The sequence below is a fragment of the Prunus dulcis genome, chromosome 2, assembly GCF_902201215.1.
Source record: "Prunus dulcis chromosome 2, ALMONDv2, whole genome shotgun sequence".
In the NCBI taxonomy this organism is placed as follows: domain Eukaryota; kingdom Viridiplantae; phylum Streptophyta; class Magnoliopsida; order Rosales; family Rosaceae; genus Prunus; species Prunus dulcis.
In genome coordinates, this window is record NC_047651.1 from 2,207,317 (window position 1) to 2,277,084 (window position 69,768).

Consider the following 69,768-nt stretch of genomic DNA (forward strand, 5'->3'; position numbering starts at 1 on the left):
TGATGGGACTGCAAGGACAAAGCTGATCACTCATCTTGGGTTCAGTATACCCGAGGAAACAAACGAAAGTGTTCCAGATGATCTATCACAGGAAGTCAATGCGCTTGGGCTTGAGGATACTACATCTGATAAAGTGGGCCTGGGGAGTGATAAGGAAACCACCATCTTTCCTACTGATAATGGAGAAGATTTCTTTAACAATCTTCCTAGCCCAAAAGCTGATACTCCTGTGTCAACCTCTGGTGACAAATTTTCTGAGGGGGATACAGTTCCTGTTGCAAATGAAATGCAGCAAGAGCCTGATGGACTGGAGGAGAGTGCTGACCCATCATTTGATGAATCTGTTCAACATGCTTTAGTTGTCGGAGATTATAAGGGCGCTGTTGCAAAATGCATTTCAGCAAATAAAATGGCTGATGCTCTAGTTATTGCTCATGCTGGTGGTGCTTCGTTGTGGGAGAGCACACGGGATCAATACCTTAAAATGAGCCATTCACCTTACCTTAAGGTTTGTAAAGTCCACTTGTTTCCAGTGAAGCACTTATTGTTTCATATTTGATAATATATGAATTGGATGAAAATATGTTAATGATTGATTATAATGTCTTATGATTTTGCCATAATTATGTTGAAATTGAAGGGTTATAACCTGGCTCATTCTTACTTTCAGATTGTTTCTGCGATGGTGAGCAATGATCTGTTGAGCCTTGTTAATACCAGACCCCTAAAATTCTGGAAAGAAACACTTGCTCTTCTCTGTAGTGTAAGTTTCCCGACTCCTGAAATCAAAATAAGGCCATGACACTCTGTCATTGATTACATTTTTTTTTTGTTAAATTGATTCTCATAAATTGTGCATTATAAATGGCGGAGTTGAAGTTGCAAAACATTTACAACATTTGTACCGTAGTAGTGTGTTTGGTTATTTTACACATTAATCATCGTAAACTGTGCTCTTAATATCTGTATCATGAGACAAATATCATGAGCAAGTTAACTTTGAAACTGCTGTATCTTTTAATTGATGTTTGTGATCCTTTCTTGCATGAATCAACAGTTTGCATCAAGAGATGAATGGACTGTGCTTTGTGATACACTTGCTTCCAAACTCATAGTTGCTGGCAATACCCTGGCGGCAACTATTTGTTATATATGTGCGGGGAATATTGATAAAACCGTTGAGATTTGGTCGAGGTGTTTGACTACCGAGCATGAGGGAAGATCATACGTCGACCTTCTTCAGGTAATCTTTTCAAGGTGGATTTGAATCATGTTCCTCTTGGCCTTGAGGTTAACAAAGTCTTGTTATTTTGTTTAGGAATTAATGGAGAAGACGATTGTCCTTGCCCTGGCTTCTGGGCAAAAGCGATTTAGTGCTTCTTTGTGCAAACTTGTTGAGAAATACGCAGAAATTTTAGCTAGTCAAGGTCTTTTAACAACAGCAATGGAGTACCTAAAACTCTTGGGTTCTGATGAATTGTCACCTGAACTGGTTATCTTAAGGGATCGTATTGCTCTTTCTACAGAACCTGGTATGTGCTGTTCGAAAAGTTAGTGATGTGGTGTTTTAATATTGTATTTTTTTTTTAATCCTGGAAATTGCAATATTTCCTCAAAACTTTTGTTGACATGATCAGCAGCCATCAATTTTGACTAACGGTAGCGGCAATTATTCTTATCACAGGTGGACAAAAGTGTTATTGTTTCAATGTGCATAAAACTTGGTGGTTAAATCTCTTAAAATGCAAAATCCCGTTACTTGTTACCCGCATTATTTATTTACATTCCATGTTATTTGTTGCGTTATTGCTGCAGAGAATGTTTCCAAGAATGCAGCATATGGAAACCAACCTGCAGCTAGTGGGCCTGTATATGGCGCTGATCAATCTAATTTTGGTGTGGTTGGGGCCTCGTCTCCATATTATCAGGTGTTCATAAAGTTACTTTTCACAGTGATTTTATTTTCTTATGATTTGTTGTTTGTTGCCAAATCTGCTCTCTCAATGTGGATTAATTTTTTGTTCTTAAAATGGTTAGGAAACAGTGCCATCACAGTTGCAACCAGGTGTTCCAGGAAGTCAATATGGAGAAAGTTATCAGGAACCTGTTAATTCCCCGTACGGAAGAGGATATGGCGCTCCTGCCCCATATCAGGCAGCATCCCAGCCCCATATGTTTCTTCCTTCCCAGGCACCTCAGGTTCCACAGGTACTTTTTTGTGTGAGGGTCTCATTGTATCAAGAGTTATTAATTTGGTTGTAAAAAGATAAGCATTTGTTCAGTTTTTGTTATTAAGAAGTCACTGGTCACTTCTTACATTTAATGTATATGGATCTGGTTCATTTGACTTTGGCATGGGGTTTGCTTGTAGGAGAAATTTTCTGTGCCTCCTGTTTCCCCTCAGCCTGCAGTGAGGCCTTTCATTCCTTCAACTCCTCCTGTGCTGAAAAATGTGGAGCAATATCAGCAGCCAACGTTGGGTTCTCAGTTGTATCCTGTCAGTAGATCTGCATTTGATGTGAAATTAAGTATCAGAAACGTTTTTGCATGACTGTTATCCTAAGGTTTTCCTTGGTGTTTCAGGGAACCACCATCCCTTCTTTCCAACCTATGCAACCGGGGCCTGGTTCAGCTGCTCCTCTGACATCACAAGTGGCTCCAGTTCCTGGAAATAAGCCACATGTTGTAGCTCCCTCCCCTCCACCAAGGGGTTTTATGCCAGTTACTAATTCGGGAGTTGTTCAAGGGCCTCATCCGGGTTCACTGCAGCCACCTAGTCCTACTCACCAAGCTCCTGCTCGAGCTTCCGTGGCTGCAGCAGCGCCACCACCCACCATACAGACAGTTGATACATCCAATGTTCCTGGTAATTGTAGTTTTCATTTATGTTGTTAAAGTTTTCTACTTCTCTCCAGCATTCCCTTGCTCCTTCCCTCTGTTTATTTACTGTGAAAGTTTTCTTTTTGGTGGCTGTTCTTTTTTCCACATTGAATTTACAACCTGTGGTTGTGTAACAATCTTGTTTTATTTGTGGATAATGCACTACAGCCCAACAAAAATCCGTTATCACAACATTAACGAGACTTTTCAATGAGACATCTGAAGCGTTGGGAGGTTCTCGTGCAAATCCTGGCAAGAAGCGTGAAATAGAAGACAATTCGAGGAAGATAGGTGCATTATTTGCCAAACTCAACAGTGGGGACATATCTAGAAATGCTGCTGATAAGCTTGTTCAGCTATGCCAGGCATTGGATAATGGTGATTTCGGTACTGCCCTGCAAATCCAGGTACATTTTTGGAAACTTTAGGCTCCTATTGTATTTTGGCACACCATGAATGGCTGAGCTTTACTATTGGTTTCTTTTGTTTATGCCTGCTATCAGGTGCTTCTTACCACTAGTGAATGGGATGAGTGCAACTTCTGGCTTGCAACCCTTAAGCGGATGATCAAGACGAGGCAAAATGTGAGACTAAGCTAAGAAGGCTGAGATTCCCAAGAGTCTGATTGTTTGGTTCCGGAATTTTTTCATTCTGGTTATGCTTGGCACACGGGACCTTTTGTTTTTATGCATACAAGAAGGGCATCTCAAGGTTTTGGCTCAAGGGTTTTGACTAGCTGTCAATTAACTTTGGAAGAAAATTAGTTGGTTTGAAAGCAGTTAGTGAAATAGTCTTTGCACATTAATGGACTTCTTGTTGACTTTCCATTTTATTTTTGTAGTACTTAGAGATAGCATTGATTTTTTTTAATTTTTTTTTTGTTTTATATAAATTCATAGAATGTTTACCGAGCTGCTTCAAGCTCTCTGGTGATCTGGTATCATTTTTGCCATGGGCATGAAATTGTACCACCTTTGTGTTTTCATTGTATGAACACAAAATTAGACTGATGACTTCAGTTTTGTCGAAAATGATTGACCGACTGTATCAGTTTTTTTTTTAATTTTTTGGGTCCGAAAGTTGTGTATCAGTTTATAAAGAAACCTTTTGCTGTGAATTGTGGTTGCCCAAATGATTTATAATGGGTTAGGCCTGTTATTCATAGCAGTGGAATTGTAATATATTGTCATGTTTTCTTCCACGATTATTTTGTGGTTTCAAAGTACCATATGCTTTATAAATTCGAAAAGAAAATTGTGTTTGTGATCACTTTCACAAGGCCAAAGGCAAAGAAAAAGAGATGCACGTTTAGTAAGTAATCGTTTTGTTTGATCTCTGTTATATTCTATTTTCACGTGAAAATTTTAGAGTAAATGATAAAAAGGCCCCTTTTCCAGCCTTGAAGGGTATGTTTACGTATCAGTAATGGATATCGGAGGAAAGGGAATGATTTTCATTCTTGACTTCCTTGCGTTTACTTGCAATCAGTAATAAAAAAATAAGTGGGTCTTACTTCAAAATCCGTAATCACATCCCCTCAAAATTAGATATCAGATCAACTAAAAGGGGGGTTGTCAATATAATTCCCATTCTTGTTTTCTCTTATTAACTTCCAAAAATACCCTTATCACTTGACCTTAATTCCAAAACACCCCAAAATCTTTATTTATATAATTAAAAAAAAAAAAACTCATGCCAAGAAGTTCAAAGACGCTCCAAGATGTTATTGGAGTTTATTTTTTCGTTTGAAATTGGCTCTGAACAAAGGTGTTATTAACATTATCATTGAACTGGGACCTTGCTGTTCATCTTGTTCAGCATATTGATTCCTCATGTTTACACTGCCTTACTAGTTTGCTGCAGGATTAGTTTGGTCTCCTTAGCCAATTTGAAAATTATACATGTGCTGTGGTGAAAATGTGCAGGGCATTTTAGTAATAAAATTAATTTGGATTCTGATTCATGAAAATTAGTAAACAATAACAATGGGAATCAACCACATTCCTTTGCTAATTCCATATGTTTAGTAAACCAGCTTAATGAGAATAATTCTTTCCATACCGATTCAATACTTCTTCGATTCCTAAATTCTCTTATTCCTTACTTTCTCCATTACTGATATGTAAACATGCACGAAATGTTTGATTAATTCAGTCATATTCATCCAACGACGGATACTACTTATGTACTTAGTAAATAGGTTTACACAAGAAAATTTACGCGGCGTGTACTTGCTAAAATCTCATATTTCTTTTTGAATTGAAGTGAATCTACAAGACAACCGTAACATAAGAATCTGTGAATGTAATTTGGTAATTGGGATTTCGGTGATTTATGGAATAGTATTATTGAATACCAATTGATACAAGGCATGCGCTGTTCAAGATGGCCAAGACTCTGATTTTGGATTGTCGTACAACTTCCATTCTATGGAGCTCTTTCTTGTAGCAGTTTGTAAGGGTATATTGAGCTTATTTGCTTTGCATGCACTTTTGTTTTGTCGTATGGCTCTGCTTCTCCTTATTTGAGTGTAATCTTTTGGATTGCTCTCCATTAATGAAAGTTCTTATTGACCCAAAAAAAAAAAAGTAACTAACAAGGCATGAGAGCTGCAGGAAGCTGAGTTTTTGCGGACAAAGTGGTCAGGGTGATTCTGTTTTTTGTTCTTTTGAATATTTGCTTTTTCAATTAAAAGGGTAGAATTGGAATTTCCTGTTAAGTTTGTATGAATTGGGTTGTCTAAAAATATTTTATGGGTGTTTTTAGAAATATCTGCAAAAAAAAGTTTAACGGAAATGGATGGAGGTAGCAAATTCACGCCAAAATTGAAGTTCGGGTGTCATATTTCAAATAAGACATTTTGCTCCAATAAAAGTAGTGCACTTTTAGCCCTTCCAAAATATGGTTGAATGAATGATGTGTTGAATTGCTACGGGCAGTCCAAGAATGCACATATCCCATAGAATACATCATCTTCATTTTCTATCAAGATTTTGTTTTTAAAAATTTCACTTACAACAGAATTTTAAGCTAACTTCTATCAATGTCATTTGGTTGGTTTGTCAAGATTTGACGTTTTCCCCCATCTTGGTAGAAGAACAATCCGTGATGATGCTATCCCTTTACCTCTCCAAAAGTAGCATTTCTTCTCATGATTTTGTTTTCTAAGAAGAAAAAAGAACAAAATTGTAATAATCACTAGGCCCATGTAATCATTTTGTAATTTTCTTTTTACACATTGAATTCATGGATACATTTTTGTTTGAACACATGGAGAAATTAACTAATAAAACATCCTAGTGAATTTTACATGGATTGTAAAATTTATAAACCTAAGTTTTTGAAAATTAATCAAATGGTCTTGTTAATGTCAAAAGATTGTCACACGTTAAGTTACCAGATCAAGTCCATTTTATAACCATTTCGGTTTTCAAGTTTAAAAAAAAAGAAAAGAGAGAACAAATAACTCTTTTAATTATTTTTCAACTAAGAAAACTGATTATTGTTTTAATTTTCCTTTTTATTCAAATATCAGAATTTCAAACGAGAGGCCGAGAGGCACATGCAATAGAAAAAAAAAAGTGAGCTGTAAAGCCTTGACATATGGAAAGGAATATAGTTGCTTCTACATGATGCTAAGAGCTAAAGACGCAATTCCTTTTCTAGATTTTTTTATTTTTTTTGAAACCATGTTTTTTTCTTTTTTGAGTTAGAATCCTTCCTAGGGGTGTTGAATTTGTCTGTACTTAAACTGTCGTTTTATTCATTCCAAATAGGAAACAAACAATAGCTATGCCACAACTAGAGTCTACAGAATTCAAAATTGTGATTAATAAAGAGAATGTTTGGCTGCAGCAATAAGTTAACTTGGTGTCTGTGCAGTTGTTGGTGCAGTCCTTTTCTTGAACAGCAGAATGCTCAGGGAAAATGCGTCAATCAAGGATCAAGGTTTGAATTAGTTTATATTAAGCCTTAGATGAAAGGGTTGCGAGTCCGTTTTGAACATATACTTTTTATTTTCAGTTTTATTAATCGAGGATCGGAGTTTTGAACTTGAAACTTCTTTTTAATATTTGAAAGAGAAATACCATTAAACTAAAAGCTAGTTAGTACTTTATTTGAAAGAAAATAGATTGTATAGAATGATCGTAGCTAAACCAATAATATATAAGTAATGCTAAAGGATAATATTTTGGACCATCTTAGGTGACATTATATGACAAGTGATGAGTTTATAACGATAATAATTAATGTAACAAGTGGACTCCCATTTCAATATAATATCGCTAGCTAGCTAATGTAATCGAAAAATGTGTTATGCATATGAAAAATGCTTAAAACCCAAATTTTTTGTCCCAACCTACGTGACATTTGATAAGCATATCATCTCATATTATAAAACTGAACGTGACAGATTGTCATACAATTATTAGACCGCATTTTACATAAGTAGGATTTAGGCGTTTAATAAATTTGGTAAATGTAACTTGATACTGTTTCATATGATTAAGGAAACGAAGGGGAGGAAAAGTGAAAAGAAAAGATGCTTTGTGGTTAAAGATCACAGATGAGATTTACCTGACCAATCGAGTCCATTTTCATGATGGAGAAACAAAGCAACAGTGCGATATTGTAAGAGAGAGTCAAACAAGAATTCAAAGTGATGATCTAAGTTCAAACTTCCAATATATTCCTAATAAAAGATAATTTTGCATTGTCGACCTAATTTCAAACCCATCTAGAAGCCACTAATTGACTAATAAGCTGTTTCAATACATGATCATGAATATAAGCAGAGGTAACTTACTCCATGAAAATATGATCTCTTATTAGAAGAGTGAACTTTAACGGATATAAATACGTTCGATTTAATGAATATAAACACGTTTTGATGTGATACGTATTTGTATAAATAAAAATTCCAACTTCATCATGGTTTGGGTGTTTACTTTAGGTCAAAGATTAAGAAAAGTCAGGAAACTAGTGATTGGAAATGTTAATGATTTAGTTAGTTTGAGATTGCAATGATGTGTGGAACAAATCAATGGAATGATGGAAATTTTAAAACTGCAAGATTGGTTGTTAAAGATGTCCATTATATAACACAAGCTTTCAACTTCATATATTTCTTAAATTTTTTATTGGTTCATCATGGCTTATGTTACAAGAATATGTACATTTCATCCAAGCCAACCTCTATTTTTGTCCCTTTTTCTTTATACTTTATTTTAGAGAGTGCTTGTATTAAATATTTTTTGTTAAAAACACACAAAATTTTGAGTTAAAAAGCCAACCTCCATTTCCTGAGGAAGGATTTGCTAAGTATTCTTCATTTCATTACAGAACCAAGAAGCAGACTCCATGTAAATATATAGATGATCATATCTTCCAAAATCTACAATCAACCACAAGAAGCTGTTTGGCAGAAGCCTCTCAAATATGCTGCTACAGCTTTTGCTTGTCGAACAGGAGACTCTCCGAAACATCTTGACATATGAGAATGTAGGAGACATTTCTCAGAAGTACATAAAACAGATTGCAAGTTCTTCTGTGCAGCATAAACAAGAAAGTACAAACTTTGACGCCCTATGCAACCGGCTACAAGAAATCTTCGAATTCATTATGCTAAAATCTTGTCCTAGTTTATTATCTTTCATTCTATTTCAAAAATACTGTTTACTTGGCAAATTCTAATGATCTCTGAAATTGTGGTGATAGAACTTATGTGTTGTGTTCCACTTGAAATTTCTGGTGTAAAAAATGCAGAAATGCAAGGAAAAGAAGAAGTATTACTGTATGTGTTTAAGGTGGCAAATATGAACTTTGAAGTATAAAACCAATTCAGTATCCTACTGGTGGGAATGCAATCATCATTAAGTACTTAGTAAGAGGCATTTGTATCATAGATCATCATTAAACAACTTAAAAAGATGAAAAACAAAAACGATCAACAACTTCAAATTGGAACATCAGAAATGTGCCCTTTACTGTCATGTAATTAACAGCTCATGAACAAATTAATGAATACACAAGAGGTCAGGCAATAAAAGCCAGAATAAATGAGATACCAACAAATCTACACCAATGTAAAATTTGCAAGCAAGAAAGCTTACATGGCCTCCAATCCATTCTATTCACTTCAAATAATATTTATGCAGCCAGCAGTATACCACCAGCTGGATGGGAACTACCACTCACATGAGGCATTGCATCATCTCTCCTTGAACATATAAATGATCTTTTCCCAAATGAAGGATTTCGGATCAAATCAGGGACTTCTTTCCCATGACCAGGAGTTGATTGAGCACTCCTTCTACCAACATATCTTTCACTGCTAAATCTAGAAACCCGATTCCCTGATTTTAAATTGGGCTCATCTCCATCTGCATTACCCCGAAATTCAGACTCTCCATCAGTACCTGCCATAAGCTCCATCAGGTTGCTACTAAACCCCAAATCAGAGTAAACTCTGCGGGAATTCCTCAGGGCTTGCCTAGTCAATTTAGCATCCAAGGCTTCCAAATTCTCTTCACCAACACCCTCTAGCTTTGAACGGAAATGGGCATTCCTTGATTCAACTGGTTGTCCCATTGTCTCTACCATTGTACATGGATTATTAAAACCATTCCATGAATGCAGGGGGACCAACTTACTCAACCCAGTAAGCCAAACGACCACCTCTTTCATCGACGGCCTACGCTCCCTACAAGACCTCACACACTTGGCTGCAATGACAGCCAACTGCTTCCTCACAATAGGGTCTTTAGGAGGTTCAATTCTTGGATCATAAACAGTTATCAGCTTCCCTCTCTTTATAAGTGGAATCGCCCAATCGACAATACAAGGTGGAGAATACGCAACATCAATGGCTTTCCTACCACTTAGAATCTCCAACAACAAAATCCCAAAGCTAAAAACATCAGTTTTAGTACTCAAATTGTCAGGGGTCACATAGCAAGGGTCCAAGTACCCAATAGTCCCCGCCGGCGGGGTTGACCGGAGTCTATAGTCATCAAAATGGCAGTACCTTAAAGCCAGCCCAAAATCACCCAGCCGCGCATTGTAACTACGATCAATTAAAACATTAGCAGACTTAATATCTCTATGAATTACAGGCGGGTTTGATGAATGCAAAGTGTCAATGGCCTTAGCAGTTTGCAAAGCTAATCTAATTCTACGACCCCAATTGGGAGGCCTAGCACTAGAATGCAAAACATCATAGAGCGTACCGTTGCTCATGAACTCCACCACCAAAAGCCTGTCCTTTGAATCATTTGAAAATCCCAAAAGATTGACCAACCTTGGGCTCTGAATCTTGGACAAGATCTCGATCTCGTTGTCGACCTCGTTGGTGGTCTCTGGGGCAGAACATGAGGTGGGTCGGAGAGTTTGGCTGTGAGCTCTGGAGGGTCTCTTAACAGCAACAAGACGGCCACGGAGTACAGCTTTGTAGACATAGCCATGGCTACCTTTGCCTAAAAGCTTTTGGTCGGAGAAGCCATTGGTGGCAGCCTCAATATCACTGTAGTCAAAGTGTTGGATCTTGATGGGTTTTTCTGGGTTGGTGGTGGTGGTGGTGGTGGTTTTAGGTGACGAGGTTTGGGAATTGGAGACGGAGATGGCTGATTCAGCTTTGCAAGAAAGGTACCCCATATAATCTAATCAAGGCTTCAATTTTGCTTTTGGGTTTTGGAGTTTTGGAGTTCTGGATTGAAAGAGAGTTTGTTGTGGTGGTTTTTGATAATATATATATATATATATATGATGTGATCATAAAAACGAAGTGCTATCAAAATTGGTTGAAGTTGGGTTTTCTTGGTGTCGTCTTCTACAACCGTTTGTGCGGTGTCTGTACCGTATATAAGGGATATGCCTAGAGAGAGAAAAAAAGGGAGAGAGAGAGATAGAGAGGGGTTTCTTTTCTGGGTTATTTGTTTTGGGAGCCCACCATTGTAAATTGTAATTGGAATCCAAGAAGATACGTACACATCACATTATGAACACACCAATATATACACCGAATATGTATTTTTATATAAGTTATAAAGGTCAACTTATACTCTTATTGACTATTCCCATCTTATTCTATTTCAATTAAATTGACTATCAGAACAATAATTAACGATTGAGATATGGAGAAAATCTTAACCTTATGAATATAATAGAGTGAGAGGGATTCGACCAAAAAAAAAAAGGAATACAGTGAGAGGGGAAAATGGAGTCCATACAAGTTACTCATTGGCTTGTAAAAAAATGACGATTAACTTAAAATAGTTGGACGAAAAGCCGGATCAATGATGTAATAATTTGTAACTTTAAAATTATTTTTGCTCATTCTTAAAATACAATGACCAAAGGCAAATTGTTATAGACCTTAAACAAAAGGATTACAAAGTTTAATGTTTTGATCAATTCCATTAGAGTGTAGCTAAACGAAGTCTAAAATTAATTGAGTATATAAATTAATATTTAAATCAAAATGTAAAATTAACTAAGTATATCTTATTTAATTACTCAAAATACTCCTAATATACCCTAATACACTCTGAAGCATTGGTGGCTCCCCCCTCTAAGCATCCTTACAGGGAAAGCTCAACCCAATTGATGCACAATCAACTGGGAGCGATGCAGACTTGCCACCAACTCATCTAATTTCTGATTCACACCAAGGTTTCGTTGCCACCCGAATAAATAGTCCGCGAGGTCCAGGGGCATCCACTCATGACTCATGCTTATCTATTTTGGAAGCTGAAGAAACTTGTCAAGCATTTCCTTTTCAAAAGTTGTCCTCGTCGGGAAAAGATGTTCTGGGACTTGGTGGAAGTTGTAGTGGAGGTTTCAGCCAGAATGCTGCTGCCAAAGTATTCAAGTTCCCCAATGCAGCCAAGGTTTGCTGAATTCTATATATACATTTCATTATGTTATTGCAATTGAGTGGTATGTTGCTTAAATCTGGATTCATATTTCAAAATCAATTGGCTTCATCAAATTCCGAATAGATATGTTTTTTACCTTTTGAAAAATGTATATATTTTTCACTTACGTTTGATTATGGTTGAATATGGTGAGTATGGTGTACTTATTAAAATTACATTTGTTTCACAATTCAACATATCCTTTTTGGTCATTTTATATTAGGATAAATAATAATTAAAAATAATAATAAAAATTTAGAAATTAAAAACATTTATAAAACAAACAGGCCACCACAGACCCACCCCACCTGCTACTACTCACCCGTTCATCCTCCACCCACCCACCCCTTTAAGATAGGGCAGAGGCATGGCTTATTTTTTGATAAGTCCACAATTTATGTACTCTTTATACTTAGTTTTTGAAGAAGAATTTGATTTAAAAATGACTTATTACTTTATTTTCTCATTTTTTAGCTTTCCAGATCAAGTAAATTGTTTTTAATGGAAATACGACTTTTTGGTGGATTTTTAGTACAAGACCAGTTGGAGATGAAAGTTTAGACCTTGACGATGATTGTGGAATTTTTCTAGAATTTTCGGAGCAGCCAATGAGAGTAGTCTTTGAAGTTAAGTCAACATAAGGTGCAATCCCGTCAAAACTGTGCTGCTGGGGAAGAATGACTATTTGAAGACTTTCCTAATTTTTCATCAAGGCGTGTGATATATGGCTGGAAAGATAAGACAAAAATCTACAATTTACATATTTTTGCCGAATTTTCTTGGAGGAAGAACAACCCCAAACGTGAATGCAAAGTAACTGACGTGTTATCCCAGTCCAAGTAGGAAGATGAGTTCTTACCCACTTTGGATTAATGTTTTAATTAGATTTTTATTTATTCTTGGGCTGCTCTAAAAGCCCAGCTAGGGTAGGAATAGACGTGGGGTGTTTTATTTAAGAATGAGAAACAACTCCCTTGGGGGACATGAAAAGACTAGGAGAAATTGGAGACACCAGAAGAGTACCGCTATTGGCTAAGTTTTATTGTTTCTTCCTTATGTTTTTGCTTATGTCGAATTCTATGATTATGTGTAACTAATTTTCTTTTACTAGGGCATGATGTAGCCCTAGAATGATAATTTAGTTTTCTTATTTTACCTATCTATTGATTGCCGTTTGATGTTGGATTCTTAATCACTGTGCTTAATAACTTGGTTGATTATCTTGATGCTTGATCACCATCTAGACTTTTAATTGAGTTAATCGGATGCAAATGAGAGTAAATACCATACTTAATTTGAGGCTTGCTTCTTGTGATTAGGATTTGTAATTCGTCTAGGGTAAATACCATACTCCTAGGGTTTACATGCTTATTCGAGGTTTTCACTGATCTTAATAAGTCTCTATTTGTTGATATTTGACCTAAACACCATAGGCGAATTGCGTGTAGGAATATACGAGTTAGCCTAAATATCATAGGTAATTCATGAAAAAAGAAAATTAAGCGGCGACATCAAATGGTTAGTAAATAGGCAGGTGAATAAGAGGCTAGATCGGATTACTAGTGATGAATTCATTGTCCTAGTGCTTTTATCAATTTGAATTTCTCATCTTGTGTTTCGTGACTTTCTACTTGTTTTGTCTTTTAATTTCGTTGTTAATTAAATCATTCTTTCAAAAATCCATTTCGTGTTTATGTGAGTATGCTACGTGTTTAATTTCTTGTCTATATAATTAGAGTAGTTAAACTATTTTGTGAAGTAAATTAGGTTAGACTAATTGGTAGTTGAAATCAATCCTCGTGGGAATGACCTAGTATTTGCCATACTATATTACGATTAACCTTGTGCACTTGCGGGTATAATTTGTGTTTAGACTAATCTTTATAATCTCCATTTTTCAGGTTGTCTAAAATTTACAACATTTTTTAGGAATCAATTGGTGCAGAGCTTATGATAAATTCCTATGTGGTGGCAGCAAAATTGCTTCTCGATTTCCAGTTTGTCTTGCTTCATTGCCATTGAACTCGCATTTGATTGTAAGATGGGATTGTTGGGTAGCTGTAACCCTAGGAGGAGGAGAAAGAAGAAGATGGAATTTAGGGATTTTTTTTGTGTGAATCGGGGGGCTAGGAGAAGACAAGGTTCATATATGATGATTGAAGAAGAAGAAGAAGAAGGGATTGTTGGGTAACTGTAACCCTAAGAGGAGGAGAAAGAAGAAGAAGAAGAAATTTAGGATTTTTTTTGGGTGTGAATCGGGGCTAGGAGAAGACGAGGTTCATATCTGATGAGAGAGAGAGAGGAGTTGAGAAAAGGCCTGGACCCCTCTAGTCCCTACATGGCTCCTCCATTAATCAACTGGCTAGTGTATCATCCAATATACATAGAACATATGAAAATATTTTACTACACAATTATATACTACATGATATAGCATATCCACATAAACTGCCACGTCAATAAATGTGATGAAACGTATTTAATATATTATTATTAAATCATATAATATATTTATATATATATATATAAACACATAATGTCTTAAAAGTGAAACATTCAAAAACTCCAAAAGTGACCTTAAAATAATTAAATGCTAACGTGCAATGATTTAATACATTAAGCGTGAGAAATTACCGAAAGCAGTTCTTATCAGTTTCTTCCACGTTCTCTCTTTAGCAGTTGCCAAGTACATATTTTCTTCACTAAACCAATTTCGAAATTTGAGAAAACGATTTCTTCATTATCCCTTTTGGTCTTACCCTTATATCTCATATATATTTTTGGGTATGATTCATCTATTTTCTTTTTATTTTATTCATAGGGAAGGCAAAAATCCTGGGTGGGGGGGCGCCGGGTCTACGTCGAGTCCCCGACCCTAGTGGAGAAAGATTTTAGGGCAAAACAGATATCGGGTACAGGGATCCTCGAAATTGAAAAATCTCCGACAGGTATGGGGCAGGGATGGTATTGGCAACCCCGTCTCGAACTCGACTCAAATATATATATATATGTTTATATTTAAATAAATAATTATAATATATTTATGTTTAACCCTAAGTTAACATCCCTCTCCTAATTCTTCCTAATCTTCTCTGGTCTCCAGCCACACCTCTCTCTCTCTCTCTCTCTCTCTCTCTCTACTCGTAATTCTTCCTAATCTTCTCTGTATCTCTAGTCTCAAGTCTTGATTACATGTCCACCGTAATCGTTTTTCTCTATATAATAAATATGTGCTTGGCAAATGACATCTTTATGTGCAAAGAGAATATTGATTAAGCTGAAAGTCTCAAATTCATATAGAGGCCTTCAGTGGAGATTTGTTCTCAGGAGAATCTTGTCCACCTACTTTGTATTAATTTGATTTTATGCCAAAAAAAAAAGAAAGAAGAAGAAGGGGGATTCTGGGCGGGTATGGGGGATAGTCTCTGCTTTGTATTAATTTGATTTTATGCCAAAAAAGAAAAGAAAAGAAAGGGGATTCTGGCGGGTATGGGGGATAGTCCTCAGACGAGGACGGGGATGGAGAGCGGAGAAGGGGATGATATTGTTATACCCGGCTCCTACCCGACCCGTTGCCATCCCTATTTATGCAAATCCTGAAATATTTCATGAACGTTGCCTCAAAAGAGGTTTTGCCAATTTGGTCATCAAATGGGTTTTTGCCGCTCTTGATCCTTATAGGTAATGGGTTTCTCAGTTTTCATGCTTGGATTTTATTTTAAAGACAAGGATGGACCATGAATTTTTCAACAAGTGAATTAGCTAAAATTATTAGTTTAAAAATTTAATAATAATTTTTTGGTACTTACCATTTCTATAGTCTTTCTAGAAATAAAAGTATACAATAAATCATATAAACTATAATTCTATTGACTAATTTCCAATAAAAAATTTTATACGCGATATTGTTCTAGTGCAAGGCTAAATGCTAATATCCAATAAGCTTTAGCATAAAACAAATACATATGTCAGTAGGGTATAGCTCAATGGATTGAGCTATTCCACCTCCACTCATGCAGGTAGAGGTTCGAAACCCCTAGGCACCCAATAAATATTTATGTAAAACCCCCTCCCCCAATCGCTTGTACTAAAAATATATATTAAATGCAACTAAAAACTCATATTATAAAAATAAAAATATGTTCAACAACATAATTGAAACTGTACATATTTGAATGTGTATTTTTCATAAAAAAAATTAGACTTTTTTGGACTTTAATAGCTTAATATATAATTGGTTATATTTAAAACAGGTCAAATATATATGTTTGTTTTGTTTTTGTTTTTTTAAAAAAAAATCCCCAAAAACCTCCCTAGGCTACAACCCATTGTAGCTAGGGGTGGGCATTCAAACTGGCAAACCAGAAACTCGAGCCGAACAACACTGGAAAAAACTGAGAAAAAATTGAGTTGACTAAAAAGTCAACAATTTGTCAAAAAACCGAGCCGAACTGGTTTGGAACGGTTCCGATTCCGATTCCATGCCTCTAAAAACCGGATCGACTTGAATATAATTCATTTTTAATTTTTATATGTACATTAGGCCTTATTTTACCTCAACCTTCCACTTCGAGCTTGAAGCCCAAAGAATTGGGCCTACACCTATCAATTATACCTCAAGCCCAACACCTTGTATTTTAATTTCTTTTAGGAGCCTACCCATTTTAATTAATATTTAATATTTAATTATTTTAGGAGCCTATCCATTCTTCTTCTTCTTTAGTTTTTTTTGGGTATTTTTTAAGGTTCAGATCTGATTTTTCTTGTACGAATTCTTCGATTTGCTCCATTATTTTTTGTAAAAATATTAGTTAGGCTAAAGAACCGGTCCAAATCGTGAAAAACCATAACTGAATTGGACCTATATCGGTCCGAGTTGGTCTGGTTTTCTTTGGCATTTTAGTTAAAACCCGAACTGGACTGGACCATATGAATAGTACCCAGTTTCGGTTTTGCTTGAGAACTGGGCCAAACTGGACTGTGCCCATGTCTAATTGTAGCCATAAACCTAGTTTCACCCATGTTGAAAGAGTTGCGCTTATGTAGTCTTATTTTTATATTGGTAATTTTTTGATACCACTACAAGTGATTTCAAATATCATATCTACAAAAAAAATCACTTGAAGATGACTCTATTTGTATATTGGGATAGGCTTTACCCATGTCTTCTTGGTATATGAGTGAAATTCATTATCTGAGTATTTTAGGAGTTTCGATCAAAACTTGAATATGTTGCAACATTACCAGTCCAAATTCATTTGATACTCAGGTAATTATTTAGCACATCCATTTCCGCCATTAGATATTGGTAATTATCAATTAAGTACATATTCTCGTGATATGCTTCAACAATATCATGACTCTCAAAGATTGAATGAACTTTTCAGAAGAAAACAAGAAAATAGAGTTCTTGATATGCATGATCTTATGTATGTACATGTATACTTTGTGTAATACCTAGGGTTTTATTCAATGGAGAGGAGTTTTCTTTGAAGTCTAAACCCTTACACACTAATTAAAAAAATAGAAAAAATAAAAAAATAAAAAAAATAAAACCATGGCCATCGCCTTGATCGCTATGGTTGAGGTCAATGACCATAGCTGGCTGACTCTTCTGCATTATGCCACCTATTGCTGATCAGTGATCTCTAATTATGATGGGTGGAGGCCATAATCGTTGACTTGTAGTGGAGCTAGAAACTTTTGCACATGGCGTGCTAAAGCTTATAAAGTGTTTCTTCGTATTTTATCGAACGCCTTATTCACATGGGATACTGCATATTCATTTCATATTAATGGAAGAAAATAAAAAAAGGGTTCAATATAGACCTCCTTCGCCCTCATTGGGGCAGAGTTGCTGTCATATTAATAATATTAGCAGAAGATCTTGAGATTTTTTTTCTATTTAATCTTTCGCAAAACCTATATTTGTTAAGTCAAAACACCCTCGTTACGAATTTTTCATCAAGAACACAAGATCAGAAAGAAAAAAAAAAGAGCAAATGGAGGGCGAGATGAGCAACTTTTTCAAGGTATGGCTCTCAGTTTATCTTTGTCTATGTTACTGCTATGCCACTGCAAAATTACTTCCCAAAGGTTGCACAAGACTCCTTTGTTTGCTTCCAATTGTGTGTCTCTTTCTCTACCTTCCTCTCTTTCTCTCCTCCATACATCTTGTGGGTGTTACATCGTTTTTCATTTCTTGGCTTGCCAACTTCAAGCTCTTCCTCTTGGCTTTTGGTAAAGGACCTCTGTCTTCTGACCCATCAATCTCTCTTGGTAGGTTTGTGGCTGTTGCTTGCCTTCCCATCAAGATCAAACAAAACAACCCACCCCCAAATTCATTAGACGAACACAAAAACACCCAAAATGATTCAATCCCATCTCTAACAAATCAAAACAACCAATTCAAAGAAAACTCCTCTCCAGCAAAATCACACAAAAATACCCAAAATGAAAATAGCCAACAACACCACAAAGAAAACCCACCTGCAAATCACCAAAATGGTCCCCAAAAATCACATATTGATGGCCAATTCAAACAAAACCCACATCCATCTCCACCAAAATCACATAAAAATGGCCAAAACAAAGAAAACCCAATTCCCCAAAAGCCAAAACAAGGCCATAGAGTCCCTCTAAATAATGTAACAAAGGGTCTGCTGTTTGGCATTTTGTTGCGTGCCTATGATTACAGTGACCAAATCCATCCAAAGGCCCTGTTGCTTCTCTATTCTTTGCACATATACTTGCTCCTCGAACTCATCCTAGCCGTCGCTGCAACCCTGGCTCGAGCCCTCCTAGCCATCGAGCTGGAGCCACAGTTCAACGAGCCCTACCTCTCCACCTCACTCCAAGACTTCTGGGGCAGACGATGGAACCTCATGGTCACCAGCATCCTACGACCCACCGTTTATGAGCCCACCCTCGACATCTCCCGACGCGTTGTTGATCGCAAGTGGGCACCGCTGCCCGCAGTGCTCGCAACGTTTGTGGTATCAGCTTTTATGCACGAAATCGTGTTTTATCACATGGGGAGGATGCGGCCCACGTGGGGGGTCACGTGCTTTTTTCTACTGCATGGGATTTGTTTGACGGTTGAGATTGCTTTGAAGAAGGCGTGGTCGGCCGGCAGGTGGCGGTTGCCGAGGTTGGTCGCTGGATTGTTGACCGTTGGATTTGTGATGGGGACCTGCTTTTGGCTGTTTCTTCCGCAGTTCTTTCGGTTTGGGGCTCATGTCAAAGCGTTTGAGGAGTATGCTGCATTAGGTAAACTTTTCAGGGATCTCATTAGCCCATTTGTCTCTCGGGTCAGGTAGGCTTAGCAGGCTAACGGGACCCGACTGAAATAGATGACAGTTTGACACTTGCCATTCTTACACACATATTTGTTGTAAAATGATTTTAGATACAGTTTTTCTTTTCTCATTTTGAATTTTTATATATATATATATATATATATTTTTTTTTTTTGGCGTCAAAGTTAGAAAGAGGAGAGGGAAAATTCACACACACGAGTACCATGGAAATTTGAATTTATGACCACTTAAGAGCGCATCAAAAACCTGAGCCAATCCAACTAACACCCATTAAATATAAAACAGACGAATTGGGATAGCCTAAACCCAAAATTTTGGGTCAAGTCAAACTTGTTGAGCTCTTTGAATATACAAATTGTAGAAAACAATGTTCATTTGCCTTGGAAAGCAATATTTGGAATAATGTATTAGCATATATAGTCATGCAAGTCTGAGTCATAATATTAGTTCACCAAGTGATAAACATAAGGAATTATCTTTGATTTAAGATAAGAATATCTCCCTAAATCAAGGAATCAATCTCCAGCAAATCTCTTTGATTAATTTCTATAATTTTTTTGGGCAAGAATAATCCTAATTAAATAAGGATTATTGCTCAAACCTTAGCCAAACAAGGAGTTTATAAATACATGGCTATACAACACATATGAGGTAATTTTAAACTCACACTCGAAACCCTAGCCGAATCCCTCTCTCTCTCTCTCTCTCTCTCTGTCTCTCTCTGTCTCTCTCTCTCACACACACACACACACACACACACTCATGACACTCTCGGCTCTCTCTCCCTCACGGTTTCGGCCACCCTCACATACTGTTCTAGTCACCTAGTTCTCTCGTACCATAGAGAAAAATCCAACCTTTATGTTAAGGAGATGAAAATTATAGGTTATGACCCTGATGTCATTAGTTGATCAAGGATAACAAAATTATACGTTCTCATTTAATTTTTTTTTTTTTTTTTTTTATACGTCCAGTTTGTTTTTACTTTAACATCAACATAGTTCAACGATCAATTTTAATTTCATTTACTATCTTTAGTATTCATCCAACTTGGCAAGGCCCAAAATATTTTAAAATAATGAAGACAACAATGGTAAGCCAAGAGAAAATTGAATATAACAAATTCAACAAAACCATCATAAGATCATAAAAATAAGTTTTTGTGCTAACGACAAAAGACACCTTGTAGGTTTAGGGTAGTTGTCAATATGGACCCCAGGGTATCAATTTTATCAATTTACACCCTTACGTTTGCAATATCGTCCAATTTCATCCTTACATTAAACTTACGACTGTGTGGTCAATCGTTAAATGCTGACATATTTACTGTGGGACCCAACTATTAACCAACCAATTCCTAAAAAAAATTATATAAAATGATAAAAATAGCATAAATGTTTTAAAAATCAACTTAAAAAATCCCAGCCCAACAAACCCAGCACCCCTTGTTCACCCCCTCCATCGCCATTCTCCTCTTCGAAATGAAACCCTTTTCGACATAAGCAAACTCCAAGGTTGTTCATCGATTTCAATACCTCTCTCTCTGCCCCAAAATGGCTAGCTTTCTTCACAAACTCAACAAAAACACACCATCCCTACGAACAGTAACATCACTCAAAACCCATCTTTTTCCCAAGCCCACACCTTCTGTCATTTCCCATCACAGCCATCTCGGCCATTCCATACTCGAGTGCTTAGAAAACCTAGTTTCCAATTTGGGTCCTTCAAGCTTTCACATAATTGAAACTTCCAACATGGCGTTATATCATTGGATATGTGAAGCCCACATGTGTTCCATGTCATTAGTTTAATAAATTTTTGGATAGAACCTAACGACAAGGACTATTAGTGACCACACATATTACCCTTGAGGACCACAAATATTAAAGTCTGAGTCATGATATTAGTTCAACGCATGACAAACACAAACCAGAATCTCTAAACCAAGAGAATTTATTGGGTGTATTAAATACAACACACGACATATTGATGCGGTGAATTCGATTCATGTAAATTATGACAGTTTATGTATTAAAAATATTACACGTGCTACAATTTAAATAATTATATTTACAAATTATCATATCATCTTATGTATCAAATACACTGTTAGCGAGATCCTAGCTTAATTAGGATATTTATTTCCTAGTTTATTAGGATTATATTTCTTTCCTTTTTGTACAAATATTATGTAATTAGGTTTTTATCTTGTTTCCTAGTTTGACCCTACTAGGGTTACATCCTTGTACTATAAATACCTTCTTTTGAAGAATGAAATACAACCTGATGAATATTCTACCCATATTATTTGACTTGGTATCAGAGCCAGGTTTTCTGGTGAACTGTGTGTTGTGCCTACTCGTGTTTTATCCCCACATTTTTTTCTCTACCTATGCCGTGTGTGCCCTCCTGAGTTTGTGTGTTGTGTTGTAGTGTTCGTGCCTTTACTGTGTTCGTGTCATTCTTGTCTTCATACATCTGTCGTATTTGTGCTTTTGCTGTGTTCCGCTGTGTAGTCTACTGTCTTCGTGCATCTATCGTATTTGTGCCTCTGCTGTGTTTCGTTGTATACTCTGCCGTGATCTGTTGAATTTCTGCTGCAATCATGGGTGATAACTCCATTGTTGCTGCTGCCTCTATAAATTTGTGTGTTTCTGATTCTATTCCATATACTGGCTCCAATACTTAGATAATTGACATTGGTGCTTCTGATCATATGACTTATGATGCTAAATTTTTTGATGAGTTGTCTAGTAACACTCGTGACTCATACATAACTAGTGCTAATGGCTTGCCCTCTCCAATTACTAGTGATGGCACAATCTCTCTCACTTCTACTCTGTCCTTGTCTCGTGCGCTTCTATTTCCCAATATCCATTGTAACTTGTTATCTGTTGGTCGATTACTTGATACACTTAATGCTTCTGCTAGTTTCTATCCTACGCATTGCTCTTTTAAGGATCTCAAGACTCATAAGATGGATTGGGCATGGTAAATGGATGTGGGGGTTATATTATTTGACATTGCCTTCTGCACCAGTTCGTGATCGTGTCGTTAATACTGTTCAAAGTTGCAGTGTCAAAGAAAAACAACAAATTTGGTTATGGCATCGTCGCTTGGGGCACCTGTGATTTGGCTACCTTAAGCGTCTGTTTCCATCTTTATTCCGCTCTTGTGATGAGTCCAGTTTTAAGTATGAGACATGTATTTTGGCCAAGAGTCATCGCACTGTGTTTCCTTTGAGTGAAAGTAAAGCTGTAAAGCCTTTTGATTTAGTGCATTCTGATGTATGGGATCCGGCATTACTTCGAACGAATTTCATTGGTTCGTCACATTTATTGATGATTGTACCTGACTTATTTGGGTTTTCTCGCTAAAAAATAACCATGATGTTGCTTCCATCCTTCTAGAGTTCTGTACTACGGTGTTTACTTAATTTCATGCTCAAGTCAAAGTATTCCGAACTGATAACAGAGGCGAATATGTGAATAACACTTTGGCATTTTTCTTCTGTGCTCAAAGTATTATTCACCAAACAACAACCTTATTTACTCCTCAGCAGAATGGTGTGTTTGAATGCGAGAATCGTCAGTTACTTGAAGTTGCCTTCTATCTTATGTTGTTAATGTATGTTCCCCATCATCTTTGGGGGCATGCTATTTTATCTGTTGCCTATTTGATTAATCGTACTTCTAGCCGGGTTCTTGATTTTAAGACTCCACATGATGTGTCTGGTGACCATATTTCCCTTGTCTCATTCTCCAACTTGCCCCCTAAAGTTTTTGGGTGTGTTGCCTATGTTCATGTCTACTCTTATCAATGGAGTAAACTTGATCCTTGTGCTATGCAATGTGTCTTTATTGGTTACTCGTCTACTCAGAAAGGTTATAAGTGCTATCATCCACCTACCCAGAAGGTGCATGTTACTTTAGACGTGACTTTCCATGAAGAAGTGCCCTATTATGTATTTCCCTAATCTCCAATTCAAGGGGAGATGAGGAGTGAATTGGAGAGTCTTGGATTGGAGAATGATGTGTTTGAAGATGCTTCTCTTGGGAAGGAAACAACCTGTCGCACTGAAGCAAGTGACCAGTCACTCCTGTCTGAAGATGAAACTTGTGGTCTCTGTGAAGAAACGACTGATTGCCCTTTCGAACTTGATCAGTCGCCCATATATGGAGATGAAGCAGGTCCTCTCGGTGTCAAAACGACCAGTCACACTAAAGCAAGTGACCAATCGCTTGTATCTAAAAATAATGACAGTGATTCTTGTATGGATGAGTTTGATGCAATACCCCCATCTGCCCTGCCAGTGGCCCAATCTACTCGTGATAGTGAATCAAGTGAGGTAATTTCTAATGATCCATCTGCGTCAACTTATGAGTTACCCCTACGAACCACTCGTGGGAAACCTAAAGTACAATATTCTCCTGATATACATGCCAAGTCTGAATATCCCGTTATCCATTATATGTCTATTCATCGTTTCTCTAAGTCATATGCATCATATTTGTGTTAATTATCTAGTGTATGTGTGTCAACTAAGCTGCAGGATCCTTTATCTAACTCCAAATGGATGGATGCCATGAATGTTGAAATGGATGCCTTGAGCAAGAATAAAACATGAGATTTAGATCCTTTGCCACGAGGGAAGAAAGCTGTTTGATGCAGATGGGTGTTTACTTTGAAGCATAAAGCTGATGGTTCCATAAACCATTACAAGGCTAGACTGGTAGCAAGGGGTTATACTCAGACCTATGAAGTGGATTATTTGGAGACCTTTGCTCCAGTGGCAAAGCTCAATACTGTGCGTGTACTATTGTCCCTGGCTGCTAACCGTGACTGGCCCTTATTACAATTCGATGTCAAAAATGTATTTCTACATGGTGACCTCAAGGAGGAGATTTACATGGATCTCCCTCCTGGTATTCCTGTAACCTTTAAGGAGGGTGTTGTGTGTAAGTTGCAGAAGTCTTTATATGAATTGAAGCAGTCTCCAATAGCGTGGTTTGGGAGATTTGCAGCATCTATAAAGAAATTTGGGTATGTGCAAAGTAACTCAGACCATACTTTGTTTCTAAAGCATCATAAAGGTAAATTGACAGCTTTAATTATTTATGTTAATGATATGATTATGACTGGAGATGATCAGGCATAAATGAAAAATCTTCAGAAGTATATGGCTTCCGAATTTGAGATGAAGTCATTGAGTGATTTGAAGTACTTTCTTGGGATTGAAGTTGTTAGATCTAAACATGGTATCTTTCTGTCTCAAAGAAAATATATTTTGGATTTACTTGCAGAGACTGGAATGTTAGATTGTAAACCAATTGATACCCCTAGTGAACAGAATCATAAGTTGGGATTGTATCCTGATCAAGTCTCTACAGATAAAGAGCGTTATCAACGACTTGTGGGGAAATTGATTTATTTATCTCATACATGTCCTGATATTATATATGCAGTGATTGTAGTGAGTCAGTTTATGCATTCTTTTAATGAAGATCATATGCGTACTGTGATGCGCATCTTGAGGTATCTGAAAGTAACTCCTGGACAGGGGTTAATGTTTTGCAAGTATGGTAATACAGATGAGTGCAGTGAGTGTAGTGAGTCAATTTATGCATTCTTTTAATGAAGATCATATGCGTGCTGTGATGCGCATCTTGAGGTATCTGAAAGTAACTCCTGGAGAGGGGATAATTTTTTGCAAGTATGGTCATACAGATGTGGAAAGGGTATACGGATGCTGATTGGGTTGGTTCAGTCACTGATAGACGTTTTATGTCTAGGTATTTCACATTTGTTGGTGGTAATCTTGTTACTTGGAGGAGTAAAAAGCAAAAAGTGGTGTCTAGGTCTAGTGCCGAGGCCGAGTACCATGGGATGCCTCAAGGTGTGTGCGAGTTACTATGGTTGAGAAGATTGTTGAGAGATCTTAGGTTTGGACCTCAAAAACCCATGGATTTGTGTTGTGATAATAAAGCTGTAATTGCAATTGTGCATAACCTTGTGCAGCATGATCGTACAAAGCATGTGGAGGTTGATCGACATTTTGTTAAAGAGAAGTTAGATGCTGAAATTATTTCTTTTCCGTTTATATCATCAGAGTATCAATTGGCAGATGTTCTTACGAAAGTTGTGTCTATTGCGGTCTTTTTAAACTCGCTTGACAAGTTGGGCATGCGTGACATCTTTGCTCCAACTTGAGGGGGAGTATTAGCGAGATCCTAGCTTAATTAGGATATTTATTTCCTAGTTTATTAGGATTATATTTATTTTCTTTTTGTACAGATATTGTGTAATTAAGTTTTTATCTTGGTTCCTAGTTTGACCGTACTAGGGTTACATCATTGTACTATAAATACATTCTTTTGGAGAATGAAATACAACCTGAAAAATATTCTACCTATATTGTTTGACTTACAAAAAATTGAAAGGTACACTATATTGGCACGACCCTGCCAATTTTTTTTAAAATAAAAATTATTACAATGGTGTGAATTATTTGATTAATCACCATAAGTCCTATCACATAACATTTGATTAATCACCGCACATGGAAGTCCATTTGAAGTTTTATAATCTAATTATCTTACACTCCTTTGAAAAGGAGCTAGGTATTATGTTGCTGATGTCTTCGCTACCAAAAGTTATGAGTTTAATCATTGTCTCCATGTTTTTCAAAAAACTTCAGCCTTTATTAGTACCATCTTAGATACTGATGCTTGAGGTGTTGCTAGTAGGGCTGTTTTCGGTTCGGTAATTGCATCGAAACTATGGAACCGACAACAGTTCGAGAGGCTGTGGTATGGCGAAAACGGGAACCACCAATGCACCCCCGTCAGCTGGTTACCGGCTATTTTGGTTGCTGTCGTTCTATTCGGTGACGGTCGGTTGCTGGTTAAGAACAAACAAATGTGAGAGAGAGAGAGAGAGAGAGAGAGAGAGAGAGAGAGAGAGGAGTTTGTGGCCTCATAAAAGAGAAGGAAGGAAGAAGAAGAAGAAGAAGAAGAGAGAGAGAGAGAGACGAGTTTGTGGCCGTCTCTCATCTCTTTGGTAGTGGCAGAAAAGCTGGTGTGGCAGCTACACGAGGAAGAAGAAGCTGAGATTTTTTATTTTTAAAAGACCTGGACCAAAACGATGTCATTTTGGCCAGGTCATTTAAAAAATTTCCCTTGCCCAAAACGACGTCGTTTTGCTCTGGGTGTTAAAAAAAAAAAAGAAAAAGGTTTTTAACTGTAGAGGTCCCTGAGACAATTAGGTCATCTAAGTCTCTCATCCATTTCAATTGAGTCCTTCCATCAATTTGGCCTTTAATTTGAGGGCTAAAACCGTCTATCTTAATTAAAATATTTTAAATTTTAAAAATTGATAAAAAAAAGAAAAAAAATGCAGAAATAAATGAATAAACTTAAAAATAAAAAATAGAAATCCAAATCCAAATCCTCTCTCTCTCTCTCTCTCTCTCGCTCTCTCTCAAAAGTTTCCCTCTCTGTCTCTCCCTCTCTATTGCAACCCATTTCCCCTCCTCCTTATCCCACCCCACCCCCTTAAAACCCATATCCCAACCCAACTTGCAACCCACCCCCCCATCTCCCGCAACCCCACCCGTCCAAGATGCAACGTGTTCAATTTTTTTCTTTTTTAATTTTTGAATTTGCACACAGAGAAAGAGAGAGAGAGAGAGAGAGAGAGAGAGAGAGAGAGAGAGAGAGAGAGAGAGAGAGAGAGGATTTGGATGGGATTTGCAGATCGATACGGGACACTGGATCCATAAAGGAGATGGTGACTCTGGTCTCGGACGGCATCTCCAATTATGCCATGAAGCTTCTCGAGGTTATTTTGTTTCTTTATTTTTGGTACTTGCGCAAATTGAGCTGTGGAGAATCCATTTCTATCTAATTAAGGAAAGTGAATGAGCTTAAGCTTAGTTGAGTTTATGAACTTTCCTTTTTTTCAGAGCGGCAAGTTAGCTAATTGAGTATCAATTAGGATTTTGGCATTAACTGAATTGTGAAGTGACTTTAGGAAAAATAAAGGATAAAACTTTCTGCTTTGCCTAAAATAAAATTTTCATTCTTGTAAAGTTCCAGCTGCGGCAAATACCCTTAAATCAGATTGATTGTAAGTGTGATTGTTTTGGTGAATATTTGTGCAGGTTGATGGATGGATAGTGGAGAAGATTAGTTTAGTTGGTCGATGATGGATGAAGAAGGTGAAGTTGGGGTGATGGATGAAGAACTCGGAAGGACCCTTTTACCCCTTTATTTTGACGGAAAAATTGACAGAGTTGGACGATAAGACCCAAGTGGAATTATTTGTCAAGTTAACTGATGTAATTGCCTACAAAAAAAAAAGTTTGGGGAACCAATTGCAACTCGAAGCAAAGTTCAAGGACGTCTACAATTTAAAACCCACACAAAAAAAAAAAGAAAAAAAAAGCCCAGCTTTCTTCCTAGTGTAGACGCCGCACAAGCTTTTCTGTCTCATCTCTCATCGCTCTGTCTCCTGCTCCGTCTCTCATCTCTCTGTCTCATTTCTCTGTCTCTCTCTCTCTCTCTTCTCTCTCTCTGTCTCTCTGTCTTTCTCTCTCTCATCATCTCTCTGTCTCTCTCTCTCTCAGTCAGTTACGGTTGCCAACGGCTTTGGTATCCTGCAACTACATCTGCAATCGTAGCATTTCGACTCAGTCGTTGACCAAAAAAGTCAACAGTTTGCCAACCGAAAATATCAGTTGAAAACCGGAGATTTTCGGTATTTGCAGTCCAACTGCACATCCCTAGTTGCTAGGCCTAGCTTAGTATCTGTTTAGTTTTTATTATTTTGGGGCATTAGGCCCACATTGTACCAAAAAAATAAAAGAGCTAGGTGGGTAGGGTTGGTTGGAGCAGCCGATGGAGGAATAGAAGAAGATGATATTTTTTGTTCTTTTATATATATAAAGCAAAAGGCAGAGAATGATGAAACATTCAAAATACAAAAAAATGTCTTTGGTGCAAACATTAAAAATTAAAATTATTAATTAAATGAAGATAATATGGTAAATTTACACTTTTCATATTTAAAAAAATTTAAATTATAAGAATAATCAGTTAATTAATCCTATTTTTATAGAACACAACTACTCATTATCTTTCTTAATTCTAAAATAAATTTAAATTTTTTCAAAAAAAGCCTTTTGCAAGCATGGAAGCTCTTGCGGAGAAGTTAATTTTTTCTATTTTAATTGTTTAAAAGATATACAATATTTTTTAATAATAATTTTTTTATTTTTTAAAATACTTTTGAAAATAGAAAGACTAAAATACCCTTGGAAATTGATGAAAAATTAGATAGTGTTAAAGTCAAATAACAAATAATGAAATTTGAAATATTAAAGTGATATATTTTTTTTAAGATGACAAATTAAAATTGAGGTATAAGCTACAAAAATACCCCATAATTATATAACATGCGCATATTGCACAGCAAGAGCACCACGAGGCAATCAATGTGTATTTTTTTTCAAAGATGTTCTGACTTTAATTTAATATAAGAATTATATAATTTAGTTTTCCTCCATGACCATGTTCATATCTACAATCTGAAGATATTCTTCATGAACAGTTGTCCCTTTTGCTCTCCTCAATATTCTCTTGCCGGCCTTCTTCACAAGTCTCTAATTTCTCCTAATGATCCTTTACAGTTGCTATTTGTTCTAAATTTTTCCAGCTTAAAGCAAAGATTAACAACAAAGTTGAAACAAAGTGACGAAGAAAATGGAGGGTGAGTTTGGAAGCTTCATTAAGGTATGGACTTCATTATTTGTATGTATATTCTACTGCTATTCAATTGGTAAAATAGTCCCAAAAGGTACAACCAGACTTGTCTGTGCTCTCCCAGTTGTGTGCCTCTTCTTCTACCTTCCTCTCAACTTCTCCTCCATCCATCTTGGAGGAGGAACAAGCTTTTTCATTTCATGGCTTGGAAGCTTCAAGCTTCTACTTTTTGCCTTTGGCAAAGGCCCTTTAGCTTCCGACCCATCAATCTCCACTGGACGTTTCTTGGCCATTGCTTGCCTTCCAATTGAGATCCAAGAAAACCCATCTCCTTCAACATCCCATCTAAATGGCCAAAACCCAAAAAACCCACCTCAAAATCCCCAAATTGAAACCAACCCATCTCCCAAAAACACCATACATATTGTAATTAAGGGCTTTCTTTTGGCCATTCTAATTGGTGTCCTTAATTACAGTCAGCAAATCCACCCAAAGCTCATCTTAGTCCTTCACTGCTTGTACATATACCTTCTTCTAGAAACCCAACTCATCATTGTAGCAGCCCTCGCTTGGGGCCTTCTGGGTTTAGATCTCAAACCCCATTTCAACGAGCCTTACCTCTCCACCTCTCTGCAAAACTTCTGGGGCAGAAGATGGAACCTCGTGGTCACCAGTATCCTACGCCAGTCCGTATACGAACCCACCCTCAATTTCTCCACGTGCGTCATTGGCCGCAGGTGGGCCTCACTACCCGCTGTCTTTGCAAGCTTCCTTGTCTCCGGGCTTATGCACGAGCTCATATACTACTACATGGGGCGTGTGAGGCCCACCTGGGAGGTCACGTGGTTCTTCGTTTTGCACGGGTTTTGTTTGATGGTGGAGATCGTTTTGAAGAAGGCATTGAAGGGCGGGTGTCGGTTGCCGAGGGTGATCTCTGTGGTTTTGACCGTTGGATTTGTGGTAGCTACTTGCTTCTGGCTATTTTTTCCCCAGTTTCTTCGATGTAAGGCTGATGTCAGAATGCTTCAAGAGTACCGGGCTTTTGTAGTGTTCTTGAAGAATGCTGTCGGTTTATTTTTATATTAAAAAAAGGAGGAATCGAACCTAAAATCTAAGATGCAACCTAAGATGCAAAGCTCTTTACCCTTTGCATGGTGATCGGTTTATTTAGTATGCAAAGCTCTTTACCCTTTGCATGGTGATCGGTTTATTTAGTATTACATATTATTCCGTTCTATCTTTTTTAACTTTTTGTGTGGTTGGAAAATGTTACTTTTAAAAGAAAGGGATCTTTCACTATGTTAAAAGTCGTTAGTGGTCACGAAGGAGCTCAATCCACTAGGAACGAATGAAAATCATGATGTTTAGTTGAAAATCAAAAGTGCTAACTTGAATATTATTATTGCAAGAATTACATGTATTATGGAAAAACATAAAACATATTTTAATTTTTGCTTTTGTTGAAATCAAACATGACAACAATAACGAATATTATTCTTTTATTACAAGACTCAACATTTCCAAATACCGTAATTGAAATCGTTTATAAACTATTTATAGAATGAGTTCGGGATTGAAATCTAATGTAGCAACTCCCGTAAACAGCACGTCCATCTCTCACTTCATAACTCCATTGTCTAAGTTCACTTATTGCATGCACATCAATACACTTCTTAGAATTCGCTTTAGGAGTAAGAATAAATGTGTTCCAAAATTTAATTTAACAATGGCTACAATGTTCTCATATAAGTATACAACAATCTGAGACTAGCAATAGTTCGTTCCTTAAAAGTATGATTGATCTTTTGAGTTTTACAACATTTCTAGTTATAAACACATTAATTACAATGCGATTTAATTACCAAATCACAAAGGGCCCAGTTTCCAATCAAGTTCTAAATGAGTGCAATCCAGCAAACCTTTAACTCTATTTAGTGCTGCTTGCCTGTGTTGCAGCAATGGAAGTGACAAATCCTTTACTTGCTCCACCTTGTTGTCGTTCTTTCTTTTCCTAGGCAAGCTTCTCGATAAACTTTTCCATTTTGATTCAAATTCACAAGCTACAAACAAAACAAAAAAATTACTTGGCTGTTAGAGTTGAAGATGTGGAGCTTAGCTTTTGGCCAGTCAAGTTTCAACCAAAAACAGTCCATCACAAGCCAATATCTAAGGATAAAAGGAGCAGGAAACGAATACAATTATTAATCTGACCAGATCAAACTGTGGAGATGAGAGTTAAAATGTCCGTAACCATTTCCATTGCATACAGTTCAGTAAACCAGAGAATATGATATCTAATTTTCTAATTTAACCTTCTACTACAAATGCGTGGAAAATATATGGCGTCAGTCATAAAAAAGAATCAACAAGAAGATCCTACTAGGATACAAGGGCACACAACGCTCAAGCCACACCCACATTATCTTTATGAAGACCATTCTTATGATGAATTGAGAGTAAGAAATTTTACTGAACAAATCAAAATAGTCTGAAGATATTTTCCCGTGAATGGCACTATTCCCAAAACCATCCCTCTGTGAATGGCCACTTATATGAAATTAGAAACCTTATTGGTTCATAAATCAGAAGTGGTTTAGTTTCCTTTCCCTAGAAAGAAACTGCCATGAAAACCCTAAACCCATAAAAGAACTTCAGGATAGAGCTTATCCCACGACAAAAAGACCAGGAAACAACATCATCATTATCCCTCTCGCTTTAGTGCTTGGAAGAGAAAAAAATCAAGAAAAGAAGTTCCCAATCCTTTTACCTATCACCTCAAGTTAACAACTAACCAGAACTTCTTTTTCACATCCAAATAAAGAAAATCATTCAACGACATTGACCGATCACCCTTGTGCTGACCATATAAAATTAAGTAATACTTTACATCAACACTTCAAAATATGTGTACTATTGTTTGCAGCAATAAAATATATATATTTTTTCTTCAAAAGGAACTAATTGAAGAGAATAAACAATGTACCAGGAGACAGGTAGCACAGTGCAGAGCAAAAAAGAAAAAGCACGGAGCTGTTTAATACTGGTGTGATTTTTAATCTATGCTTCGGAAACTTGAACATCCCCAACCAGCAACAGCTGGAGTAATGAAGATTGAGCCAATATATTGTTCACAAGGCCTCAATTCAAGCAAAAAAATGACTTTCTTAATTGGTAGCCGCACAGGCTTCTAGAAGGGCTGGAATAACTCAGGGCCAGTGCCTGGTTATGACACTAATCACATTAGAATCACAAGCTCCTTTATCAAAATTTTGAACAAAATACCTTCACTTTGGTCCTTGAAACCATGTATTAGGCATGCACAAATCCATGGTCTTCCAGCACAGGATGCTTTTGCACCCCCTTTTAGTTCACCATTATGTTGTTTCAAACTGCAAAAGAATTTAAGAAGAACAATTAGAAAAGAAGCACAATCAACTGGTGTACTATGAATGAATATGTGAAATGACATAATAAAGTTTCTGTTCAACTCCAGCCTAACAAAAAATGCAAGCTACAAACAATAGGTCATACAACCACCTCCATCTCTGCTCCCCAATTCTGAGACGAAAAGCCGAAAAAAGAAAAAAAAAGAAAAGGAAAACTGCTTAAGTTTCTAACCCATGTAAACATCTAATTATCCGATAATCATAAAGACCCAGTTAAGAATTATTCACAAATTTCTCAAATAGATCAAGGAAAGGATAAATTTGAAAACCCCAGATAAAAATTTGTTCATAAATGTAGGAAATGAATCATGAAAATGAAAATTTGGAACCAAATCAACATACCGGCGAGAGAAATCAGTGGTGACACCAACGTAGGTCTTTATGGGGGTATTGGTGGAAAGGATGAGATACACAGACCATGACCTTCTTGATTTTGATGGAGAGTTCGATGTTGCTTCTTCTGATTTGATTGGCAGCGATCGTGGGAAAGATGATATTTTTGGGGATTTAGGGTTTGGGTGTTTTACAGAAGGGAATGTCCTTGAGAGTCGTTGCATTATTTCAGGTGAACATCTCAACTCGTTCGACAAAAACAAAACATCCCAACTCGGCCTGTTTTTGAACTTTTCAGTTTATATATATTCGCAAATCTAAAGGGATCTCTGGCATAGTCGTGTTGTATCGTATTGGGATCATATTGTATTACGATTATATACGTGTCAAGAATGGCTCAATTCAAACTCGATCCGTTTAATAAATATATCATTTACGGATTGATTCATTAATTTTTCATGCGTGTTTCGAGTCGTATTGACTTGATCCACTAAGGCCTCATTTGGTTCACGAACCAATTTGAGGAGAAATCATTTCTCATGTCATTTCCTAAGGGATGAGAAATGGAAGATTCATTTATTACATTTGGTGATGTTGGGAAAGTAACAGGGAGATATCACTTTATTTCTTTTCTCATGTTTGTTTTGAGTAGGAATTGAAAACAAAGTTTGTATAAATTTTCAATTATATCAATATTAAATAAAATAAAATAAAATAATGCATTTAATAATATATTGTAATTCTAAATTGTTCATAGGGACAAAATAGTCATGAAAAATGTTTATTTAATATTGGCTCATTTTCCCAAACTTTCTCATGAGAAGGGAAAACAAAACCCAAGTTGGGAGAATGGCTTCACTTTCCCCCGACTTTCTCATGGGTCAGACAACGATTTCCCATGTCTGAACTTACTAAACATGGAAAAGTAATTGATTTCTCATCCCCAAGTCTCTTTTCCCATGAACCAAACGGGGCGTAAATAATAGCAACTAAAAGACATTAAAAAAAATAGAAAAATGAAGAATAAACAAATAAACGGGTTAATGGGTTTGTGGGTTACATAGGTTTTAGCGGGTTGGCCGGTTGACTCTCCATGATCCATTTTGTTAAATGAGTTATATAGGTATTTTAGCGGGTTTATGGATTGACAGGAAACCCACTTGTTTATTAAACGGTTCATGACGGTTTAACCGGAAAATGACTCGAATTTTAATCGTGTGGGTTAACCCGCTAATTTCTTGTGTGAGTTTCGAGTCGTGTAACGAATCATGACTGAAATTGCCACCCTTACCGATGATGTTGTATTTGTTATTTTTTTTGTTTTTTGGTTTTTTTTTTTTTTGCTACAGGTCTTATTTGGAGGAGGGTTTTTTTTTTGCTTTTCACCTTTTTATTTTATTTTATAAATTTTCAAAATGCCTTGGTCTTTTAGGGGCAGTACATGTGCATATGACTAGTTAGCTCAGTAAGCATATCCTCAGCCTTCGTGTCCAGTCAACTCATCCTCCTTAATTTTCAAGCATGCATTGAGTTTTTTTATTTATTATTTTATTTTTATGGGTATTGTTAAATGAACTTTAAAATTAACTGAGTACACCCTATGGTATAAATACATCATAATATTTAAATCAAAATATAAAACTAAGTACACCCTATTTAACTATAAAAAATATCCATGGTAATACATTCTATCACACAACATCAAACCCATTCGAGAGCGAAATAGCCTTTGATCTAGTGATGAAATGACAAGTCTTTGAATTTGGGTGCAAAATTCCTAAAAATGAATTGGGGTAGATATTTAAATACGAGATGAATCTATACAGCAACTTCATCATCATCTTCTACTTCAATTGCCTTAACGATGTTGTGCCTTCCTCAAGAAACCAAACCAAGTGATAAACGATATAACAAAGAACACAAAAGAATATAAGGGTTCTTTCAATATTGGAGTACATGCCTAACCAATAGAAGCTTCTTATTAATCACCAAAGAAATAAAAGAGAACTCACAAACCCAAGAGCTGTCAAGTACACAAACAGATGCCTTACAATCTTACATAACTGCTCCTAAGGTCATCTATATGTCACACCCCGGACCGGCTCCGCCGTAGCAGGATATTGTCCGATTTGGGCCTGGCTACATTCTCACCAGCCCGCACGGTTTTGTTTCTGGGAGCTCACGAAGCAACTTCCCAGGGTGGTCACCCATCCTGGGATTGCTCCAAGCCTCCAACTCGCTTAACTTTGGAGTTCCTACGAACCCAAAGCCAGTGAGCTCCCAAAAGGCCTCCGCTATGAGGATGCGAGGTGTGCCATATAAGGCACATCACCCCCTCTCCGTTTGGTCGATGTGGGATCTCACAATCCACCCCCTTAAGGGATCCGACGTCCTCGTTGGCACACTCGCACCACACGGCAGAGTGGCTCTGATACCAAACTGTCACACCCCGGACCGGCTCCGCCGTAGCAGGATATTGTCCGCTTTGGGCCTGGCTACATTCTCACCAGCCCGCACGGTTTTGTTTCTGGGAGCTCACGAAGCAACTTCCCAGGGTGGTCACCCATCCCGGGATTGCTCCAGCCTCCAACTCGCTTAACTTCGGAGTTCCTACGAACCCGAAGCCAGTGAGCTCCCAAAAGGCCTCCTACTAGATGGATGCGAGGTGTGCCATATAAGGCACATCACCCCCTCTCCGTTTGGTCGATGTGGGATCTCACACTATATGTACTAATAGATGACATAGGTTACAACCAAATCCTAGACTAAAATTGTATCCTCATCAAACTAGGAAATTAAGCTAATGTTAGCTTGCGTCAAAGCTAACCCAAAAAACCTATAGCTTTCCTTTTCTTGCGTTAATACCTATTTTAGTTTAGACACATATTGATTTTATACCAATTCCAACAAACTTCACCTTGGCATGAAATCCATACTGAGACATTACACATAGCAGCATCTGTTGCTCCACCATATTGCAAGATCAAACTTGCTTCACATACTCCAAATCCAAACGATGCTTGAACTTGGATGCATCAACCACCTTGGTCAACATGTCAATTGGATTTTCTTTAGTAGCAATCTTCTTGAGACGAATTTCACCTTCAACTACTACCTCTCTTACGCGATGATATCGTACATCTATGTGTTTGGTCCTTGCATAATGTACTTGATATCTTGCCAAATAAATGCCACTTTGACTGCCACAATACACATCCAACTTGTGTTGTTCCATACCTAAATCTACCATCAACCCCAAAGTCCAAATTGCTTCTTTGATTGCTTTAGCGATCGCCATGTATTATGCTTTTGTGGTTAATAGTGCAACTGTTGGTTGTCATATAGATCTCCAGCATATCAGACCTTTTGCCATAGTAAACACATACCCCGTTGTTGACCTTTTCTTGTCTAAATCACCAGCAAAATTTGAGTCTACATATCCAATTGAGAACTTGTCAATTCCTTCATAATTCTTCTCAAAACAAATCCCTTTCTCCCTTGTTCCATGTAGATACATTAGTATCCATTTAGCAGCATTCCAATGCTCCTTTCCAGGATTGTGCATGAATCTACTAACTATTCCAACTACATGAGCAATATCAGAGCGAGAACTTACCATAGCATACATCAATCCACCCACCAAATTGGATTAAGGGACATCTTTCATCTTGATTCTTTCTTCATCAGTTTTAGGACATAGCTTAACTTAAAGTGCGAGGCCAATGGGGTACTTACAGGTTTAGTGTCTTCATTTATTCCAAACTTGTGCAGCAATTTCTCAAGATATTGTTTTTGAGACAAACACACCAAATCCCTCTTTCCATCTTTTGTAATTTCCATTCCCGAAATCTTCCTTGCTTCACAGAGATCCTTCATCTCGAACTCCTTTTGCATTTGTGCTTTCAACTTATCAATCTCAGTGATGTTGCTTGAAGCTATGAGCATGTCGTCTACATAGATTAATAAGTAAATAAATATCCTTTTTTCAGTTTCTTATGATACACACAATGGTCATAGTGACTCATCGTATAGTGTTGATCCTTCATAAACTCATCAAATCTCAAGTACCATTGCCTAGGTAACTGCTTCAATCTATAGAGTGACTTCTTGAGCTTACATACCAAATTCTCTTCTCTTTTTTCTTGATACCCTTTAGGTTGTTTCATATAAATTTCTTCAAATAAATTCCCATGGAGAAAAGCATTTTTCACATCTAGTTGTACTAACTCAAGATTGAATTGTGCAACTAGAGCAAGCAAAATCCTGATGGAGGAGTGTTTCTGTAATAACCCAAAACCAAAATATCTAAAAAGAAATAAAATATCTAAAAAGTAGAATTAATATCTTCTAGCAAAAAGACGATTTTGCCCTCGCATTATTTAATAGGGAAAAGGTGACTTTTTGATCGAGAAAGAATTTGACAATTCCGCTTGCACCATTGCGTAGAGCACGGCGAAACGAGTTCATAGACACGTAGTGGGCCCGAATCGGAGTTATAACGAAAGAGTTATGGTCAAAAGAGTCTCAGTGGCATAACCATAAATATTTCGAAGTTGCATCTATAAAACCCAGCAGCTCCCTCTCTCTGCGCGAAAATGGGCTGCCGCCTTCCAGAGCTAGCTGGCGCCGCCTCCGAGCACCAATAGCTGCGGAACCGGTGGCGTTGGAACCGCCATCGAGTTCCCTACCTTTTCCGACCGACCTCCACCCTTGGACGACCCGGAGTTGGTCGGAAAGTCATGATTTCTGACGGATGTTCACCCGAGTTTCACCGATCTTCCAGCTCGATTTTGTCCTTCGTTTCTTCACCAAATCAATCGAGCAAGGTATGGTTTCTCAGCTATTTTTCGTGTTCTAAGCTGATGGATGTATGGGTTTCGATCGATTTTAGCTCTAAAGTGATCAATTTTCGACTTGAATTCTGGCCGAAACTTCGGCCGCCAAGATCTACTGTTTCTGGTCACCTTTTGGGGTATGTCCAAGAACAAAAGTGACTCCAAATGGGGTGTTTTACCTAGGGTAGGAGTTTGGAGTCTTGGTTCCGAGATTTTTCGACCACCCGAAATCGCTTAAGACACCCAAATCTGCCCGCGAAAGCTGGGGTGCGTGGGCGAGGGTGGTGAAGTAATTCTGTACAGTTTTGAGATCCTCGTGTCGTCACGAGTGCGTAGGATTTTGCCGGTTTCGATTCGGAGTCCGTTTGAACCCCGAACTGATTTTCCATATCGCGCGATCCTTGGGTGCAGTATTGTCCAATCGTCGGATCGCACCGAATTTTGGATATGTCGGTCTACATGATTTCAGGATCGTGTAGAATTCAACGGATTGCGAATCGGAGTCCCGGATACTCCGGAATCGCGAACCCTGGGGCTAGGGTTTGGATTTTAAGCGATAACGTGATTTTGGCCAATCCGACCGTCCGTTTCGGACCAAATTCGCGAAACATGGTTCCTTCTCTGTAAGGAACCTTCAGAGAAGCCCAGATTGGCCATCGGAGACCGTGGACCCACGGGGTCCCGGATCGGCCGATCTGGCAGCTTATCGCTTAGTGAGGCTTCGGGTCTCTTAAGACCATTCTAACTATCTAAAAAGCTAAGGTGGGCATAGGAGTAACTTGAAACGAGTGCACGTATTTTTAGGAGCCGGGGGCAGGGTGTTTAATTTAAATTCTTTTTATTCAGCAGTCTATTGATTTATTATTCATGGATAATCAGGCACCAGAGGTCCAGTCGACCGCAGGAGGGACCTTCGAAGGGTCCAATTAGCTCGGACCACCAGTGAGTGGACTTTCTTTCATGAATGATTTTATATAAATGAGTTATATAGAGGATTTCTATAAATAAGATTTCATAAGTAATTTTATATTGATTTTATAGAAATAAGTTTTTATAAATGAGTTTATTTGAATAAATTTCTTTATTTGATCTTGAGTAAGTTTTATTATGGTTCCGAACATGATTAATACAGTAATAGTTCTATAAGTCTGTGCTGCTTATTTACAAGTTATAGAAACAGAGTTTGAGGTTGGAATCAGATGAGACAGCAGCACAATTCGAGTTTTACAGTTATTAATCAGATATTTTTCTAAAGGAATTTATTTCAAAACCACCACGTACCCATTTTTATTTGGTGATTACCCTTAGACGGACCGATGTCTACAGACATCCCGTCTGTTTACAGTTCAGTCAGTGCACTTGACTTTGCCTCACGAGTTTCGGGGACGCTTGGACCGTGAGTGCCAGGATTTGCGGCTCGGCAGACTTGGTGTCCTGAGACCTGCCAGGATTTGCGGCTCGGCAGACTTGGTGTCCCGAGACTTGCCAGGATTGCGGCTCGGCTGACTCTGTGTCCCCGAGACCTGCCAGGATTGCGGATCAGGCCGACTATGGTCCCCTGTATCTTGCCAGAGCGGCTCGAGTCGACTTGGTGTCATCGAGACCTGCCGGCGGATCAGGCTGATCATAGTCCCCTGATTTCGTCAGTTTGCGGCTCGGGTAGACTGCGTGGCGCCCGAGACCTGCCAGGGGAATTGACGGATATGATAGGGGTACAAATAGGTGGTATTTTTCACAGGATTTTGAGTTTTCTTTTATCTAATTATGACCATCAGTTATTTTATACCAGCTTCTCTGATTTTTCAGGCATTGATATCTTTGTATTTGATCAGTTATGCAAGTATATTCATCAGCATACTTATTCGTGTTTATTAAATTCCTTATATTGAAATATAGTTAAATTATCGATTTATATCCTTAATTATTTCAAAACGGGGGTTATTATGTTTATAAACTAGTTTGAGAACATTCTTGTTGTCCACTCACATTTTCATCCTGTTTTTCGCCCCCAGGCCGTAGAAGTGCGCAGGATCCACCACCGGGTCATTCCGAGCTTCCGCGCCACCAAGTAAGGTAGAATTACGTGGAAAAGTCCTTGAAACCTTGTGAACTTTAGAAATACTCTGATATCTAGTTTTAGTGGAAAACTGAAGCTGGCAAATATTTGGTTATCCTATTCTAGCAGTTGGTGTGGATATATATATGATTGTTTAACATGTGGAAAAATTTGGGTTTGGTCAAAATACAGGGGAAATTCTGCCAAATTTTCGGCAGAAGTCTAAGGAAAAATTTAAAAAGAATTGAAATAAGAAGGGTAAAAAGGTCCTTTGTGCTCGACATTCGTTAGGTGTTGGACACGCACAGGACTTGGCTCGAATTCCAAAGTGGAAAAATGGGTCGGGTCCTGTCAGTTTCACCACTAGAGAAAAGATTTTGTTGTAATCTATTCCCTCTTTCTAAGAATATCCCTTGACCATTAATCTGGCTTTAAATCTCACCAAGCTCTTATCATTTACTCTATCCTTCTTTGCATATACCCGTTTGCATCCTATAACTTTTCTTCATCTAGGCAGTTCTACCAATTCCTAGGTTTTGTTCTTCTTAAGAGAAAGCATCTCATCATCCGTTACTTCACACCATTGCTTCTCTTCCTTATTGCTTCATTAAAAGTTGTAAGGATGTCAGCTTCAATTACATGCAATGCACATGCCATGCAAGCCACACAGTCTTTGTATTTGGCGGGTATCAATTTTTCTCTTTTCCCTTTCTCTTAGCTATGCACTCATCTTGTGCATTCAAATCCTCTTCATCATGATCAATCTCATGTGAATCATCTTCTCTTTCCTTTTCCACAATTTCTTTTCTAGGACTTAAGCTCTCGCTTCCATACACCTTTTATTTTCATAGGACTTCTACTTCTTATCATTTTATGAACTTCTCCATGAAATTTGTAACGAAATAGATTATTACTCTGTGGTTGTTGGATTATGTCTATGTTGAGGATCTTATACGTTTGTGTTATTCTTACAAGTGGAAATTTGGGAATAATGTAAATTACAAGGGGGACTCAGCTGGATTTTCGTAGTAGTCGAGCCTCCTTGTTTCTCTAGAGCGAGATAAAGGTAGTTAGTTAATGGTCCAACATTGAGTCCTCTCAGATTTTAAGGGGACAATTTGAGTGTTGGTCCAAATTAGCGCTCCTCTATTGAGTGGTCTTTAGATATTACTTGTTTCAGTAATGTATTCAAGTTTTCTTCGTAAGACTCATTGGCTAGAAACTGTACCTGTACCTGATTGAAACATTTATACTCCAAAACACGAGGTTCAAAGTATCCCAACGTTTTTTGAAGAAAAAGAGAAAATGACAAAAGACTTGAAAGGATTACTGGTTTTGAATTAGAACTATGATTAAAGTTTGTCTTATAGTAATAATATATATTTTATAACAAAATCAGAAGCCATTCTTCATTTTTCCCTCTACCAATTCGTTCCACAAAAGAGCCATACTTGATGTATATATAAAATTAAATTTTAGAATATTTTTATTTTGAAAGATGCGACATCTGGTAGCTTTGTGTATAGTTTAATGTAATAAGACATTGCGCCATTAAAAAAATTAATATTTTGTATTAAATTATTGAGTATTGCACTCGGCCTTTTGTTTTTTCCCTTCTTCAAACTCCGATTCGTATTGTTCATAAAGAAATCTATGATCAACGATAGAACAGCCGAGTAGAATGGCCGTGCTCGACGGATAGAAGATACTTCAGGGATAACAGGCTGATCTTTCCCAAGAGCTCAAAAAAGGCAAAATATAAAATATGGTTGTACATGTATATTTATGTGTATAACATCAATTAAATTTTAATTCTCTTTCAATTAATAGTGAAAGGAATTCCATTTGTTCCTTTTACAAAATGGTTAAACACTTTTTTGGTCATTAGGTTTTACATAAAATTTCAATTTGGAAAGGAAAAAATTTAGTCAAATTATCACTAATAGCCCAAAGTTTACAATTTATAAATATGATGTTAGGATCTGTTAAGTGGATGGGTTAAATATGTTTGTAGTCAATTGTATTTTACATGAAATTTCAATATCTACATTATCTTTGAAGAAAGGCTTCTTCAGTACATTTTCATGATTTGAGCTCTAATTTCCTAAGGCGAGATATGATATAAGAACTGATAAAATCCCAAACCGAGACCTTGGATGCGAAGAATCGTACGTTTACTACCTTTTTCGCTCCGTCTCTGACAAACTCCAAGTCCCTGGCAATGTTGTTCTGCATACCTTCTGGGGCATCCAGCAAAGGCAATGCTACTAAGCCCCGAGTCTCCAGGTTTTTAATCCACCCACGTAATAAGTAATTCACAACCTGTATGACAATGATTGTTAGTCTTCAAATAACAAAGAGCACGCAGGAAATCAGAAACCTAATAGAAACTTGCTATATACAACAGGAACCTAAGTACATTCCATTTCTTGTCTGTTCCTGCTTTTCCTAGAACTTCAGAAGGAAAGAACAGACCTTTCTGTCTCACCCAAAAACATAACTGCAATTATTTCTGCACAGCCATTCGTGTTCATATATTTGATTTAAACAGAAAATAAGAACTCAAACATTAGGCCGCCCACTCGAGCTATATCATGATTGCAGCTTCTCTTTTCTTCAAAAGTTAGAAGAACAAAATATGTTTACTCCGTGTTCACTACTACAAAATTGTTAAAAGACAAGACAGTTCTTATAAAACCGTTGTGATGTTTTCTTCCTCAACGTTGAGTGAAGAAGAGACGACTAAAAAGGAAATTAAATTATCATTCCATTGGTCAACTCAATTTAAAACTTTTTTCCTTTGGAGCATTTGGAACCCTGATATTCGTTCACATTGATTTTTCGACAAAACGAACAATGTCAAATGACTGAACTGGAAAAAGTTGAATGTATGCAACTAACTTCCATCCTGATGAACTGAACAATCGATATAAAATGGCTGAACTGTAGATCAAAACAAGCAATAAGGTCTAGTTCTTTTATTTCTTTTCGTAAATTTTGAACAGCTATAAATATCCAAATTAGAAAATATATAAGAAACTACTAGTTAGGCTACTAGTTAGGCTAAGTATTCTTGCAATACCGACTATTCAACGGGTTCTGTGCTAATTAGTGAAAGGGTGCTTACCTCAGGAACTTCATCATGAGGACAGTGGCCAGCTGGACTGATCTCATAATATGGAGCTTCAGGCACCTGCTGCTTCACCTGAAGGCCCCATAAAGGTTTCACCCAGGGGTCTTCTTTTCCATACATAAGACAAATTGGTACATTGTTCATGTGACATCTACAACAAAAGTTGCACTGGAGCTTCTCAATTAACTTGGACCAGAAAAAGGAAGGCAGATACAAAATTGTCTTCATGAATATAATCCCTTAATATTTCCTACCTGGATAAAGCATCCCTAAATGATAGTTGTCCTTGAGGAGCCAACATAATTGAGGCAAAAGATGCAGCAGCAGCTGGATGCTCTGATGTCTCAAGTATACGAGAAAATACTTTGTCGACATTTGTTGAATGATCTGCATAAACTTGTTTAAGTACCTCCGCTATACTCTTAGGATCACTTATTTTCTGCCAACTGAAAGCAATGAAACAAACTCAAACAGTTTTTACTCAATCAGCGGTAAAAATGGAAAGAGAAATTGCAGCAGCCATATCCAAAGCTCCTAACTACATTACTAAATTACAATCAGAAACGTAAAATATATCCATAAGGACAATGCTTACACTATTTCTGTGAGCTTTCTCACAGTGGGAGGTAAAGGAAAGGATCCTGCCGATGGGAATATTTTTGATAATCTTGGAGATCTTGTGGGATTAGGTAGAAATCCCCAGAAAGGAGTTGCATTTAACAATGTGACACCTTTCACCAAATGAGGGTTACATGCGGCAAAATATAAAGCAACAAATCCTCCTAGTGAGTTCCCTGCAATATAGACAGGTTCACCGATCACCTGCATGGAAAGATGGTTGCATTTATAGTGCTCATTAGTGTCAAGGATGTGACGGATAAAGCTACTCATCATAAAGAAATAAACTAAAATTACATGTTGTTTCCTTGCAAACAGTGCCCCTTGATAACAATCTTCATGCAAGAAACAAAATGCAACAACAATAAGCAATGCCTGAGAACAATTCATGTTACAAATAGTGTAGAAATCGTGTATAAAACTCAATATTTCTTGTTAGTGCTTAACAGTATTCCATACATCTTTAATCTCTAAATCCAACTTTAGGTATATTACTAAACGGGTGAATAGACACATACTAATGGGACTTAAGATCACATAGAAACATGTTAACAAATTACAATAACAATATTATACTTCTGTCAAACACTAGAACCAGCATAAGAATGGACAATAAGACAACTATTGCAACTTGCATCTCATAGCCATGCTTCAACCTCTATCAAAATCACATTTTCTTGCAGAAAAACAAAGTAAACACTGGTTTAAGTCCCTTCTCGACTTATCCCAATATGCAGACCTGCCATCTAATTACTTGTAGTAACTTCTTCGCTTGCCATAAAGCATTGAGGTAAATCCAAAACTCATCATTTCATATGATAAAATCAGAATATATACACTAAGAAAGAATATTATTTGTTTCATAAGAGCTTTCGACCAAGAAAGTATATCAGTGCATGAAGCATTTGTCAGAATGCTGATTTCTGTGATGCAAAAAGAAGGAAAACGATATAAGGAGTCAAAATGACTGGAGTAAAATGCATGAATGATTTAAATTTCTATCTAAATGCTGATTATCCATGATAATACAAATTGTGGGAAAAGGAGGGGCAGCATGGCTAAAACTATATGAAAGCGACATTGGAATCTAAGGGACATACTCGATAGTTTCTTGCCCAGAGATTCAAGAACATATTAACTTTTAGGAAGAATATTATGACAACACGAGCCATCATAAGAAATTCAACAGGATCTAGAAATCTATGAGATCTGCCATAACTGCAAGGTGTTATTTTGGCAGCATATCACTGAAAAACAAAGTAGAAGTCATAGCGATCTCATACCAAATGAACCATGTATTTTGCTCAAATTAGCACAACAACAATGCAAAGTGAAGAGAGGAAACACATAGATCAAGTCATGGAGGTAGGCAGAGGTAACCCGAGTAGAATATCAGTATCCACCAAATGAACATATAAAACATGATTCTCTGTGCTTTCATCAGATAATGGAACAAGGAAAAAAGTTAAGTGCTATAGTGTACCTCTTCTATGAAGTAACGAACTTGATCTTGCCATAAATCAATAGAGTAGACGAGCTCGCTTGCCCATGGTTCAGATTTCTCTCCAAAACCCCACAACACATCTTTCGTCTCCGACACACCTTCTTCCTCATTACGAGGGGCAGGGTCTTCAAATGGCAAAGACCTACCCTGCCCGAGGAAATCAATTGCCCATACTCTAAAATCAAGCCCCAAATCCTTTAGTTGCTTCTCATAGTGAAAGGAACCAACCCCAAAACCAGGCAGAAGCAGCACTGGAGGGGAGCCTACGTTTTCACATCCAGCTTTCTCATAATGCACATTGAATTTGGGCTTCCATTCCCAAAAGCAACTACTTACTGTGGCACCCGATTTGCCTTTGGATTCATCTGGTAGACCAGGAATCAAAACTTTAGTTACTGGTTCCCCTGTTTCTGAAATACTTGCATCCTCTTCCCCTCCAATTACATAGCCATCAGAGCTTCCATTTGATAAAATTTGACCAACATGTTTGAAGTTTTCACTGGTGTTTAATGACCTAAAACCTCCTTGGTGATGTAGTTGCTTCAAGAAAGGCTGATCTAAATTGTAACAGCTCAAAAACTTCCTTCTGACATCAAATTTAGCACCCAAAACTCTGTTTTTTCTAAAACCTGGGAGACTAAATTGATGTGAACTTGTGCTTTTCACAATCAATTTCCACCTTAAATTAACAGCATCACAGCATGGTGCAGAACTGTATGAGAGTACTTCCATACCCACAAACTGAATTCTGCAATGATCAATCAAAACAATGATTCAGCAACAATTTCACTTTACCCTTTATTGCACGAGGCGAATTGAGTAAATGAAAAAGAATAATTTTCAAATCACATGTTGTATGTAACTTTCAACTCACGCTTCCAAATTGATATGAACAGAACTTAATATCAATTACCAATCCTGAACTTCAGTTAACTTGAGAAAAAAAATTAAACAAAATTAGCAACCAGTAGCTTTGCTGCACAACTCTAAAAGAAACACACAGATTTATGGCAAAAGAAGAAATATAGAAAAACTGATTTCTTTATTGTTCTGGGTTACCTCTAAAGTGAGCAGCGAAGTGTCATTAGAGTTGCGATGCTTTGTGGAATGCTCAGTCTGCTCCAAGTACTCAGGAGATGCTTGCAAAATCTAGAGAGAGAGAGAGAGAGAGAGAGAGTTTGGCAGTTGATTACACGCTTCTTCTTCCTTTAATAACCAAGGAAAAAAACGAACTTTTAAGCTTGTGTTTTATATCCTTTTGCTAAATATCAATCAACCGACCAAAAACACGACAAAACATTACTTGAGACTTGCACGCTGTCAAGGTCTTGTACCAAGCGTTTTGCTAATTTTTAAATTTTTTTTTTACTTTTCTCACCTCATACTGTTTCTAATAATTCCAGGTCCAAATGATGTGGTTCTCATTTTAGAATGATAATTTATAGTCCTCTTTATTTGATCTACTGGCATTCAATCTTTAACTTGGTGTTGCCAACGTGAATTCGATACCAAAATTTTAAAATGCCTATGGATAATAAAAGTATTTCTCTAGTAGGTGCTTCTTTAAAAGCACTTATATTTCGGCTTTTGCTAATAAAAAGCAGTTCTAAATAAGTCCTTGATAATTTAAAACAAGATAAAGTTTTGTACCTGCTGCACTTGGGCGGCAGCCTCAATCAGTTATGTTTCAGTGGGCCACATTGAATGGTTATTTCAGAAGATCCAAGGTTTCATTGCTTGTATGATGAATTGGCAAATGAACTGTAAACACGTGTCCGGGTGTAGCGTAGATGGGGACCAGCCACTTGCAACGGAGTGGAAACAGAAATAAGCCATCTCTTTACGGAAATGGGATGGAGCTATCCTGCGTTGTATTGCTTCACACGTTAATGCTTGAAAATCGCGTGTTCAACGTTGTCTTCATGTTGGACGAAGAAAACGAAACAATTGCAATTATTTTTTGAAATTTCATTCATGGAGAGAAATCGAATACAAAGCCCAAAACAAGGCAAGGCACAACAAAGACGAAAGCCCAAAAATGGTCCACACCAAAACCAGCAAACAGAAACCACAACTGTCGTCATCAACCCCACATCTGAGCGGATAGGAGAAACAACCAAGGGGATCTGCCAAAGAAACAAACCACCATCACAACACCACAAACAGGAGCCAAATAAACCAAAACAAGAAACTGAATGTTAGGTTAAACAAGAGGATCTCCTAATTAACTGAATGTTACTCATACTATAACATCGTATTTCTGAGTACTTAATTCGAAAAAAAAAAGACCCCTAAATTAATCAACTTACCAATTTTTAAATGCTACACTTTGTGTACTTCAGTTTGCAAAAGGTGCAATTATTATTATTTATTTATACAATAATCGATATTGGAGGAAGGGGAAGTTGAACCTAGGACCTCGGTGTAATAATAAATGCTCTTAACCACTCGAGCTACAATCCCCTTCCACAAAGGTGCAATTTGATCAATGATCTAATGGATTAATTGAGAAAAGTGTACATTATTAAAAATAAATAACAGAAATAAACAAGCCAACAGGGAAACAAAAAATTAACAAATTAATATGCATGAACAGTCAAAGAAATTAAATCATAAAATAAATTCTTTTCTTAGATATATAATATGTAATTCAATTACAGTAACTTTTATCCAACAAGATCTCTTATTAGAATGATGAAATTTAAAGGAACATCAAGAATATATCATCCATCAGTAGACACTTCAAATCGGCAAACAGGACAATAGTGGCTTTGTTTGAGCCATGTCACTATGCACGTTTCATGAAACAAATGTGAGCAAGGCATGCAAGCGATTTCTGATCCTTCATTAAACTCTTCCATGCAAACAGTGCAACTATCACTTTCACTTGCACAAATTTGCCTTCTTTTTCTCTCTCGACGCCCCTCTTCCTCCTCCTCGTCCCCATCACCCACTCTAACCCTCTTTAGAACCTTCTCAATCGCTGAATCGCTCGCCGGGACCATGCCTTCGTTAATACCATTGCTCATTAATATTCTTTCTATTAGTTGCATGCACGGCTCATAACGATGCTTGAGGTGCACTTTTTTCATGTGAACGCACAACCACAATACCTTATGACCCACGTTGCTAACCCTACTGCCAATTATGAGACCCTGTTCTATAATCTGCTCCACAATATGTCCACTAAACGCATCCCTTCTATTGATTCCAACTACCTCCAGCATGCTAGAAAGAATCAAGTGCGCCTCGCAGTAATTCTTTAACATGTCCATGTTGAATCGGCGGTTTGCTGTCTTTGTTTTCGTAAATTCTATGACGGTGGTTTCAGTGTTTAAGGAATGATTGATGTATTTGTATTGGGACTGATGCACAAGCTTAACATGAAACTGAACCGGCTGTACTGATGAACGGCTCTGATTATGAACATGATGAAGGTTGTGTAATTGTGCAGTAATGTCTTGGATGCGAAAGCGAAAGAGTTGTTGGTCGTGATGGATGGCAGGGAAGTCTTCCATGGAAATTAGTCAAGGCTGGAAACTCAATTTCAGAATTGCTTTGGTTATTCTGAAGAAGTAAATATATAGCGTCGATATGGTTCTAACAAATACACACATATATTTATATAGGGATGGTGGGCCTTTAAATGAAACTGGTAAGCACAGGCCAATTACTTGTTACTCTTTTTGTTTTCGAGAAAAATTGTTCGTTACTCTTTTTTTGGGTTTAGATGCCTTTTTGGTTATTGAATTTTACACAAAATTTCAATTTAGTCATTGAAAGATGTTAGTTAAATTAATCATTGTATTATTTAAAGTGTATAATTTATAAACATGTCTTTAGTTTTCCATTAACCGGCTGGGTTAAATACTCTTTTGGTCATTGATTTTTACCTAAAATTCCAATAACTTTAAAATAAAAAAAAAATTTGTCACAAGCTAACTGTAAGCTAAAAATTTATACGACATATAAATTAAGACTAAAAATATGCTTTAATTAATTCATGATAACGACTTTTAACAATCCCCCTCAAACAGTCAAAGTATACGACATAAAAACAATAGCAAAGAGATATATTCCTATTCCAGGTCAAGATAATGTAGTCGAAAGTATTTTATTTTATTTATTTATTACTTTCTTAACACTAGCCTCCCCGCACGCGCTTCCGCGCCTGCAAGAGGCTTTTTTTAAAAAAAATTTAAATTTATTTTAGAATTAAAAAAGATAATGGGTAGTTGTGTTCCCTAAAAATAAGATCCATTATCTGCTTTTTCTTTTTTTAAATATGAAAAAGTGTGAATTTACTGTATTATCCTCATTTAATTAATAATTTGAATTCTTAATGTTTGCATTAACCAAGGGTATTTTCTGGTATTTTGAATGTTTCACCATTCTCTGCCTTTTGCTTTATATATATAGATTAGCGAGATTTAAAAAAAAGAAAATCAAACTTATGACCTGAATATATAGGGATACATACAACCATCTCACTCGATACTTTTTAATAACGATAAGATAATTTTAAGGTCTCTGGATCAAGATATTTTATAAAAGCTATTGAGTTAGTAGAGAAGATTCTAGAACCGAAAAGAGAAGATTCTAGAATTTTTGAATAAGGCAAAGTGTTCGTGTTGTGTGATGATGCAACATTTGGGTGCCATGGATGGAATTACCGGAGCGACTCCTCTTTTTCTTTTGGGTGGAGCATTTTGTTAAAATCCCAAATAGATAATGAAAAAGCAACAAATAAGCAAGACGGCCCAAAGGGCAATGGCAAAGTAAAATTAGAAGCATCTCCAGAGAGTAGAGAGACTCAAAGACCAAACTGACCTGATATGCGATTCAGAGACAGAAAATAGATACAAACCCTAGCCCTAGAGGGAGTAGTAAGGTATGTTGTTTTGGGTAAAATTCGCATGTGTATTCTATTTGTTTGCTGGATTTGATATGATGGTAGTTCTAATTCCAATTTGATCTTCATCCTTTCTGTTCCAGTGAAGCTTGTTGTTTGGAGATTCTCTGCTACATCACTCAAATCTTCTCGAAGGTAAACCAACTGTAAGTTATGCAATTCAATTTCAGTTGAACAGACCACTGGCTTGCTATTGATGTTGACTAGCCCGGAGGAAATTAAATTAAGCAATCTGTGCTAATTACTTTTGTTTTTTCTTTTGGAGCCTGTATGCTTGCTAAGAGTTTAAATGTTATTAGGGATTCATTGTGGGTCTTAATTCATTAGTTTTGGCGAATTTCGTATGCAATTTTTCACTGGTATAAATCTGTTCACCCTTTGACATACTGATGGCTAGATTGGTTGTAATTTAACATTTGGTGAATTATATCCCTTTGTTTTTCAGTCAGATAATTATTGCAATGGGAAAGATGAAGACAGAGGAGGATGGTGCAACCGCCAAGGTTAAGTCAACCGGCAAAGATGCTACTAAAGATGGGAAGAAGGAGAAACTATCAGTCTCTGCCTTGTTGACCAGCATGGACCAGAAGCCCGAAAAGCCCAAGAAAGGATCTTCCAAACCGTCCATCATACACTGATGGTATTGATCAACAAGAACAGAAAGTATCTAATCAACAAAAGAGGCCAGAATTTAAGCCACTTAGATGTATCTATAACAGACAGAGTTAAAAAAGCGTGCTCAGAAGGACCTTCTTGCTGCTCATGCTGTTGAGCAGGCTGAGAAGGTGGCCCTTAAAGACGAGCGTGATTTCCTTAACACGGTTTGCAATGAGATTATTCATCTGCATGATCTGAAACTCCACACCTACCGTGGAAAATTTGATGATTTTGAAACTGGGAGTGGAACTCCACATCTGCAAGGAGGTGAACAAAAGGTTTGAAATTTATGACAAGCAGATGAAAGGTGCCAGAAGGGGTGGAAATCGGTTCAACAGGAGAAGGTCAAGGATCGAGCAAAGTCTATTGCAGCTAAGGAAGCATCAAAGAACAAGGCTAAGGGAAAGGTTGATGAAGATGAGACACCAGCTGAGGCTCCTAAGAAGTGGAGAGATTACAGTGTGGAGTTCCACTTTCCTGAACCTACAGAACTCACTCCCCCATTTTTGCAACTTGTTGAAGTAAGCTTCAGTTATCCACAACGGGAGGATTTCAAGCTGTCAGGTGTTGATGTTTGTATTGATATGGGGACTCGTGTTGCCAATTGTTGGACCTAACGAGCGGTAAAGTCTACTCTGCTGAACCTTCTTGCAGGTGATTTGGTTCCTTCGGAGGGTGAAGTACAGAGGAGTCAGAAGTTGAGGATCGGCAGGTATTCACAGCACTTTGTGGACCTCCTGACAATGGATGAGACCCCAGTTCAGTACCTTCTCCATCTTCATCCGGACCAAGGAGGACTTTGCAAGCAAGGCGTCCGCGCAAAGCTTGGAAAATATACTCCCTAGCCATAACCGTCTCACTCCCATTGCAAAATTATCAGGAGGGCAGAAAGGCCGTGTTGTCTTCACATCAATACTCATGTCAAGGCCCCACATTTTGAGCCAAATATCCAAAGATTCAATATCGTAATTACATATATGATACGGAAGGTCCAAATATATCCATTTTATTCAATACAACTAAAGACAATATATAATAAATAAATTATGTGATGTTCTCACGCAATGACAGGATTTGAAGAACATTAATCAAGAAAATGCATAATTAGTTATGGAAGCAACGGTATCTGATAAGAACGAAATTGGTATGTCATGGTATCTTGTATCTGTGCACCGCAACATATTATGTAGTCTTGTCCCTAGTTTCTTGGCTTCTGACGATATTCTTCTCAAAGATTATGAAAAATAAAGAATAAAAATTATTATCTATGATTAAAATAGAAAATGCATGTAATGAATATTATGCAAGTGCTACTGGAAAAATATTAATGTGTAAGTACTACTTTGAAAAATGATACAATCCTTATAAATAAGCCATAAAATTCAGTAATTTTCAAATAAATCCTATTTTTCATTTTTCATTAAATAATTCATGAGAATTTAGTTTTAAGCATTTATTATGATTAGAGATTATTTTGTATTACTTATAGTCCATGATCGAGGGGCGTATCATAGGAATGAGCCCAAAAGCAAAGTTCTGATCATCTCCTAATTCCTAAGCATATTTGTAGTGAGTTACATTTGTGTTATTAGTGTACGTAGTATAATGTTTAAGAACATAAAGCTTAGGAATTACGAGTTTATGGCTTATCTGTGCCATTTAGAGACAAAATTATGGTATAAAAATTATTCTCAAATACTTAAACAGTAGTAAATCCTGAATAGAAGTTCTATATTTATTTATTTATTTTTTTTAAAGGTTTGTAAATGTGAAATTCGTCAAAAAAATATATGCGGAGATGGACCTTTTGCTGTAATTGACTAATGACATAAGAAAGAAAAAGCAAAGAAAAATAAATAGCAACGCCAATTCATGAAAATATATATGAACTGCTTGGTTGAATTGAAAACATACCTTCTTTTCTCTCCATGTGGACGTTTCATACACATGTTGGCTCTTTATACACAGCCTCAGGAGCAAACACTTTTAATTCTGGACAATTTCGAACTTCGACTTTCTCCAAGGCTGACGACCACTTCAAAGTATAAGCTTGAGAGCAGAAAGATTTAAGTTTGGGTAAATCCACAAGTTGGATAGAATTCACGTGCGGAAATGTCAATTCATCCTCAATACTTTCCCCTCCTCCTTCTGCCTCTCCAACTATTTTCTCCATCGCACTACAATGAGAAACTGCTATTGTCTCAAGGCAGGTAAGAAGTTTGGCTATGTGCGGTGAAAACAAGTATCTCAAATTGTGACAGTACTGTACTTGTAGTAATCTAAGGTTTCCAAAGCCTGAGCTAACTTGTAAACCCTTTTCCCATATGTGGCTCAACATTGGTAACGACCCCAATATCAATTCCCTCAGCTTATCAAATGCTTGAATAGATGGGGTTTCCTGAACCAAAAATATCACTTCCAATAAATTGCACTCTCTTACAGTGAGATCTTCTAGATTATTGTCCCTAGCAATTGAGGTCTGAAGATTTGCTGGCGTAACCTGGCAAAAGGGTAGAAAAGTAATTGTATATTAATTTGTTAGTGTTTCAATCATAAACATATGGGATATTATCACATTCTAGAAATCAAGAAAGTTGTTTTAAAAAGAAAAATGAATTGTTTATTGTTGAATTAAGCAAGTTACCAGTATTCATTAACTAAGCAGTTTAATATTGTTTAACTATAAGCAGTTTAATTATTATATATTATCACATTCTAGATATTAATAAGATTATTTGCGAAAATAATGGTGATCCAAATGAAAATGAACAAGTGTTTACAATTGTCATGGGCCATGCCCATTTAACTTTTCTTTTTTATTTTATTTATCTTTTATCTTCAATGACATTTGTACTTAAGACCAATTTTACAAAATAGACACTAAATATCGTTTTAGAATAATGACGTACCTCTTTATTTACAAGGCGGGGCAATATTTGAGTAAAGTTGTGAGTAAATGGACGGCTTTGTAAGCAGGTTAGTGGTGCACATTCAAATCCAGATCCAAATCCAGTTGATGATGCACATTCAGATCCTGATTCTTCTCTACCTCTTACATAATCATCACTCACATTCTCTGCAACTGCTGCAGGCAGCTTTTTGCTTACTGGTGCAAAACCCAATGTCTTTAATTTGGGACAATTTATCAACTGCATAGTTCTCGTGGAGGAGGACCATGCAAAAGAATAGGCATCAGGGGAAAATCTCTCAAGTCTTGGCAAATAGACAAGGTCGAAGCTATTGAGCAGTTTGGGAAACAAAGTCATCGCGCCACTGCCACCTGTCTCTTTCCCTTCTTCATGGATATTGTCCTCTATGGAAGCAGCTTCCAGTACTATAGTTTCCATATTCTCACAATGGAATATATTGACTTGTTGGAGATTCACAAGGAGCTTGTAAATTTCATAGGGGCATAGATATTTCAGACTGTAACAACCTCCAATTGTTAAAGATCTTACATTTTGAAAACCTTGGAATCCAAGTTGAACGTTCTTCCACAAATGCTCAAGCTCATCTAAAAACTCCACTTCCAATTTTTGTAATTGAGAAAATGCAGAGACATGCCTTTCTAAATCAAATACCACATTGACTACTGGTTCTGACAATTTCCTGCTTCTCAAATAATCCACTTGTAGTCGCTCTAGATTTGGCAACCATGAAATACAATTTGAAGGAAATAGTGCATTACAACTTACTCCCGCTTGTGCTACTTTTGTTAGATGAGGTCGACCCAGCAACTTGATTGTCATTCCTCCTAGTCTCTTTCATCTTGTTCACACTTTCATCATTGGACTTTATAATCTGTACATTAATTAATTCTACATAAATAATAAAGAGAAAGAAATATATAAGTAATGAACTTCCACCATTTGTCTTATTTCCAAACTGCCTTAATTATATTCCCACATCCTCTGTCATAAATTTTGAGATATCCTTTTCCTACCTACTATTTCCCTCAATTACTATTTACCAATAAACATTTTTCCCACTACTCAAGATTACCAATAAACATTTGTCTTATTTCCAAATTGCCTTAAAATTACAATATTTTAATTGAGTGGTCAAATGATATCTGATTCAAAATAGTTGCAAAAATTTGAAACGCATCTAAAATCTCTAACAGGCCAAAAATGATTAAGTTCAACCCAAATCAACTTCGAGAACTAGAATGACAATACCAAGCACAACAAAAGCAGCATATTCCAAAGAGTAACAAGTATATACCGTTCAAGCATCAAAAGTGTATACAGACATACCTCATAGGCGGAGTCCCGTTGGATTCCCATGTAGAAACCACAGAGTTTTAGTAGATTAGAAAGCTCCAAAATAGTTAATCTTGGGAAAGTTATCATATGAGATGCATCATCATCTTCCATTCTCTCCTTTGATATGATCTCTTCCACTTTAGCACAATTTTCAACCTTTAAGCTTTGGAGTTGTACCAAGTTTTGTGCTATGGATAGTGAAAAGACATATATTTAACTCATCACAACTGTCAATTGTAATGGATCTTAGGTTCATAAAGGAGTGCTTGTCTGGCAGTTCGCCACAGCACACAACTTTTAGTTTGTCAACATACTCGAAGGTAGCTGACTTTAAGATGGGGAAGGCAGGTTGACCACGACGAGTCCAATCTGTTCCATTCATAAGATACTCTATGTTGTTGTCATACATGATTGATAACACTTTCAAGTGTTGAAAGCCCCCTTGATCGTCGAACTCCTCGATGACATACTTTAAATTGTATGTGTGTTGTAGGCTTAAGTCTTCAGATTGCTTCAAGAAGTATCTAACTGCTCCAATCTCTAAATATTCCTTTACATCACCACGAAGCATCAAACTATTTTCGAACAGATAACCACGTATTCGATTCTTGAAACTATTATTTTTGTATGACCAACTAATATTGATAGATACATGAAATCTTATAGGCTGGCTTTTTAAAAGAAACTTAGCATTCCGCAACATCTGAACATTGGGGATTTTTATGGCTAAGACATTTAAATGATCAGACAGAGACATCACCTCATCAAAGCTTGCCATGCTCTTTTCATTGCTTCCTGTTGTTGGCCCCCAATTGAGAAAGCTATCTGCCATGTACAACTCTTCTAATCTCCTCAAGTTGGATAAGACACCATGAGGAATTTCTCCAAGTCCTTCACAATCCGTTGCATCCAGCATCCTTAACCGATGAAGAAGTCCTATTTCTATAGGCAACTTATTGATTTGAGAGCGAGCAAAGCTGAGGATCTCCAAATTCTCCAATTCTCTAATAACATAGGATATGTCTCCCAATTTGCAATCCTCTAGACACAAGGTATGAAGGTACTTGGGTTCTCCAAGAGGTAAAGATCTTTTCGAGGCCAAGTAACTTGACATCTTCACCTCTAAGAAAGCTAAAACCTTAAGTTCTTTTATCCTTTTAAAATGGTTGGAATATTTTGAACAGTAGGAATGTTTCAGTTGTAGAAGCTCAAGTTTTGGGCACTCCAAACCACCAGTAATATTTTCATCCAATTTAACATCAATTAATGAAATTGCCCTGCAATGTTCTTGGTTTGTAACTTTTTGTCTCCTGGCCATCCTCCACCTCCATCTTCAGCATCAAATGATCTTACCATAAATCTTTGAGGATCTTTTGAGGCAATTGATATAGCCACATCACAAACTATGTCATGCATTTTAATACACTCTTCCTTGAGACTATCCAGCAACAAATACCTTCTTTTTAGTTGTCCAATGAAAGAATGCACTTTGTTTCTTACATCTTCGACTGTGTTGGTATTTCTAAAAGTTGCTCGACCCAACCCATACTTCACCAAATACTCAATCGGAACATCATAATCTTCTGGAAATAAGCAACAAAGTAAAATGCATGACTTGACTTCGTCGCTATCCAATTTATCATAACTCAATTTTATGCAAGAATAAACCTCAGGTTCCATTCCAGGGATGTTTTCAGGGAGGGAATTTTTCAGTTCTTGCAAGGCGGTATTCCATTCATGCTTGCCATTACTTGGTAGAAGAGCTTTCCCAACAGTTATGATAGCAATGGGTAAACCTTTGCATTCATCAACAATCAATTTTGCAACATGAGACAAATCAGGATTATTGTCTAAGGATTCACCTACAGTCGCCCTGAAAAGCTCCCATGCTTCTTCTTTATTTACGGTTTGGACTTTAAAAATGTCATCTTTACACCCCATTACAAACTTCTTCATTTCAAGATGTCAACAAAATTTTGCACCCTTCATGAACTTGATTAGTTGTAGGTCCAACACCAAAAGGGATTCCTACATCCTGTAATTTAAGCTCTGACCATACATCATCCAATATAATCAGGATTCTTTTACTCTGCTTGATTCTCTCATGTAGCCTTAGTGCTCTTATAGATTCACTTTCCTCGACCAATTTCATATCTAGTGACTCTGCAATTTCAGTTTGAATTTTCCCAATGTTTACAGTTGCGGATACAGTTGACATCACAACATCATCAAACAGCTTATTTGTTCCTTGTAATCTCTTGATGATTTCTTTGATTTCTCTCACCATTGTGGTTTTACCCACACCTCCCATCCCGCAAATCCCAATTATTCTTGTCTTTTCATTCCTCAAAGCACTAAGCACATCATTCATGACATCTTTTCTGGATTCAAAACCCTTAAAACCTTCACTAGAGATTATTGACCCTAGCTGTTGCAGAGGTGCAGGATTGGCAACATTATTACTTAATCCTTCGTCTAGTTTGAGTTCAAGTACACGCTGAGCAATCTTCTTGGCTTTCCTACTTAGAGAATACCGCGATTTCAAACTTGGGCACAATCCATACAAACACCGCCTTTGCCTGTTGACTTTGTTTTCAAGTTCTTCTGCTTCATGAAATATTTTGCTTACATCCTCCAACCAGCTCTGAACTTGATCTTTGATGGTTGCACCATTCCTTTTTGCAGCATCCACAGATCTTTCCACATCATTTTTCTTGTCATCAAGCTTTTTAAGCGCGTACTTTAGACTTTCTATGTTACAATCATAGTAAGCTAGATAGCTGAGTTGTCTCCCAATTAGTGCCACTGGTTCTTCTACAAGTTTAGATGCAATTGAAGTACCGATCTCTTCCATTTTTTGTTGCCTTCTTATATAAAGCCACTAGAGACAGAAAATTCTCAAACCAAATGAAACTGTTGCAAGTGATTCCACACCTAGGTGCACACTTAAAATTTTAGGTCCAATTCCAGCTCATTATTTATAAATACTAGTCATTGACTTTATTGTTATCATTTTAACTCAATTTTAAAATGTGCAACCATTATGGCTCTAAATCCAATCTACACGGTTCAAGTTGGCCTCATGTTCAACTAGTTATTTGCTTGTTCAAGTTCGGAATTGGTAAAAGGAACGAGTTTAGTTGGAATAAAAGATAAGGCTTGTTAAGGTGACCCGAGATTGAGCTTTGGTGTACCCAGCTCACAAAGGTCGTTAGAAACTCATCTTTTTATGAGATATTGTTTCGTTAAAGTTTGGTCTTAAACGTTAGGCTTTACAATCTTACAATTAATTGGAAAGATGTCATGTGGTTTAAAATGTTCGAATTCATTGATTTTCCTTCCTCATACCCGTGAGTTGTGGTCTAATGGTTCGGAAACCGCCTATTTGGGGTTCGAAACTCACTGAGATACCTATCTAGCAATTATTTCTAGAGTTTACTTGCGGTCAAAGATTGTAGGGTTCGGCGGTGGGCCCCGTTTGGGAGCTGAGTCAGTAAAACTGAAAGTGGAGTTCTGGGTTGTCAAAAAAAAAATACAAAAAAAAAATTCCTTCCTCATAGTGATGACCAATCTTCTAGGAATATATATTTCTCTTAGGGTATGTCCTACTATCATTCTCATTTGGATTTGGTTGGTTTTGGCCATCTCTTGCCATGGGCTATATCCCAAATATAGCCCTAAAATAATTCAAAATCCATCTCCAGTCATGGGCTAAACAAAATTTTGGCCAAATTTGGAGGGCCACATTTGGCCCCTCCAACCGGCCCATATTTAGCCTACCTTTGGCCTAACCCAAATTTTTTGTGGGTCCCAGCATGTGCTTTTGAAGAAGATAAATTATTAAGTGTGAGCAAGAGCAGGAATCATCTTGTGCAAATGCATATCCAACAACCAACAATAAAAGCGCTGACATCATCAATATAGTTTTAAAAGACTTTTTAAATGTTTTCAATTCGTGTTGTTTAAGAAAAATTTACAAAACATTATTGGTCATGACCATTGGAGGTCAGACCATTTAAACCCAACCATTTATTATTATTTTTAAATATGGGCACCTTTTTAAATGTTTTCAATTCATAAAAAAAATTATAAAAAATTACTAGTCATGACTATTGGAGGTCAGACCATTGAAACCCATCTTTTTTAAAAATAATAATAATAATAAATGTTGTCACATTTTAAAATGTTTTCAAGTGTTGTTTAAAAAAAATTATAAAAAATTATTAGTCATGGAATATTATCTGTAAATAGTAGTTTAATTAGATTAAATAATACATAGTTGTGGAATGTATGAGTGTTGTACCATAGTTTTTCTCAAAATAATAAAATATGAAGGACCCTAAAATATAGTCCTGTATGGCTGGAGATGGAAAAATTTAGCCCTGCACTATTCTTTAAAAAATTAATATTTTAGAGGGCTAAATATTTAGTCCTATGACTAGAGATGGCCTTATTATTTTTCAATTTTCATTAAGTTGGGCTAAAACTTGAGCTTAAGCTCACTTTAAAAATGAGTTCAGTCGTGTGAATCATAAGCGCTCAATCAATAGATGCTAAGTCAAGCCGAGCTCAAAGGGCCACCAATGATATTGTTCTCCATATATTGTGTTGGAAACCCCATATAAAATCTAATCATTTCATATATATATATAGGATTGGAGACACATTTTGACACACTTTCTCAACCATTAGATGGTGAGTCATCCAAAAGTTAGAAATAAATTTGGCAATATTATTTTTATTTAAAAATAATATTAACTTATTGCTTTTTGGAAATATAATTCGACACTCAAATCAAAAAGAAAAAGAAAGGGAAACATAACGCCACACAATGTACGATATAATCAAAAGATGTTGGATGGTCCTAGTTAGGGGTGGGCTCGACTTGAGTTGGTTAGGTTTTGAGCTCAACTCGAACACTGAACCGTAGGCCTCGGTTTGGCTATTTTGGATACCGAAACCAAACCATAATTGATGAAAATAGACCACTTCGGTTAATCGGACTTGGCGGGTTGGTTTGGTTCGGTTTGAGTTTTTTGGCTTTCTTTTGGTTTGGTTTGGTTTGAGTTTTTTGGCTTTCTTAGAGAGAGAGAGAGAGAGAGAGAGAGAGAGAGAGAGAGAGAGAGAGAGAGAGAGAGAGAGAAGAAATAAAAGTAATGGAGAGAGGGAGAGATGAAAAGGAGAAGAAGAAGAAAAAGAGGGAGAGACAGAGAAGAAGAAGAAGAAGAATGGAAACTATGTATTATATATATATATATATTTCTTATAATATGTTTTTTAATATCATTGGTTTGGTTTGGTTAAACCGTGATTTTGAATATTGCAAACCATACACTGAATCATATATTTCGGTTTGGTTTGGGTTCAAACCGATGACTAAAAAAATATTGAAAAAAAAAACCAAACCAACCCAAACCATCGGTTTAGTTTGGGCGGTTTGACCGGGTTACCGGTTTGAATGCCTAGCCCTTGTCCTGGTGATAAAAAGCCTCTATTTTGGATTCGACAGATAATCAACTTTCCTATTACCAAATTATAAAGCACCCACCCTTTAACCATATTTTATTATTTTTTAGGATTAACTACACTTTAGTCCCTAGAGGTTTAGGGTTAGTATCGAAATGGGCCTCGAGATTTCAATTTCATCAAATTCATACTTAACGTATCTAAATATGACCAATTCACCCCGTCCGTTAGATGACCGTCTAGTCAAACGTTAAATGTTGATGTGTCAACTGTGGGACCCGCCATAGACCCTGACAACCCATTCCAACTAGTCCACGTGAAGAGCATTTCTGGAAAGAAAATAAAAATTTTAAACAAAACAATAAAATAAAATAAAAATTTCCCCAGCTCTAGCAACCCTCTCTCTCCATCTCCCCCAATCAATCCCAGGCCCTCTCCAACCCAAAACACAATCAAACATCCAAAACAAGATCAACCTCACAATCAGAACCAAATAACTCACTAGCCCTATAAGTTGTTGCTCCAAATCCATAATTACCCGAACCTAAAAAACCTAATTTGTCCAATCCAATCAAACTGAGCCACAAAAGAGAGAAATAGAGGGAGGAGGATGGGAATGACGAAGAGAGGGGGAGAGGGAGGAAGAGAAATAGAGAAATAGAGAGTGGGTCAGGTATGACCCAGCGCCTTCACCACCCCCACCCCCTATCACTCCAACCCTAGCCACTTTCCTCCTCCGCATCAGCGTCGGCGACATTGACACTATCTACCTCTGCACCTTCATAGGCATGGGTTCCAGTCCTACCCATCGGGATCACAAGGAAAACCTTAAAAAAAACCCAACCTCTTCCCTACCCAACAAACCAGCGGCCCCACCACCACCCCCTTTCACATCGATTCCAGTCCCGCCTATCAGGATTGCAAGCCTTCGCCTTCCTTGTTCTTTTAGGCCATGAAATTCATAGACAAGAAAGGCTCTAGCGTGAATCAGAAGGCCCACGGAGCCAAGATAGAAAATTTTGAATATTCCTCCATTTTTCTCAGATATTGAATTGCATAATTTTCTTTTTATTTGATTTTTTATTTTTAAAAAAAAAAGTCAAATCAAATTTAACTAGGACCTCTATTTCCATGTTTTATGCTGCGGAAGTTCTGGTGGTTTGGAATACCTCCACATACTAGGAATCATCTACATGGAACTAAAACTTGAGAACGTGCTGAATTGAGGGGGATTTGTTCCACTAGTGAAGAAAGGAGCTGGCTTGAGACTGTCATTGGTATATTTCTGGTTTTTTCATGACTTTTGGTTGTGCAAAGAAAGAGGGAGGGGGCTGGGGTTAGTGCGAGAAGCGGTGGGGAACTGGCGGGGGGTGGGAAGTTGAGTTTTTCAAGCTTTTTTTATTTTTAAATTTTATGTTATTTTATATATATATATATATATTTTTTTTTTTTTTTGAATTGGTTAGTAGGTGGGTCCCACAATGGACACATCAACATTTAATATTGACTAGACGGTCAATTTAACGGACGGGGTGAATTGGTCATATTTGGATACGTTGGGTATGAAATTGATGAAATTGAAATATCTAGGCCCATTTCGATACTGACCCTAAACCTCTAGGGACTAAAGTGTAGTTAATCCTATTTTTTATTTGAGAAAATATGTCATATTCCAAAGAAACCAAGTACGTTTTCCCATTGTCATGTTTACCCACTGACCACCACCAGAACTTGTTCATGATTATGAACAACATAATCAAATAAAAACTATGGGAGGTTGACAATGCCCAGTTCGAATTTAAAATTGCTTTAGATTTTTGGTGGGTGGGTTCCAACGGAGGTGAACGACACGGAAGAGTGAGATCGTGTTGAGATTCTTTCCATTTTGTTCATTTCAATATATGGTACTTGATTTATTCATAATCTTAATGTCTCTTTTTCGAATCAGAGGTTTATAAGAAGAAGAGAAAGAGTCAGGCAATACAGTTTGTAAAGAAAGAGAACAGTGGGGGAGGAGTAGTAGTAACTCAAAATCAAATCCATTGTTGGATTTTATCGAAGTTGTAAAGAGATATTCTCACTATATAGTTATCTACTATCACGAGTTAAAGAATATTACAGACAGAATTGCTGAAGGAACAGAGCTTCACAGAGAGACGTGTTATGAAGTCGTAGAGGAAGAGAAACACATGCAATCAAAGTTGAAGAAGAGAGATAATCGAAAAATAAAATAAAGATGAGAGAGAGAGAGAGAGAGAGAGAGAGAGAGAGAGAGAGAGAGAGAGAGGAGTTTTAGAAATCTGTGTTGTATTGCCAATAAAGTAATAAAGAATTCTGAACAGGTAGATGGGAATAAATCTAAAGGCTGAAGATGTGTGTAAAAAAGTGTGATTTTTTATGTGTAATCCGATCCTGATACTTATTAATTAAATTAAATGGCAAGATCAACATTCATAGAATTCCTATTAATAGTTATATGCTTAAACAATATTCTAATGAATATGAAATTGAGAGAAAGTAAGGCCCGTTCCTTTATGTTTTCAAATCTCCATTTTCATTTTCTGGCAAAGAAAACACCTCAAAATGTGTTCAGTGATGCACTTAGCAAAATGCGAAAAACGATTTACGAAAATGTTTACCAAAAAGACATTTTCGTGTTTCTGTTTTCCAATTAGAAAACACAGGAAACAACATCTGCTTATTTTTCTCCCGACTAGAAAAACATAGGAATTCTTCTCTTTCTCCCTTCCCACATCGTCACCCTTCCTTAGCACAAGCATATTTATTTTACAAGGATTGCTATTCGTATTTTTTAGTTCTTATTTATACATGCAGATTTAGAACTCTCTTTCTCTTTCTCTCTATTCCGCTGCTTTTGCTTCTATGAAAATTATGTCTTCCACCTCCATATAGACCACAATCATTGCCCAAAAATACAGAAAGTTTCATTAGAGAGGCACCAAAGATCTGGAAATTGACCCTATCAAAACCCGTGGCCCTATTAGGCGATGTGCAAGGGGAGGATACCATAACTTTGATAATCAAGCTAAAAAGGAAAAAGAAAAAGAAGAGAGGTTTGATGTAAGACATGAGACTTGTTAAGAGCCCTCTTCAAAATTAAAATTCCAACAGTATTCATCTTACAATAGAAGACATCCGAGTTCTATTGCAAGGCGGAAATAGAGAACCTCACGGGAAGGAAGATCAAGATCCTAAGAAGTGACAATGGAGGATAATATAAAGATAGCAAATTTATGGAGTTTTGCAAGAGCGAGGGGGTCAAGAGGCATTTTACCGTGAAGAAGACGTCCCAACAAAATGGAGCCACAGAGAGGATGAATATAACTCTTATGGAGCATGAGAGGTGCATGAGGATTCATGCCTACTTGCCCTAGACGTTCTGGGCGAAGACGGTTAACTATGCTTCCTATTTGGTTAACCGGTCGCCGTCGAAGTATCTTGACTTCAAGCATTCGGAAGAGGTATCGTCTAAAAATCTATTGAGTATACTAATATGAAAGTATTTGAATGCAATGCATGTGCTCTCATACCTAGTAATGAGATAACCAAGTTGAAACCAAAGTCTCTTGAGTGCATATTCCTCGGCTTTGAGAGCAGTGTAAAAGGTTTCAAGTTATGAGATTCAATGAACCGGAAGAAAATCTTAGTAGAGACATTGTATTTCATGAGAGGACCATGCCTATGATCAAAGTCAAGAAACCGGAGGTGAATGAGGATGTTGTTGGAATGAAGACAACCGTTACAATTTCACTGAGTAAGGTGTTTGGGGATACTCCAAGTATGACGTTCATGAGTTGGTGGAGTGCGATACTGAGGTAGAAGAAGTTGGGCAACAACAACAAACTCAAGAAGAAGAAGAAGAAGAAGAAGAAGAAGAAGAAGAAGAAGAAGAAGAAGAAGAAGCTCAAGATCAGGTAGAGCTGCCATCTATAGCTAGGTTCAAGCCCAAGAGAACCATCAAACCTCCTTAACAGTTTGGATATGAGACAGACACAATTCACTATGCTCTAAACATAAGTGAAGGAGATCCAACCATGTTCCAAGAAGTAGTTGAGAGTTCGAAGCGGGAAAGTTGGATAAGTGTTATGATGGATGAGATGGAATCTCTACACCGGAACTCTATTTGGAAGTTGGTTCCTAAACCCAAAGGTCCTTAGGTAATTGGCTGCAAGTGGGTGTTTAGGAAGGAGGAATTAATACATGAGAAAGAGCCAATTAGATTTAAAGCACGTCTAGTGGCATGGGGTATTTACAAAAGGAAGGAGTTGATTATGATGAGATCTTCTCCCCAATGGTGAAGCATACTTCTATATGGTTATTGCTCTCCATAGTGGCACAATAGGATATGGAGGTGGAGCAAATGGATGTGAAAATGTTGTTCCTCTATGGAGCCTTAGAGGACGATGTCTACATGAGTCAACCTTAAGGGTTCATTGAAGCGAGTAAAAAAAATATGTTTTATAGGTTGAAGAAGCCTTTGTATGGGCTCAAGCAATCTCCAAGACAGTGGTACAAGCTCTTTGATACATGTATGCTGCGAATTGGGTATAAAAGATGTGAATCAGATTGTTGTGTGTCCTCTCATGTGTTCAAGGATGGGAAGATCATCATGTTGCTATTCTATTTGGATGATATGCTAATTACGTGTGAAGATATGTCAAAGGTTCGAAAGTTGAAGATTATTCTTAAGAAGGAGTTTGACATGAAAGATCTTGGTCCCGCACAATAGATCCTAAGAATGGAAATAAAGAGAGACTGAGATATGGACAAATTGTGGCTGTCACAAGGCAAATGCATATCTAAGGTACTTGAGAGATTCAACACGTTGGATTGCAAGCCTGTGTCTACTTCTTTGGAGGAGTACTTTAAACTAAGTGCCTAAGAAAGTCCTTCTAGTGACAAGGAGAAGGATGAAATGAGTAAGGTTCCCCATGCAAGCGATGTAGGGTGTCTCATGTTCGTAATGGTTTACACATGCCCTGACATAGCTTAAGTTGTAAATTGTTTCAAGATAAATGGAAAATCCGGGCAAACAACATTGGAATGCGGTGAAGTAGATTTTTTTGGTATTTGAAGAGCACCAAGAAGCTTGAGATTTTGTTTAAAAGACAACAAAAAAGGGCAGTGTGTTGGGTCATATGGATTTGGATTATGCAAGAGACATAGACAAGAGGAGATCCACCATGTGGTATGTTTTTACTTGTGATGGAGGATTAATTAGTAGGAGGGCGGTGCTACAATCAGTCATTGCCTTGTCTACTACCAAAGTGGAGTATATATATGAAGTTAACAAAGGCTTCTAAGGAAGCATTATGGCTAACAAGATTGGCTAAAGAGTTCGGGATAGCTCAAGACTTGGTAGTGATACAAAGTGACAGTCAAAGTGCTATATGGTTAGTCAAGAATCAAGTGTTTCACGGAAGATCCAAGCATATTGATGTATGATACCGCTATATAAGGGATTGGGTTAACAATGGGAACCTTGCAATAGAGAAAGTTCATACAAATGAGAATGCTTTAGATTACTTGACCAAGCCAGTCATAGTTGAGAAGTTCAGACACTATTTGAGCTTGCTCAATCTTTTTACATACTAACAATTGAGGTGGAGCTCTTGGGAATTACTAGAGTGGTTTCCAAGAGTTTGAAGAAGTTCTAAGGTTCAATGATTTTCACAAGGCGTTTGAGGTTCGTCAAGGTCGAGATTATTGATGTTGGCTCACTTAAAGATGCGGAAGGATTGAAGACGAGTCGAAGACGTATTGACTGGGCTCTAGCGCTGGAGCAGAAGCTGCATGCACTGGAGTGGTAGAAGGAAGGTTTTCCTCCAAGCGCAGGCGAATTTGGACATATTTTCTCCTAGTTTTGGGGTCCTTAAGTTTCATATTTCTTGTATAATTGTACTACAACCCTGTGACATATAAATAGGCACTTTAGCAGTAGGTTATTGTAATGAAAAAAGCTAAGGCATCAGGTTGGGTTTGAGTGATGGGTGAGAGAAAAGAGAGCTAGGGTTTGTTAGAGATTAAATGGGATTCTTCATTGTAACCAAATGAGTTCTTTCATATTAGTGAATTTCTAGGAGATCACCAAAAAGATGTAGGCACAATGCTAAACCTCTATAAATTCTTATGTTCTTTGTGCGCGTGTTTACTTTTCGGCTTATATGTGCTTTATCTTTGTGTAGCTTATGTGTGATAGTTGCGTAGTCCACTAACAACAAGGTCTTAGAGTGTCGGTTGGACAATTTCAAAAACTGGGAGTACTATCAAAATTGAAAATAGGATACTATCTTAAAAGTAACCCATTTTTTTTGGTGAAATATTCAAAATTTTATAAAACGTCCTTCCTTTTTTTTTATCATTATTTTCTCGTTATGTTGGAGGTGATTGTGTTAGCGAGATCCTAGCTTAATTAGGATATTTATTTCCTAGTTTATTAGGATTATATTTCTTTCCTTTTGTACAGATATTGTGTAATTAAGATTTTATCTTGTTTCCTAGTTTGACCCTACTAGGGTCACATCCTTGTACTATAAATACCTTCTTTTAGAGAATGAAATACAACCTGAAAAAATATTCTACCCATATTGTTTGCCTTGGCATCAGAGCCAGGTTTTCTAGTGACCTGTGTGTTGTGCCCACCCGTGTTCTATCCCCATATTTTTTTCTCTACCTGTGCCTTGTGTGCCATCCTGGGTTTGTGTGTTGTGTTGTAGTGTTCGTGCCTCTATTATGTTCGTGTCATTCCTGTCTTCGTGCATCTGCCGTATTTGTGACTTTACTATGTTTCACTGTGTACTTTGCGTGTTTGTGCCTATCTTCGTGCAACTGCTGTATTTGTGCCTCTGCTGTGTTCCGTTGTATACTTTGCCGTGATCTGTTGAGTTTCTGCTGTAATCATGGGTGATAACTCCATTATTGGTGCTGTTGCTGCTGCCTCTGCAAATTTGTGTGTTTATGATTCTATTCCAAGTACTGGCTTCAATACTTGGATAATTGACACTGGTGCTTCTGATCATATGACTTATGATGCTAAATTTTTTGATGAGTTGTCTAGTAACACCCGTGACCCATACATATCTAGTGCTAATGGCTTGCCCTCTCCAATTACTAGTGAGGGCACAATCTCTCTCACTCATACTTTGTCCTTGTCTCGTGCGTTACTAGTTCCCAATATCCATTGTAACTTGTTATTTGTTGGTCGATTACTTGATACACTTAATGCTTCTGCTACTTTCTATTCTACGCATTGTTTTTTTCAAGATCTCAAGACTCACAAGACAATTGGGCATGGTAAACGGATAGGGGATTATATTATTTGACATTGCCTTTTGTACCAGTTCGTGATCGTGTTGTTAATACTGTTCAAAGTTGCAGTGTCAAATACAAGCAGCAAATTTGGTTATGGCATCGTCGCTTGGGACACCCGTAATTTGGCTACCTTAAGCGTATGTTTCCATCTTTATTCCGCTCTTGTGATAAGTCCAGTTTTAAGTGTGAGACATGCATTTTGTCCAAGAGTCATTGCACTATGTTTCTTTTGAGTGACAGCAAAGCTGGAAAGCCTTTTGATTTAGTGCATTCTGATGTGTGGGGTCCGACTCACGTTATTTCAAACGAATTTCGTTGGTTCGTCACATTTATTAATGATTGTACCCAAATCACTTGTTTCTTGCTGAAAAACAAACATGATGTTGCTTCCATCCTTCCAGAGTTCCGTATTATGGTGTCTACTCAGTTTCATGTTCGGGTCAAAGTATTCCGGACTAATAACAAAAGCGAATATATGAATAACACTTTGGCATGTTTCTTCCGTGCTCAAGGTATTATTCACCAAACGACAACCCAATTTACTCCTCAGCAGAATGGTGTGTCAGAACGGAAGAATTGTCAGTTACTTGAAGTTGCCCGTTCTATTATCTTTGGGGGCATGCTGTTTTGTTTGCTGCCTATTTGATTTATTGTACTCATAGCCGGGTTCTTGATTTCAAGACTTCACATAATGTGTTTGGTGACCATGTTTCCCCTGTCTCAGTCTCCAAGTTGCCCCCTAAAGTTTTTGGGTGTGTTGCTATGTTCATGTCTACTCTCATCAACGGAGTAAACTTGATCCTTGTGCTCTGTTATGTGTCTTTATTGGTTACTCTTCTACTCATAAGGGTTATAAGTGCTATCATCCACCTACCCAAAAAGTGTATGTTACTTTGGACGTGACTTTCCATGAATAAGTGCCCTATAATGTCTCTCCCTCCTTTCCAATTCAAGGGGAGAGGGGGAGTGAATTGGAGAGTCTTATATTGGAGAATGATGTGTTTGAAGATACTGCTCTAGGGATAGAAATGACCTATCACACTAAAGCAAGTGACCGGTCGCCCATATCTGAAGATGAAACTTTTGGTCTCTATGAAGAAACGACTGATCACCCTTTGGAACTCGACCGGTCCCCTATATCTGGAGATGAAGCAGGTGCTCTCGGTGTCGAAACGACCCATCACACTGAAGCAAGTGACTAGACGCCTGTATGGAAGATTTTGGTGCAATGCCTCCCTATGCCCTACTAGTGCCCCAATATACTGGTGATAGTGAATTAAGTGAGGTAATTTCTAATGATCTATCTGTGTCAACTTATCAGCAGTTACCCCCACGAACCACTCGTGGGAAACCTAAAGTACAATATTCTCCTGATATACATGCTAAGTCTAAATATCCCATTAGCCATTATGTGTCAACTCATTGTTTGTCTAGGTCATATGCATCATATTTGTGTCAGTTATCTAGTGTATATGTGTCAACTAAGTTGCAGGATGCTTTATCTAACCCCAAATGGATGGATGCCAGGAATGTTGAAATGGATTCCATGAACAAGAATAAAACATGGAATTTAATTCCTTTGCCACGAGGGAAAAAAGCTGTTGGATGCAGATGGGTGTTTACTTTAAAGCATAAAGCTATGGTTTCATTGACCATTACAAGGCTACATTGGTAGCAAAGGGTTATACTCAGACCTATGGAGTGGATTATTTGGAGACCTTTGCTCCAGTGGCAAAGCTCAATACTATGCGTGTACTATTGTCCTTGGCCACTAACCGCGATTGGCTCTTATTACAATTCAATGTTAAAAATGCATTTCTACACGGTGATCTTAAGGAGGAGATTTATATGGATCTCCCTCCTAGTATTTAGTAACCTATAAGGAGGGTATTGCATGTAAGCTGCGAAAGTCTTTATATGGATTGAAGCAGTCTCCAAAAGAGTGGTTTGGGAGATTTGCTGCATCTATGAAGAAATTTGGGTATGTGCAGAGTAACTCAGACCATACTTTGTTGCTAAAGCCTCATAAATGTAAATTGATAGCTTTAATTATTTATGTTGATGACATGATTATGATTGGAGATGATTAGGCAGAAATGCAAAATCTTCAGAAGTATCTGGCTTCCGAATTTGAGATGAAGTCATTGGGTGATTTGAAGTACTTTCTTGGAATTGAAGTTGCCAGATCTAAACATGGTATTTTTCTGTCTCAAAGAAAGTATATTTTGGATTTACTTGCAGAGACTAGAATCTTAGATTGTAAATCAATTGATACCCCAGTGAATAGAATCATAAATTGAGGATGTATCCTGATCAAGCCCATTTAAATGAGACAC

The 69,768-nt window shown here is 37.2% G+C and overlaps 9 protein-coding genes, 1 non-coding gene and 1 pseudogene across 10 annotated transcripts in view; 4 read left to right on the forward strand and 7 right to left on the reverse strand.

The window, feature by feature from the left end:
- Positions 1-4,087, forward strand: part of LOC117617589 (protein transport protein SEC31 homolog B) — a 10,365-nt gene extending 6,278 nt beyond the window's left edge. The window contains exons 13-22 of the mRNA XM_034347026.1: positions 1-508; positions 671-763; positions 1,058-1,243; positions 1,319-1,532; positions 1,816-1,928; positions 2,038-2,208; positions 2,372-2,497; positions 2,584-2,866; positions 3,049-3,287; positions 3,384-4,087. The exon at positions 1-508 is cut by the window's left edge and continues 51 nt beyond it. Of these exons, the coding sequence (XP_034202917.1) occupies positions 1-508; positions 671-763; positions 1,058-1,243; positions 1,319-1,532; positions 1,816-1,928; positions 2,038-2,208; positions 2,372-2,497; positions 2,584-2,866; positions 3,049-3,287; positions 3,384-3,479 (2,029 nt within the window). The 3' untranslated portion in view covers positions 3,480-4,087. The remainder of the gene's footprint in view (positions 509-670; positions 764-1,057; positions 1,244-1,318; positions 1,533-1,815; positions 1,929-2,037; positions 2,209-2,371; positions 2,498-2,583; positions 2,867-3,048; positions 3,288-3,383) is intronic.
- Positions 4,088-8,753: 4,666 nt separating this feature from the next.
- On the reverse strand, positions 8,754-10,808 carry LOC117620296 (serine/threonine-protein kinase-like protein At3g51990). The gene has a single exon (XM_034350459.1). It carries the CDS (start codon positions 10,531-10,533, stop codon positions 9,031-9,033), a length of 1,503 nt encoding a protein of 500 aa, XP_034206350.1. The 5' UTR covers positions 10,534-10,808; the 3' UTR covers positions 8,754-9,030.
- Positions 10,809-17,577: 6,769 nt separating this feature from the next.
- On the forward strand, positions 17,578-19,223 carry LOC117618776 (acyl-CoA--sterol O-acyltransferase 1-like). Its single transcript, XM_034348503.1, has one exon. It carries the CDS (start codon positions 17,798-17,800, stop codon positions 19,112-19,114), a length of 1,317 nt encoding a protein of 438 aa, XP_034204394.1. The 5' UTR covers positions 17,578-17,797; the 3' UTR covers positions 19,115-19,223.
- Positions 19,224-28,707: 9,484 nt separating this feature from the next.
- On the forward strand, positions 28,708-29,979 carry LOC117619385 (acyl-CoA--sterol O-acyltransferase 1-like). The gene has a single exon (XM_034349326.1). It carries the CDS (start codon positions 28,876-28,878, stop codon positions 29,959-29,961), a length of 1,086 nt encoding a protein of 361 aa, XP_034205217.1. The 5' UTR covers positions 28,708-28,875; the 3' UTR covers positions 29,962-29,979.
- A 610-nt stretch (positions 29,980-30,589) lies between these two features.
- On the reverse strand, positions 30,590-32,997 carry LOC117619103 (structure-specific endonuclease subunit slx1). Its single transcript, XM_034348948.1, has 3 exons — positions 32,664-32,997; positions 32,158-32,264; positions 30,590-30,935 (listed from the first exon to the last, which is right to left on the reverse strand). Exons 1-3 carry the CDS (start codon positions 32,876-32,878, stop codon positions 30,742-30,744), a joined length of 516 nt encoding a protein of 171 aa, XP_034204839.1. The 5' UTR covers positions 32,879-32,997; the 3' UTR covers positions 30,590-30,741.
- On the reverse strand, positions 31,851-32,027 carry LOC117620453. Its single transcript, XR_004584789.1, has one exon. It is a non-coding gene; the product is annotated as a small nucleolar RNA snoR137 (small nucleolar RNA).
- An 8,491-nt stretch (positions 32,998-41,488) lies between the features above and the next one.
- On the reverse strand, positions 41,489-46,037 carry LOC117619835 (pheophytinase, chloroplastic-like). The gene is made up of 6 exons (XM_034349881.1): positions 45,860-46,037; positions 44,780-45,548; positions 43,274-43,500; positions 42,933-43,124; positions 42,673-42,829; positions 41,489-41,867 (listed from the first exon to the last, which is right to left on the reverse strand). Exons 2-6 carry the CDS (start codon positions 45,530-45,532, stop codon positions 41,628-41,630), a joined length of 1,569 nt encoding a protein of 522 aa, XP_034205772.1. The 5' UTR covers positions 45,533-45,548; positions 45,860-46,037; the 3' UTR covers positions 41,489-41,627.
- Positions 46,038-50,173: 4,136 nt separating this feature from the next.
- LOC117617380 lies at positions 50,174-51,338 on the forward strand (annotated as a pseudogene).
- Positions 51,339-52,308: 970 nt separating this feature from the next.
- LOC117617381 lies at positions 52,309-55,748 on the reverse strand. The gene is made up of 5 exons (XM_034346722.1): positions 54,920-55,748; positions 54,626-54,822; positions 54,065-54,170; positions 53,279-54,009; positions 52,309-52,869 (listed from the first exon to the last, which is right to left on the reverse strand). Exons 1-5 carry the CDS (start codon positions 55,746-55,748, stop codon positions 52,309-52,311), a joined length of 2,424 nt encoding a protein of 807 aa, XP_034202613.1.
- A 149-nt stretch (positions 55,749-55,897) lies between these two features.
- LOC117617382 (probable disease resistance protein At1g15890) lies at positions 55,898-56,575 on the reverse strand. The gene has a single exon (XM_034346723.1). It carries the CDS (start codon positions 56,573-56,575, stop codon positions 55,898-55,900), a length of 678 nt encoding a protein of 225 aa, XP_034202614.1.
- A 16-nt stretch (positions 56,576-56,591) lies between these two features.
- LOC117617383 (disease resistance protein RFL1-like) lies at positions 56,592-57,488 on the reverse strand. The gene has a single exon (XM_034346724.1). It carries the CDS (start codon positions 57,486-57,488, stop codon positions 56,592-56,594), a length of 897 nt encoding a protein of 298 aa, XP_034202615.1.
- Between the last annotated feature and the right edge of the window lie 12,280 nt (positions 57,489-69,768).

Excerpts from the sequence above, each read along its gene's own strand:
- LOC117617383 (XM_034346724.1), bottom strand. The coding sequence starts at position 57,488 with ATGGAAGAGATCGGTACTTCAATTGCATCTAAACTTGTAGAAGAACCA.
- LOC117618776 (XM_034348503.1), top strand. The coding sequence starts at position 17,798 with ATGGAGGGCGAGATGAGCAACTTTTTCAAGGTATGGCTCTCAGTTTAT.
- LOC117619835 (XM_034349881.1), bottom strand. The coding sequence starts at position 45,532 with ATGGAAGTACTCTCATACAGTTCTGCACCATGCTGTGATGCTGTTAAT. Across the intron at positions 43,125-43,273 it reads AGAAAGCTCACAGAAATAGT|TTGGCAGAAAATAAGTGATC; the intron begins GTAAGCATTGTC and ends CATTGCTTTCAG. Across the intron at positions 41,868-42,672 it reads CTCATGATGAAGTTCCTGAG|GTTGTGAATTACTTATTACG; the intron begins GTAAGCACCCTT and ends ATTGTCATACAG.
- LOC117619385 (XM_034349326.1), top strand. The coding sequence starts at position 28,876 with ATGGAGGGTGAGTTTGGAAGCTTCATTAAGGTATGGACTTCATTATTT.
- LOC117617382 (XM_034346723.1), bottom strand. The coding sequence starts at position 56,575 with ATGGGGTGTAAAGATGACATTTTTAAAGTCCAAACCGTAAATAAAGAA.
- LOC117617381 (XM_034346722.1), bottom strand. The coding sequence starts at position 55,748 with ATGTCAAGTTACTTGGCCTCGAAAAGATCTTTACCTCTTGGAGAACCC. Across the intron at positions 54,010-54,064 it reads CAAAAGTAGCACAAGCGGGA|AGCGACTACAAGTGGATTAT; the intron begins GTAAGTTGTAAT and ends TGCCAAATCTAG. Across the intron at positions 52,870-53,278 it reads CCCGCCTTGTAAATAAAGAG|GTTACGCCAGCAAATCTTCA; the intron begins GTACGTCATTAT and ends CCCTTTTGCCAG.
- LOC117620296 (XM_034350459.1), bottom strand. The coding sequence starts at position 10,533 with ATGGGGTACCTTTCTTGCAAAGCTGAATCAGCCATCTCCGTCTCCAAT.
- LOC117619103 (XM_034348948.1), bottom strand. The coding sequence starts at position 32,878 with ATGCAACGACTCTCAAGGACATTCCCTTCTGTAAAACACCCAAACCCT. Across the intron at positions 32,265-32,663 it reads ACCACTGATTTCTCTCGCCG|TTTGAAACAACATAATGGTG; the intron begins GTATGTTGATTT and ends ATTCTTTTGCAG. Across the intron at positions 30,936-32,157 it reads TTTCAAGGACCAAAGTGAAG|CTTGTGAATTTGAATCAAAA; the intron begins GTATTTTGTTCA and ends TTTTGTTTGTAG.